This window comes from Schistocerca serialis, chromosome 1, assembly GCF_023864345.2.
Source record: "Schistocerca serialis cubense isolate TAMUIC-IGC-003099 chromosome 1, iqSchSeri2.2, whole genome shotgun sequence".
NCBI lineage: Eukaryota > Metazoa > Arthropoda > Insecta > Orthoptera > Acrididae > Schistocerca > Schistocerca serialis.
Genome location: NC_064638.1, coordinates 740,664,947 through 740,737,035, shown reverse-complemented (window position 1 = coordinate 740,737,035; position 72,089 = coordinate 740,664,947).

Genomic DNA, 72,089 nt, shown 5'->3' with positions numbered 1-72,089 from the left:
TAAAGGAATTAGAATAGGATACGAGACACTAAGAGTAGTACAGTTGTGCTATTTTGGCAGCAAGATGACTGATGATGGCTGAAATAAAGAAAATATAAAATTTAGATTGGCAATAGCAAGAAAAGCGTTTCTGAAGAGGAGATATTTGTTAACATTGACTAGAGACTTAAGTGTTAGGAGGTATTTTCTGAAGGTATTTTTCTGGAGTTTTGCCATGTATGGAAGTAAAATATGGTCGCTAAACAGTTTAGACAAGAAGAGAATAGAGGCTTTTGAAATGTGGTGCTGCAGAAGAACGCTGAAAATTAGGTGGGTAGATTGTGTAACTAACAAGGAAGTACTGAATAGAATTGCGGAGAAAAGAAATCGTGGCACAACTTACTTAAAGAAGGAATCGGTTGGTAGGACACATTGTGAGACTTCAAGCTATCACCAATTTTGTATTGGAGCGAAGTGCGAGAGGTAAAAATCGTAGAGGCAGACCATGTACAGTAAGCAGATTAAGAAAGGTATAGGAGTAAGAGATGAAGAGGCTTGCACAGGATAGAATAGGCTGGAGAACTGCACCAAACCAGTCTTCAGATTGGAAACCACAACAACAATTATACAGTTTCGCGAAATGGCCACAAGAAGAAATTATACCACTTTGCGTGAAGTAATATGCAGCTTCTGCACGTCTGATTTTCGATACAGAGAATGGCACCTTTGGGGAAAACCTTTATCTAGCGTAGAATGAAGGAAATCTGTGTTGTGTACAAGGGGCGTTCAATAAGTATCGCAACACATTTTTTTTCTCAGCCAATTGCGGAATTGGTTGCGGGACATCGTGGAATATTCCCGCTACAGACTCTTTAGTTTCGTGAAGTACTGGTAAGCGGCAGCAGTATACACAGCCTTGAGAATGGCGACTGTAATGGAGGTGCGTTCCAAGCAGCCAGCTGTCACTGAGTTTCTTTTGGCGAAAAACCAGAGCACCACAGATATTCATAGGAGCTTGCAGAATGCCTATGGAGACCCGGCAGTGAATGAAAGCATGGTGAGTCATTGGGTGAGACATCTGTCATCATCGCAACGAGGTCGCACAAACCTTTCCGGTCTCCCAAGTTTACTATTGAAATTTCGCAACAGCATTTTTCGGGAAGAGTCGGAACACACGTTACTTCCCGACACATTCATCTCGCGTAATGACCACGAGAAAATTCGAGAAATTAGAGGCAATATAGAAGCTTACCGACAATCATTCTTCCCACGTGCTATTCGCGGGTGGAACAAAATTGGAGGACACAATTTGTGGCACAAAAAGTACCCTCCGTCATACACTGTTGGGTAGCTTGCGGAGTATGTGTAGATGTCGGCCAGTCGCACACAGTTGCGACGCATAGAATGTTGGAACGTGCAGATACTCTCATTCGTGGTGATTGACAGATCACAGTCAATCACTTTGCTGCTCAACTGGATGTGTCCGCTGGGTTCCTCGCTGCCTAAGAGAAGACCATGAACAGCAGTGAAGGACCATCTGTGTCGAGTTGCTTGTGCATTATGAGGCTGATAGTGACAATTTGTTTCTAATATCGTCACAGGTGATGAAACATGGGCTCATGACTCTGAACTAGAAACGAATCTGCAACCCATGAAGTGGCGCCACACCACCTCTCCTCCAAAGAAAAAGTTCAAATCCACAACCTCAGCCGCTAAAGTCATGGCAACGGCTTTTTGGGACCCTGAAGCTGTTATTCTATTTGAGATCCTCCCTCATGGTACAACAATCTATTTGGCCTAGTGAAAAATGTACTCCACTGGAAATAGTACATGGATTATGGGGTGGTTACTGATGTAACAAGACATTGGCTCCAACGTTGACCAGTAGAGTAGTACCATAGGGGAGTGTTATCGGACCATTGCTTTTCACAATATATATAAATGACCTAGTAGATAGTGTCGGAAGTTCCATGCGGCTTTTCGCGGATGATGCTGTAGTATACAGAGAAGTTGCAGCATTAGAAAATTGCAGCGAAATGCAGGAAGATCTGCAGCGTATAGGCACTTGGTGCAGGGAGTGGCAACTGACCCTTAACATAGACAAATGTAATGTATTTCGAATACATAGAAAGAAGTATTCTTTATTGTATGATTATATGGTAGCGGAACAAAAATTGGTAGCAGTTACTTCTGTAAAATATCTGGGTGTGTGCGTGCGGAACGATTTGAAGTGGAATGATCATATAAAATTAATTGTTGGTAAGGCGGATACTAGGTTGAGATTCATTGGGAGATTCCTTAGAAAATGTAGTCCATCAACAAAGGAGGTGGCTTACAAAACACTCGTTCGACCTATACTTGAGTATTGCTCATCAGTGTGGGATCCGTACCAGGTCGGGTTGGCGGAGGAGATAGAGAAGATTCAAGGAAGAGCGGCGCGTTTTGTCACAGGGAGAGGCGCTCTGCATCGCGGTGTAGCTTGCTGTCCAGGTTTCGAGAGGGTGCATTTCTGGATGAGGTATCAAATATATTGCTTCCCCCTACTTATACCTCCCGAGGAGATCACGAATGTAAAATTAGAGAGATTCGAGCGCGCACAGAGGCTTTCCGGCAGTCGTTCTTCCTGCGAACCATACGCAACTGGAACAGGAAAGGGAGGTAATGACAGTGGCGCGTAAAGTGCCCTCCGCCACACACCTTTGGGTGGCTTGTGGAGTATAAATGTAAATGTAGATGTAGCTGTACCATGGAGACATACAGGCCCTCCCAGAAGGGTGATATAAGGCCACCATTTTGAATGGAAATTGTTTTGAAAAATTGGGTTTTGTATCCAAAAGAGTGGGAAATAACATGGTGTATGCGAATCCTGAATAAAACCAACCTGTTTTCAGGAAAAAAATGTGTCGCGTTACTTATTGAAAAACCCTTCTATACCACATGATGGTTTAATCAGAGCGTGGTTGCATACTAGGTTCTCTAAACTACAATATGACTTAGGACTAGACTTAAGTAGGCTCCTGTTTACACATAAAGGTTAAACGAAAATCGGACTAGACTAATTTGAGACCTCCGTATCGAATGACCATGTCAAATTCCACTTTAAAAATAGTTTTATTTGTGATGGAAAACAAACCATCGCACCCTGCTGCATCAAAGACGTGATGAGCAATATTTGGCTGTGCTGATTCCATCTAAAAGTTGCAAAAGTCTGACAAACAGCTGATAAACTGCACCTGACAAACTGTTACGAGAGAGATGTATCTGCAATCGCTAAGATAGCTCTGTAGCGTTAGTAGTAAGTGTCCAGATACTTTTGATCCAACTGCATATTGCCTAGAGTGTGGTAAATTCGCTCAGATAATAAGCTGTTCAGTCAGTACTAATAGGAGAGGTGTATGTACTACTACCTCACTGTGGCCAACCTTATCAGGATGGAAACATGATCTCTTGTAATATCAGCATATTGTGGTGCGTATTTGGGGCTCCCAGCCAGATGGCTGTGGCCATCAGTTTACTCAGTGCTACTTCATTTCCTCTCCAACACATTGTGGACTGGAGGCAGCAGTGTTTGCTATGATTGTTTTATAATATAAGTCACCCATTCCAAACATATCCTACTACTACACCTGATGGTACTTCGCACCTGATTAAAATAACACCTGCAGTAATTGTAAAAAGGTGTCATCACTGCACAATTTTTTAGCCATTTTCTGCAGTGCATTTGCTATGCAAGACATTCAGGTGGGTATGATAAATGGTTTATAAGGCCGCGGCAAGCAGTGCAAGGAGTTGCCTACTCAGTTGGTCCACACTGTCCTGGCAACACAGGAGCACAATGCTGAGGGGTGGTGTGGGATTCTGTCTGTGTGGGGGAACTCCATAGTGTTTTGTTTGCTTAAATAAAGACATTGCAATTACTTCTATCTTATCCCAACAGCAGTGGCAGTTGTTTAAACATGAAATATAGGTCTCACCTGTGCTGATAATGTTCTGTGATATAAGGTGTAGTTCCTTACATTTCTAAAAGTTCCTATTTTATCGCTAACAAATGTGTAGTTGGATGGCCTTGATAGTAGTTAACACTGGATTTGTAGAGGCACAGCATCACCTGATTTTACCTGTATGATGTCGCTGTTTATAATACATTTAAGCATCAGGTTAATACTCATCTAATCGATGTTAAATATTAATTTCCAAGATTGCAGTATGCTCTCAATTATTTGCATATGTAAATTGTTTAAATAATGCATTGTGTTATTTATAAACATTCGTTTATACTATCAGAAAAGAAAGTATTTTCTAAAATCAGTAATATTGCAGCAAACTGTAGATAGCAATGGAAGAAGACAGTCATATATTGCAAAAATATTATTGGGTACATTACTCCACTGAAACTGCAAAAAAAAAAAAAAAAAAAAAAAAAAAAAAAAACCTTGAAATTGCGTAAAAGGCTGAGGCACATGACAGAACATGAGTGAGGAGTTTGTCTGGGTAATGAATCATAGTAACTGGGGATTAAATAACTGTGATATAAGTGATAGCTCATCAATTATACTAATTGGACAATAAATTATGACACATCATTAATAAAAGTAACAAGGCCAAGGGGCTGTAGGGAACAATGGATCACTTGTCCCAGCGAGGACACTGATCAAGGACATTGAAGGTAAAGAGGACAATTGCTTCAGGACATTGACAAAGGAGGACATTGACCCTTGGGGGAGATCTGGCAACGATGTCACCTTGACCCTTGATCTTTAGGGGATCTAGCAACAATGCAGACTGTGCTGAATCTCTCTTTGTCTCACTACTATCAGCGATTTCTGTGAATGCAACTTTTGGTGGCTGATATTTAGTTATGATTTGTCTCAGTTTAAATCGCATAATTGAAAATTTGGACCTCTCTTCAACGTTAAAATAATATTTCTGCAATTTGTCACTGTGATTAGTCACATGTAGCAACTAAAGGTACTGGCATATTTTTATTACTAAACGACTATCCAAGGACCTCGAACCTGGAACCCAGTACCAACTGCAGGCTGTTTATCTAATGGCTTCCAGGGACAACAAAAATTTGGTTTTCAATAGTTCACATAATTATTGATCGACTTTCAAAAATGTTAAATGTCGTAATGATCAAGTTATTAAGAGACATAATTTTATGTTAAAGGTTTAACACAATAAGACAAGTATTACAGTTAGGAAGTGTGTGTTTGTCTTGAGGCCGCTTAACTGACGGTGCACAAGCACCCAGACTTTATTCATCCAGTGTTTGAGAATGAGAGCACATAACGTCTTCGAACAAGCCTACACATAATTTAAACCCTTAACGAAACTTTTTCTCGCCGAGGCCATCAAAAAAATGATGAAAGGAAAAAAGTTTATCGATTACAACATTTTGGATTCCCTACAGTAAAACTTCAACGACAGACATTACGTTTTAATTCACTAATTCTTTACTACCGAATCTACTCGTAACGCAGTTCGTGACACAGTATCCACTTATACTACTGAATGTACCTGCAAAATTATATCGTTGTACTAATCATAGTTCAGGATATATGAGTCACGGTCTTTTAGATGAGTGATAAACTAGCTTCTGCTAGAAATAGCGCTCAGTAAAACTTCTACATCACTCATGAAGTTTTAATTTATTACTCCTTTACTATCAACTCTATTCGCAACATACTATCTACGTATATCACAGAATCTACATGCATAATTGTGTCACTGTTCGACACACAGTTCAGGAAATATGAAGTGATAAACATTGTGGTGCGTGAAAAATTTGATGTTGCTTAATACGAAGCGCAAATTACCCTGACTACATTCATTCTTAATGAAAGCACTTAGAGACTTCCAACAAACATTAGGCTTAACTTCAAATTTTTTCTAAGCTGTTTTTCACTTACATGCTTAATATAAAACATTTACCTCATTAACTCATTGTAAAGTAATCAGACATTTGAAGCTGTTTTGTACACAGGAATTCGATTCTTTAAAGTATCGGGAGTTTACTAGTATCTGTTAACTAGTGTATCTGGTAAAAGAACTGTGTCAATGAAGTGGAAATGACGTGTGTCTCACCTGTAAGGTGTGGAAACTGAGCATTTGAACAGTGCGTCACTGAAGGCATTATGTAATAAGAAAGGGATGATAAATAAATGTGAAATACACTATAAGTGAATATGAAAATTCCACTCTCCTTTTGTTGAAACCGTTCCATACCCCTAAATTTTGTATTACGTAGCTACTGATAAAGGTTCATGATATACAAGTGAAAAGAGTGGATGTATGGATCTTCCAGTTAAGCATTGGCACTGGAAGGAGTTTAAGTGCAATACTTGAAGATACACACGGAAGTTTATCTATCAACTGTGCTGTTGAAAAAATATCCGTCTTGTAGATGCCCTACAGTTGAACATTTTGTACACGTTACATAGTAGACCCATCCTCACATTTTCAATAGTCTCGTGTACGATATATGTGCATAATAAGTATCAGAACACTTGTCAGAGCTTCGTCTATTATCTAATGAATTTTTTTCTGAATTTATCTTGCAGTTTTAGTTTTTATGATGAAAAATGGGTTAAGTGTGTTTAAATATGGCCCAGATGTAAACATTAGGAAACACCAATTCTCAGTGTGTCACCACAGCTTTTGTCTGGCATACACGTTCGTTATTTCATCAACTCTCAACTGTGTATCACCTCTCAGTCTAACCTAGACATCGGGCTACATTATACAACCAAGATTTCAGGGAGGATGTCCAGAACCACATATATCCAAACATATCACTGCTGTTGCCAGGTAAAGCATCAAGTGTAAAATTTTTCTCAGAACATAGGATCTTCTTGGTGCATTCCTTCAACTATAAGTAACTTACAGCATGAGACTCAAGGTTCTTAGAAAAAAGGATAAAATTCCATCACAGATGGCAAGGTGTTGAATGTTAAATGCTGCTTCTAGTTGCTGCTTGCTACTTGTGATTTCTAATTATGATTCAAATCGCAACCAGCAACTGTAAAGTTGTCATTATGAAAACTGTGAATCCCCAATTACTGTGATTTGTAACAGATATGTGATTTCTTACCCTAGTGTGTACTATTTATGTTTTCAGTTCTCTTTGTGCATGTCATTCCTCAGATTCAAATTTTCAAGCAGTTTTTCTACAGTAAATATTTGTATTTCGGGTATACAGCGGTAATCGTTGTATTTACCACTTTGATGCGGTCAATGGACCACTCACTACGGCATTGTTTTCTTTATTAATTTCAAAACATAGTAGGCTTGTTAACTTTCTGAATTACGCAGCATTGTAGAAAAAGTCTTAACGTCAAAAAGTATGTCATATACTGTGTGCCCAGCAAAGGCGTCCCTGTTTTTAAAATTAAATGTCTCAAAAACTAAGATCCCTAGGTGAGTGCACCAGAAGACAGGGTTATTGAAAAATCTTCGTGAATTTTATATAGCAGATTCGAAATAGTTCGAAAAGCTGCTAAAAGATGGCGCTGTACGTTGCGTACCTTGTACAGTATCAGTGTGCATAATCAAACTCGTACTCTGCAGTAGTCTTTGCAGTCATTTCGTAATCTGTTCTTATGTCCACTACTCGCAGTATAGAGGTGGCGCAAACGAACAATGAAATTTGCCGTCACATCTTGTAGTGTCTCGTCGGAAATGTGCATCACACAGATCGCCGATTCAAGCTCTTTCAGCGTGTTGGGATGACTCCAATGCACAGTGTAGTCACAAAGAGTTAAATCGGGCAAATATCAAGGTCTTTCCCGCAACAGTAAATTTGTAATAATCCAATGCAATGACTCTATTACCGAAGTAGTCATCAAGGAAGCTAAACACCTGTTCAGTGTGATGTAGTTGGCCCTGTCTTCACGAACCACTCGGTGCCTGGTTGATCCTAACAATGTGCTGTGTGGTGACAAATTGTTCGAAAATTGTAACGTAACATTCGCTGGTGATCGTTTCTCACACGAAAAGAGGGCAAATAATGCCGCTGCTGCATATCGCAGCCCAAACAGTGACTTTGGGAGAATGTAGAGGTTCCACTTCACACAAATGCGGATTTTTGGAACCCCAAAATCGCCAGTTTTGTTTATTTGCGCTCCATTCAAGAGGAAGCGTGTTTCATCCGTGAATCGGATGCAGCCAACATCAAACCTTTCATTATCAATCATCTGGTTCACGAAGTTGGCCCTCTATCTCACAGCTCATACAGGTATGGCCTGGTAGATTTGGATTTTGATTGGAAACATGGGCATTCTCTGTCTCAGTATTTTCTGCTTGCTCGAATGCTTCAAATCAGTTTCTGCTGCAATTCTTCAAACAGATTAGCTTGGATTTTACTGAATAATTCCAGAAACCGTGGCGACATTTTAAGAAGTAACTATAATTTGCCTTCGGCCAACATTCTCTGCTACATCATCACCCATGCTGCCTGTCCGTTGTAATTTGGCAAAGAGCTTGTGAATAGTTTCTACACTGGGCACTTTTGGAATATTAAATCATGTTTAAAAAACTGCATCTTGTTGCTGTAGGACTGTGATCTAACCTATAGTATTCCAGTTCTGGGAAGACACCTTGTTCAGTGGAATACACGATTTTAACCTCTTCCTTTGGTACACTAAGCTCCTTTCGTTTCAGCAGTGGAACGGATCGCTGTAAGCTTTGGCGCAATATTTAGAGGTATCGTACTACATATTGCGATTACAGCGCCATCTGTTAGCAGCTTTTCGAAACTTCTATATAAAGTTCTTAAAGCTTTCGTGGACACCCTATAAAGCAATGACTGATAAGAGGTTTGTTAAACACGTGTCTCACCAAATCACCTCAAAAGGTAAAACTTTACTTTATGCTAATTACCTGAATATATTATTTCAGGACAAACACAATTACTTCAAAGATCTCTGTTTCAGCTGAAAGTAAGCGCTGGCATGCCAGTCGGGAACGACAGAGAAGGGACGGCTGGGAGGTCAGCCAATCGCATGCTGACCAACCTCCTTCCAGGACGACAATGTGACAGCAGCGGCTCTAGGTGAAGAGGACTTACGTGCCGTGCCCGACTGGTGGCAGCTCACTTCGGTAGCTGCTTCAACGTTAGCCGATGGATCGTAGCCTCTTCACTAGTAATCCCTATGTAGCTCAGTTAGAGATCAGCAGTCACTGCAATTCAATTACAGACTTTTGTTTGTAGCAGTCGCCAGGACCAAAAATGTTACTTGCGTTTGTCTGTTCTGAAGAAGACCGATTATTTTGAAGTTAAGTATTTGTACTTGTCTTGTAGTAATAAAACTCATTAATATGAGTAGTTTGTTTGTCTAGCGAACAAAGTATGCAGGATTCCTAGACACAACAGCATGGTGACGACTTGTTCAAATAACAGTGACAATCCGTTAATGCTTCTAACCCTGAACCACCAGCTGCCATAGATTGCTTCTGTTTTGTTTTGTCATGGGCTTTTGTGTTTTACTGGCCTCTTGATTCTACCCAGTCTTTTTCTTTGCAGGGGTGTGTTACATGTTTGAAAAGTGTCTCTTGCAGAGTTATTTCTATTCAGTGTTATCACCTGGGCGTTGCAGAAATTTTCTTTGCTAGTGTGCTTATTTTTATTGCTTGCATTTTCTATTTACTGCATTTGCCTATTCCAAAATGAGCAACCCACCTCTCCCAACCCCTGCTCAGGCTCCTCAGCTGCAAGCGATAGATGCAACACAGCTAACACAGATGTTTCAGTTTCAGGCGCAGCAGATTGCAACCCTTCTAAACACGGTACTCACCAACCAAGCAAGAAATGCAGCGCAATCACCTGACCAACATGCCACAACTGTAGCTCCAAATGCCATACTGCCTTTTCGCCAGTTTAAAGAAAAAGAAGAGGAATGGCTCCAGTGGTTGCAACAGTATGAAGCCCACTTCGTTGCTCACAAAGTATCAGGTACTGTGAAACTACATTACTTTTTGTCAGCGGTAGGAAGTGCACTCTTTCGCCACTTTCAGAAATTGTTCCCTAATACTACTCCAAGTGAACTTTCCTATGATCAGGTTGTAGGTTCTCTAGCTAGCTATTAAGACCAACGAGTGAATGTGGTGGCACCTAGGTGCCAATTCTTTCGTTGCAAGAAAAGGCACAGGACATGATGGACTGCACAAATAGAGATCCCAACTTTGTGAACACCATAATCACTGGTGACAAGTCCTGATTGTACGGGTATGACGCTGAAACCAAATCCCAGTCGTCACAGTGGAAGCATTAATCATCACCATGAGCAAAGAAGGCCCACCAAGTTCACAGCAATGTCAAAGTTATGCTGAGTACTTTCTTTGACTCTCGCAGTGTGGTACACCACGAGTACGCACCACGGGGACAAACAGTCACCAAAGAGTACTATGAAGACATCCTCCATCGCTTACGTGATGCTGTGTGGTGCAGGAGACCAGACTTATGGTCAACAGGAAATTCTCACCTCCATCACAACAATGCTCCAGCACATTCCTTGCACTTGATTAAGACTTTTTTGGCGAAAAAACAGATTCCTGTGCTTCAGCAGGCCCCTTTCTTTTCTGATTTGACCCCTATCGACTTCTGGCTGTTCCCCAACGTCAAGAGGACATTGAAAGGAACGTGATTTCAGACAAGAGAGGACATTATGACAGCAACAGCAGCTGACCTAAACTCCATTCCGAAAGAATCTTTTTCAGCATGCTTCCAACAATGGCGGCATAGCTGGGAGAAGGGTGTGGAGTCCCAAGGGAACTACTTTGACGGTGATTAGGTGTCCAACACTCCAGGTAATCCAGATTTTTTCACGAACAAAAGTCAGATACTTTTCTTACACGCCTCATATTGTTCACAAAATGCATCAGCTGAGATACCTCTGCTTGGGCAGCCGGAGCTGGTGCGGAAAGCAGTGTTTTTCCCCCATAAAATTCACTGATTAGTATGTGGCATGCAGTGGGATGACATGTATGGTCAGCTACAGTGACAACGCGATGCCTACAGACCCACCTGAGTTACTGCACAGCAGTGTCCACGCCAAGTGAGGTTGCATGACGCTTCTGGGAGACAATAGCCAGGACTCTCATGACCCCATCACAGACTGCACACGCAGGAGGCATCTACCAGCTCTGCCCTGAGTACATGAAATAGTGCAGAGATGTTTTGTGGCCTCCCGATAGGAGGGAGACTGGTAGCACAGGAATGGCAGCAGCAGCATGTCCCACGATGACAGATGACGATCTGTTTCCAGGCCCTCCTAGTTAAGCCCCCAGAAGGACTGCCAAATGGTGGCAGCCACAGCTCCCCATCAATCTCAGTTTGGTACTTGGCACTGCGGCCACAGCTCCCCATTGATCTCAGTTTAGTACTTGGCACTGCAGCTCAAAGCTTCTGTGTCCCTCCAGAAAGAACTTGCTCCTCCATAGAAGGTCGAATGTGACTAGACGTTCAGGGGATTGGCCAACATAGGTCTCTACTCCCAGCTGGATGATTGGTAACTAAATGGAACTCTATCAGAATAGAAGTAGTATTTATTCGGGATGGGCCTGTGTGCACTGCTACTACGAGGTTGCAATGACATCGTTTGCTCTAATTTTCTTTTTCGATCAGCCGCTAAAAGATGTTGTAATTCCAACTTTTAGGAGCAGCAGTGTGTGTAATCTGTAGAATTAGTGCGCTGGTTAGTTGTTATAGTGTCCAACTTCAGCTCTCTTGTGGTATTTTGAGCAGTGACCATTATTGTGATGTCTTGCTGTCACAATGATATCATTCTGCTATGTTGCTGGCTTGGTCTCTTAGCTCTGTCAGTACGTGAGAATGTCTTCTCTGCTCACTGCTGCCGGCCGCGGTGTCCGAGCGGCTCTAGGTGCTTCAGTCCGGGACCGCGCTACTGCTACGGTTGCAGGTTCGAATCCTGCCTCAGGCATGGATGTGTGTGATGTCATTAGGTTAGTTAGGTTTAAGTAGTTCTAAGTTCTAGGGGACTGATGACCTCCGATGTTAAGTCCCATAGTGCTCAGAGCCACTTGAACCATTTGTTCATTGCTGCACCATCAGCTGTCCTTTCTCATTGGAATTCCACCTGGCTATTGACCTGTTTTGCCTTGCATCTTTTGTTGCCAGGGTCTTTGGAGTTTTCTGGCTGAACCAAGTATACTATTCTGCTGTACTACACTCCCCAGCCATTAAGAAATCATCTCAGATTTATCTGATGTGCCTCTGAAGCAGTCTTGGCATACATGCAGAGAATACAAATGTATACAATGTTACGGGTTCCTCTCTACGCATCTACATCTATGTATACAGGGTGTTACGAAAAGGTACGGCCAAACTTTTAGGAAACATTCCTCACACACAAATAAAGAAAAAAATGTTATGTTGACATGTGTCTGGAACCGCTTAATTTCCATGTTAGAGCTCATTTTAGTTTCGGCCACCTACGCTCAAGCATGTTATCATGATTTCACACAGGATACTCTACCTGTGCTGCTAGAACATGTGCCTTTACAAGTACGACACAGCATGTGGTTCATGCACGATGGAGCTCCTGCACATTTCAGTCGAAGTGTTCGTACGCTTCTCAACAACACATTCGGTGACCCGATGGATTGGTAGAGGCGGACCAATTCCATGGCCTCCACGCTCTCCTGACCTCCACCCTCTTGACTCTCATTTATGGGGGCATTTGAAAGCTCTTGTCTACGCAACCCCGGTACCAAATGTAGAGACTCTTCGTGCTCGTATTGTGGACAGCTGTGATACAATACGCCATTCCCCAGGGCTGCAGCAGCGCATCAGGGATTCCATGCGACGGAGGGTGGATGCATGTATCCTCGCTAACGGAGGACATTTTGAACATTTCCTGTAACAAAGTGTTTGAAGTCACGCTGGTACGTTCTGTTGCTGTGTGTTTCCATTCCATGATTAATGTGATTTGAAGAGAAGTAATAAAATGAGCTCTAACATGGAAAGTAAGCGTTTCCGGACACATGTCCACATAACATATTTTCTTTCTTTGTGTGTGAGGAATGTTTCCTGAAAGTTTGGCCATACCTTTTTGTAACACCCTGTATACACATCTGCATAACTGCTCTGCAGTTAAGACTTAAGAGACTAGCTGAGGGTTCATCGAATCACTTTCACACCATTACTTTACCCTTCCTCTCTCCAACTGCACATGGTAAAAACTTAAATCTTTCCGTGCGAAATACGATTACTCTTATTTTATTACGATGATTTTTTTCTCCCTATGTAGGCGGATGTCAACAAAACATTTTCGCATTCAGGGGAGAGAGCTGAAGATTGAGATTTGAGGAAAGATCTCGCTGCAATGAAGAACTCATTTGTTTTAATAATTCCCATTCCAATTTGTTTCATAGCCATGATACTTTATCCCCTGTTTAGCGATAATGCAAACCGGACTGCCATTCTTTGAACTTTTTCGATGTCATCAATCAGTCCTATCTGGTAAGTACGTCATACCACTCGGGAATACTCAAGCAAAGGACAAGATAAGCGTAGTGTGGACAGTCGCTTTAGTGGATTTGTTGCATCTTCTAAGTGCTCTGTCTATAAAATTTAGCCTCTGTTTCGCCTTCCCCACATCATTCCAATTTCAGTTGTTTGTAATTTTTATCCCTAGGTATTTGGTTGAACTGACAGTCTTTAGAACTCTGTGATTCATTGTGTAACCGATAATGGATTCCTTTTAGTACTCATGTGGATGACCTCACACTTTCATTATTTAGTGTCAGCTGTCACTTTTTGCACCATACAGATACTTTTTTTAAATCATTTTGCAAATGGTTTTGATCTTCTGAAGACTTTGCTATACGGAAAATTATACATACCATCATACGCAATCAATCTAAGATTATTGCTCAGGTTGCCTCCCAAATCATTTATATAGATTAGGATCAGCAGAGGGCCTATAACACGTCCCTGAAATACGCCTTATATCACTTCTGTTTTTCTCAATGACTCGCCATCATTCACTACGTCCTGTGACGTTTCTGACAGAAAATCATGAATCCAGTTGCACAAACAAAACAATACCCTACAATCTGATTAGAAGTCGCTTGTGAGGAATGTCATCAAAAGCCTTCTGGAAATCTAGAAATATGGAATCGATTTGAAATCCCTTGTTGATAGCACTCAACATTTCGAGTGAGAAAATAGCTAGCTGTGTTTCACAAGAACGATGTATTCTAAATTCGTGCTGACTATGTATCAATAGACCGTTCTCTTCGAGGTAACTTATAATGTTCCAACACATTATATACAGAGTGTCCCAGCTATCTTGTCCACACAAAATATCTCTGGAACAATAACAGCTATTGGAAAACGACTTTCACAGGTATCAATGTAGGGCTGGGGCCCATGAATGTACATATTTGGAAACATTCTAAAACGAAAGCATATGTGTTTTTTTTTAACACAAACTTATGTTTTTTTTAAATGGACCTCCTATATTTTTTCTTCAGCAACCCATAGCATGACAAAGCACATACACAATGGCGTTGATTGCATCGCAATATTCCCATTACATCCCGAGATATTGAGACGCGAAGTTGACGCTTGAAACACCCGACATGCGCTGCTAGCGCACGTCCTGAGGCTCAGGCGTCAACCCCATGCTGCCCGTAATCGCGATGTGATTGACATGTGTAATCACACCTCCATACTCATCAAGAGGTCCGAAACGAATAATACGGTCTACTGCCATCAACTCTCATAAGCACATAATGGTTTCCCTCTTGCACGTTTTACGTATCTACGTACACAATATGAACCAGTACCGATCGGTGTACACCCGTCAGGTTATCTTATTTATCCTGCATACCCAAAATAAGGTTTATCTAATGCGTTATATGACCCATTGTGCCTGTCGCGCAGGGCCTGGCTGTACCTAGTCAAGGGTCCTACGTAGTTCCCACTACTGCCACAGTTACCACTTCGCCTTGTTTATGATTTGCAACCCATGCAAACTCCTGTACTTCACCACCCTCCGAGCTTCCCATTTGTTGTTGCTTTGGCGTGCAGTACACCGCTTGCCAGTGTAGTCGTGCATCAGAGTAATCTAGTGACGGCGCGGAGGTAGTACAAATTGTGAACAAACGTTGTGTTGTGGAACAGTATAATGTTCACGCATGAAGATGTGGTATAAATGCTGCTGATCTATGGAGAATGTACGTTGACGGGAAATACGTTATGAGATTGCTTGTTTGTTGATAGTACTGTTAGCGAACATTATGATTATTAAGTTAATATGTCTGTTTTCTACCCTACTCTACATACCTGTACTGTACCCTGTTGTAGGTGGTCGAAATGCTGTTCAGGCAGAACGACTGTACAGTAGACGATTCCCTGACAAGCCATCGCCTTCGCGCCGTATGTTTGGTCGTCTCACATCTCGTCTACGTGAAACGGGAAGCTTAAATCCAACACCTCGACATCGTCCTAGAACACGCACAGATGAACGTGCTGAAGTTGCTGTGCTCGCTACCATAGCTGTCAATCCTCAAATCAGCACACGTCAAATTGAACGTGAAGTTGGTGTGTCGAAATCAAGTGCACAGCGTATTCTTAAACGTCATAAATTTCATCCTTACCATGTTCATTTACACCAGGATCTTCATGGAAATGACTTCCGCAATAGGGTAACATTTTGTCGGTGGGCTCAGCAAAAACTTCTGACTAATCCAAATTTTTTTGCAGATGTTCTCTTTACCGTCGAGGGATTATTCTCCAACAAAGGAATTGTCAATATGAGGAATATGCATTATTGGTCCGCAGACAATCCAAAATGGCTCCGTCAGGTAGAGCATCAACGTCCGTGGAAAGTTAATGTTTGGTGTGGGATTATTGGAGATACCATTATCGGACCTTTCTTTATAAATGGCATCCAAAATGGCAGACAATACTCCAGATTTATACGACACAATCTTCCTGTTCTCTTGGACACCGTACCTCTGAACCGGAGAATGGTCATGTGGTATCAGCATGACGGATGCCCTGCACATAACGCCTTACGAGCACGACGACTTCTGAACCGGAAGTTCCCCGGTAGGTGGATTGGACGAGGTGGCCCAGTTAGGTGGCCTGCCCGATCTCCGGACCTTACACGGCTGGATTATTATCTTTGGGGAGCAGTGAAGGATGCTGTTTACCAACATGAACCAACAACACCAGAGGACATGAAGCAACGCATTATTGATGCTTGTACAGCCATCAAAGAGGAAACAGTAGCACGAAGTAGGGCATCCTTCATCCGCAGAGTGACCCTATGTATGCAAGTCAATGGGCATCACTTTGAGCATGAGATGTGAACGCTCTGTTTAGTATGTAGTGCTGGTATCACAGTGGAAGTTTCTACTAAGGGCAATTTTACCCAGTGATGTTAAGAAACATTTGTTTGCAACAATTTGTCATTTAACGCATTAGATAAACATAACATTGATAATTACGTGATAATAAAAATAATTGGTTAAACATGTTTACATTCATCTTCTATGTCCTACCTGAACTTCCCAAATCAAAACATTTTTACCTAAACAACGGTAAAACTTTTAGTCCACTTGATCGTTTCACTAAAACCATCAACATGAATTTTACTATTACGAGTGAATGATTAACTGTCACTTGGGCTAGATCTACAGTAAAGTAAAGTTTTAACGTTGAACGGCATTACCTTTTTAGTAAAGGATTAACGATAAGCGAAGTTAACTTTGTGACTAACGTTGCAGTACACAGATATGTTACAGAACCGCATCACCCCTAGCCTGTGGGATAAATACCTGCTGGAATGTACGACGTTAATGCAGGATGGCAGCAGACCGTATTATTCGTTTCGGACCTCTTGATAAGTATGGAAGTGTGATTACGCATGTCAATCACATCGCGATTACGGGCAGCATGGGGTTCACGCCTGAGCCTCAGGACGTGCGCTAGCAGCGCATGTCGGGTGTTTCCAGCGTCAACTTCGCGTCTTTATATCTCGGGATGTAACGGGAATATTGCGATGCAATCAACGTCATTGTGTATGTGCTTTGTCATGCTATGGATTGCTGAAGAAAAAATATAGGAGGTCCATTTAAAAAAACATAAGTTTGTGTTAAAAAACACATATGCTTTCGTTTTAGAATGTTTCCAAATACGTACATTCATGGGCCCCAGCCCTACATTGATACCGGTGAAAGTCGTTTTCCAATAGCTGTTATTGTTCCAGAGATATTTTGGGTAGACAAGATAGCTGGGACACCCTGTATTCCAAAATCCTAGGATATATCGACATCAGTGATATGAGCCTGTAATTCAGAGGATTAATCCTATTTCCTTTCTTGACTATTGGTGTGATCTGTGCAACTTTCCAGTCAATAGGTACGGATCGCTTCGTCAAGCGAGCGGTTGTATATGAATACTAAAGATGGAGCTATTACATCAGCATATTCTGAAAGGAACATAACTGGTATGCAATCTAGACCAGATATTTTTAAGTTACTAATGTTTGTTGCCGTTCTTGATTTGCATTCTGGGATATTTACTTCGTCTTCTTTGGTGAAGGAATCTCAGAAAAACGCATTTGGTAACTCCGCTTTAGTGGCACTATCGAAAGTAACATCACACAGTTCATTACGAAGGAATGAAGACTGGCTTATGAAGGTACTGACTGTGCATTGGCACTGGTGTACTTTGCATATGACCATAATCTCTTTGGTTTTTTTGCCAGATTTCGTGAGAGAGTTTCGTTATGGAAACTATTACAAGCATCACGCTTTGTAATCTGCAATAAATTTCGAACGTCTTAAAACTTCGTCAATCTTGAGGGTTTTGAGTTCTTTAAATTTAGCATGCTTTTTCCAATGGTTCTGCAACCGTGTTCTGACCTGCTTTGTACACCATGACGGATTAGTTCCGTCTCTTTATCAACTCACTTCTTATAAATTCCTCAGTCGTTGCCGATACTACACTCCTGGAAATGGAAAAAAGAACACATTGACACCGGTGTGTCAGACCCACCATACTTGCTCCGGACACTGCGAGAGGGCTGTACAAGCAATGATCACACGCACGGCACAGCGGATACACTAGGAACCGCGGTGTTGGCCGTCGAATGGCGCTAGCTGCGCAGCATTTGTGCACCGCCGCCGTCAGTGTCAGCCAGTTTGCCGTGGCATACGGAGCTCCATCGCAGTCTTTAACACTGGTAGCATGCCGCGACAGCGTGGACGTGAACCGTATGTGCAGTTGACAGACTTTGAGCGAGGGCGTATAGTGGGCATGCGGGAGGCCGGGTGGACGTACCGCCGAATTGCTCAACACGTGGGGCGTGAGGTCTCCACAGTACATCGATGTTGTCGCCAGTGGTCGGCGGAAGGTGCACGTGCCCGTCGACCTGGGACCGGACCGCAGCGACGCACAGATGCACGCCAAGACCGTAGGATCCTACGCAATGCCGTAGGGGACCGCACCGCCACTTCCCAGCAAATTAGGGACACTGTTGCTCCTGGGGTATCGGCGAGGAACATTCGCAATCGTCTCCATGAAGCTGGGCTACGGTCCCGCACACCGTTAGGCCTTCTTCCGCTCACGCCCCAACATCGTGCAGCCCGCCTCCAGTGGTGTCGCGACAGGCGTGAATGGAGGGACTAATGGAGACGTGTCGTCTTCAGCGATGAGAGTCGCTTCTGCCTTGGTGCCAATGATGGTCGTATGCGTGTTTGGCGCCGTGCAGGTGAGCGCCACAATCAGGACTGCATACGACCGAGGCACACAGGGCCAACACCCGGCATCATGGTGTGGGGAGCGATCTCCTACACTGGCCGTACACCACTGGTGATCGTCGAGGGGACACTGAATAGTGCACGGTACATCCAAACCGTCATCGAACCCATCGTTCTACCATTCCTAGACCGGCAAGGGAACTTGCTGTTCCAACAGGACAATGCACGTCCGCATGTATCCCGTGCCACCCAACGTGCTCTAGAAGGTGTAAGTCAACTACCCTGGCCAGCAAGATCTCCGGATCTGTCCCCCATTGAGCATGTTTGGGACTGGATGAAGCGTCGTCTCACGCGGTCTGCACGTCCAGCACGAACGCTGGTCCAACTGAGGCGCCAGGTGGAAATGGCATGGCAAGCCGTTCCACAGGACTACATCCAGCATCTCTACGATCGTCTCCATGGGAGAATAGCAGCCTGCATTGCTGCGAAAGGTGGATATACACTGTACTGGTGCCGACATTGTGCATGCTCCGTTGCCTGTGTCTATGTGCCTGTGGTTCTGTCAGTGTGATCATGTGATGTATCTGACCCCAGGAATGTGTCAATAAAGTTTCCCCTTCCTGGGACAATGAATTCACGGTGTTCTTATTTCAATTTCCAGGAGTGTATTTACAGTAAACAGTCCACAACGATTTTTATTATTACCGTTTCTCAGTTCGTCGGTGCGTCAACTTCTCGTAATTTTTCAATTAATGCATTGTATGCAGCTGTCTTTTTGTTCCTGTCACTGTACTCTTTACTTTTAATCATGCACAAACGTGGGTCATTTCTATAAAGTTCAATGAATTCACTGATAAACTACAGTGTGTAAACTTTTAGATGGCAGACCTCTCCCTAGTCCTGAATCGGTAGAAGTCGGTAAACGTCGGAAGGCTTCGGTAGGCACGCAGTTTCGTCTGCTGCCAACATTGTGTAGCTGACTGTGTTGTACAAGGTAGCCATTGTCGTCTGCTTCGTTATTGTTTTGCGCTGTACTGCTCTGCGTGTTTTTATTGTGCAGTTGTGCTAAACATCATCAAAATGAGTGGAGAGGCAGTTGCTGGCCCATCTCGGGAGTCGCCAACAACCCCTACCGGTAGGCCTATGGTTAGAAGGAAACCAGTATTACGTAGCGATGCTCGCAAAATTATATTGCGTGTGATTGAATGCTGCGAAAGGGAAAGGGAGCAGAAAAAATTGCTTCACCCCATTTACAAATCTTAAGTGAGAGCTGCTACATACACAGGACAAAGCATGCGTAGCATTGGAAGATTCAAACAGTTTTCCAAGAATCATCCTGGCGTATCACCACAAACGCCTGGCAAGAAAAAGTGAGTTGCCATTTCAGATATTTTGTTCGCGAGCACTTTGAAGGAGCCCCCTATTTCGTCCGAATTACCTTATATTTCATTTTTCCTTGCTACGGTATTGCTTTGTATGGAAACACCACTGGTTACTGTATTATTTCGAAAGATATTCATATTACAGTACATTTCCAGATTCAAAAAAATAAATGCAGTGCAGAAGGCATTTTCTTATAAATCTTTCTCGCTTTTAACTTAGGAAAAGAAGTGGAGAAATCGAAGTAATGATCGATGATTTCAACCAGCGTGTCAGTCGCGACACGATAGTGGAATGTTATTCAGTGCGGAAGATTTTGCCGAGCCTGCGAACACTGCGTCCAGTTCGGAGAGCAACTCACCAAAGTTTCATTGCAATCGGATGAATGGTTTGTGAGCGCATAGTAGACAAACATACATACATTCATTTTCGTATATACAGATTTTAATGTACATGACGATTTCAGTTTCGTTTACGAGCAACATTTAATGCGAGTTCTACTTCCAAGCCTTTCGTCTGCTTTCCTGTAAGCATGACGCCCAATTTGTAGTGCCAGCACTGCAACTGGTAGGCGTGCCTTGTCTCCCCCCCCCCCCCCCCCCCCAAGGCTCCTTTCCCCTCGCCTGCCAATGCTTGCTTCCTCCTCTCCCCGCACTCCCCTCACAACTCAGCCGTCTTACAGTTAACACACTGTATGTGGAACTCTGACGAGCGTCAGCCATTTTAATGCTCCGTGCGCACAAACACTAGACTGAACAAGCAGCTGTTTCGCGCCAGATATGCGGCGATCTCCTGTCCACACGCTCCAACTCGTCTGCGCAGATGTGGTTTGAACCCACAGATTTGAGACGATTCGCTCAAACCTCCAACTCCAACTTCCAGGTTTGCACACACCTCATGTCGGTACAAATCTCCTGTCCACACGCAACGCTCTGTCTGCGCAGATGTGATGTGCACACACATTTGCGCAGACAGATCGTTGCGTGCGGACAGGCTTTAAGAGTCATGATGTTCACTATTTGCTCAGGATTATTTGTTGCCAAGAAGTAAAGTATGTTTTCGCAACCATTTACACTTTGAGTGGGTTACTGAACCAATGACTCAAAATAATTTTAAGAGAAAGCATTTAGCAAAACTATTCCTACTATCGTCTTTGAACATTTATTTAAGCTGACCAATATGTATTGAAATCACTACCAACTATAACCATATGGGTGGGGTACCTCTTTGAGATGATACTCAAGGTCTCTTTTTAGCTTACAGCATCTGTATAATCTGACTCACAGGGTCTGTAAAAGAAAAGAAATTAACCCATACTACCTCACAGGAGGTGCCTACTTCAATTTCACTACAAGATAAACTATTTCTAACAGCAAAAAATACCCTGCCACCAAGTGTTTTTAATCTATCCTTTTTGAAGGAGGTTAGCATCTATGGCTGACACGATCAGACAGCTGGAGTTCAACATCCAGGTAGTACAGAGATCATTGGTATTCCAATACAGAGATATGTAAACAGTCAGAATACGGCACTGCGGTCGGCAACGCCTATATAAGACAACAAGTGTCTGGTGTAGTTGTTAGATCGGTTACTGATGCTGCAATGACAGGTTATCAAGATTTAAGTGAGTTTGAACGTGATGTTATAGTAGGCACATGAGTGATGGGACACAGCGTATCTGAGGTAGCGATGAAGTGGGGATTTTCCCGTACGACCATTTCACTACTGTACCATGAATATTAGTAATCTGGAGAAAGATCCTGCAGGAAAGGGACCAACGACGTAAGAAGGGAATCGTTTAACGTGACAGGAATTCAACCCTTCTGCAAATTGCTACAGATTTCAATGCTGGGCTATCAACAAGTGTCAGAGTGCAAACCATTCAACAAAACAGCATTGATATGAGGTTTTGGAGGCGAAGGCCCACTCGTGTATGCTTGATGACTGCATGACACAAAGCTTCGCGCCTCGCCTGCCGTCAAAATTGACATTGGACTGTTGATGACTGGAAACATGTTGCTGGTCGGACGAGTCTTGTTACAAATTGTAATCTAGCGGATGGACGTGTACAGGTATGGACGTGTACCTCATGATTCCATACACCCTGCATGTCATCAGGGGACTGTTCAGGCTAGTGGAGGCTCTGTAATGGTGTTGAGTAGTGCAGTTGGAGTGACATGGGACTCCTCAAACATCTAGATACGACTCTGACAGGTGACACATACGTAAGCATCCTGTCTGATCACCTGCGTCCATTCATGTCCATTGTGCATTCTGATGGACTTGGGAAATTCCAGCAGGACAATGCGACACTCCACACGTTCAGAATTGCTATAGAGTGGCTCCGGGAACACTCTTCTGAGTTTAAACACTTCCGCTAGCCACCGAAGTCCCCAGACATGAACATTATTGAGTATATCTTGCAATATGCTGTTCAGAAGAGATCTGCACCTCCTCGTACTCATACGCATTTATGGACAGCCCTGCAGGATTCATGGTGTCAGTTCCCTCCAGCTCTACGTAAGACTTTGGTGGAGCCCATGCCATGTCATGTTGTGGCACGTCTGCGTGCTCACGGGGGCCCTACACGATATTAGGCGGGTGTACCAGTTTCTTTGGCTCTTCAGCGTACTAGCCAATAGGAATTCAGCATTTCCCGCACGTTTCAGTGGGGCTTTGTGCCTCAGCCTTATGAGTCGAGAGAGTCGCTCGGGAACCATCATCTGATTAACACCTATGTTAAACAGCACTAATCAAATTTATACAAAATGAAGAAATCGTGAGTTTGACCGGTTCTCGTGTCGTTGGCGAAAAGCGACTGCAGTATTGAGTATTTGGTGAAAGTTTGGGCTTTGTAAGTGGTTTATTTCAGGAGATATTCACGTGTGAAATTTCATACCATACATAAACTCTACATAGCGTGTTTCACGCAGATTGATAGACATTATAGCGAGCACCTCTTTACAATAAGCCTATTGAACGACTGTTCGTTTTAGCTCGGAAGTAATCGTGGCTCAGAGACTGTTTAGGACGTTCAAAATATCAAGTCGGACTAAATATCTTCTGGCTGCTTTAGGGTGTGAACTTGTAACAGAGACAGTCAGTAACATTGCATAATTGATGTCTGGATATTAAATACGGACTTGACAGCCGTTTCCGTGTTTTAAAGACAATAAACTAATTTAAAGGAAATTTTGGCCATTATTTCAAACGAGTCATGCAGGAGTCCCAAAAGCTTGACAGTTTTAATTAACTTTCAGATGCTGCCCATTGACTGAAGTTATGTGACCTTTGCGTGGTAGGTATGTAGTCGAATTTTCGTCAACAGTGCTTTTGTCGGCTAAACCATTACTTAACATTGCAGAGTGAAGGGGCAGACAACCTGAAGCCAATCCAGATGGTTGAGTGGTTGTTTAAAGGATAGTGAGAGAGCAAAACCCTCCCGCCACACACTGTCGTTTATTCCAGCGATAGGAATTATAGTCAGTTTACTGAGTTAGACATTTAATTTTCATTATTTTTCTTCATTGTCTCTTCTGCAAACACAAATTTGAATTTAACCGATCAGTAAGTAAGTCGGCCAAATACTTTTCGAGATGTTTGGTAACATCGTTTCTCCTTTACACATGTATTATCTTAGCACCTGCTGCTTTGCTCACGTAGACTGTTTGGTCTGCAGAGATTTTTTTGGTTTTTATTTAATCGAATTTTTTTGTTGTTCACAAACTGCAACAGCTTCTAAGCTTTTCACGCTAGTGAAAGCCGTATAAGCATGGTCTTAACGAATATACTTCTGACCAAAAACCGATTACGGTAGCTGGAGTCCAAAGTTTTTTGTTAATCATGCCTTCTGCATTCTTGTGGAGATATTTCCATAGCAAGTTTCAACCTCTAATAAATATTTCTTTATGTCTAGCCGAAAAGTGAATTACCAATTTTCATAAATTAGGCGTTAAAATTTTTTTTTTATCTGACGAAATATTTTCTCAAAAAATTTCAACCCCTAGTGCATTCCGTTAGGGATTGAATTCCCAGAAACACTGAATCACGTTTCTCTTTTTTTCCCCCCTAACCGAGAAGTCGAAAACCACAGCGTAACTTCGCTGCAGAGTGAAAATTTCATTCTCACAAGGGAACCTCCCCATCGCACCCCCCTCAGATTTAGTTATAAGTTGGCACAGTGGATAGGCCTTGATAAACTGAACACAGATCAATTGAGAAAGCAGGAAGAAGTTGTGTGGAACAGTAAAAACATAAGCAAAATGTACAAACTGAGTAGTCCATGGGCCACATATGCAATGTCATGGACAATGTGAGCTCAGAAGCGCCGTGGTCCCGTGGTAGCGCTAGCAGCTGCAGAACGAGAGGTCACTGGTTCAAGTCTTCCCTCGAGTGCAAATTTTACTTTCTCTATTTTTGCATAGTTATTATCTGTCCGATCGTTCATTGACGTCTCTGTTCACTGTAATAAGTTTAGTGTCTGTGTTTTGCGACCGCATCGCAAAACCGTGCGATTAGTAGACGAAAGGACATGCCTCTCCAAAGGGAACAGAAAACATTTGATCGCAAGGTCATAGGTCAACCGATTCCTCCACAGGAAAACACATCTGATATATTCTATATGACACTGGTGACGGCATGTGCGTCACATGACAGGAATATGTTGTCGACCCACCTAACTTGTACAGTTGGCGAATGGGTAAAAAGATTCTTCTACCTTGCCCGATTTAGGTTTTCTTGTGGATGTGATAATCACTCCCAAAAAAGTGATGAAAACATGAGAGTTTGTCACATAAACTGAAAATAAAAAATTAAACTTTTCACACAATGGAAAATTTGAACCAAGTACCTTTTGCTCCGCAGCTGCTCACCTTACCACGAGACCACAGCGCTCCTCCATTCTCAGTCTCCTTGATGTTGCCTATCTTCCCATGAACTACTCAGTTTGTATATTTTGCTTATTTTTTCACAGTTCCACACAACTTCTTCCTGTTTTCTCAATTGATCTGTTTTCAGTTTTTCAAGGCCTATCCACTGTGCCAACTTATAACTAAATCCGAGGGGGGTGCGATGGGGAGGTTCCCTTGTCAGATACTAATTGTCATACATGTAGCTTTAAAACTCCTTTAGTAATTCTTAGTAATTAGTTATTTTCAATAGTACCTTCATCCGCTATTGTACCCCCTTAGTGGTTGAATTTACAAAAATGCTGAAACACACATTTTTTATTTTCTGACTGAGAAACCAAAGACCAGTTTTCGTAGTTGCTATTAACCTAATAGTGACATACTTTAAAAAAGCCTTTCACTTCCTATTTCACCCCCTTATGAGTGGAATTTCGGACAATCCCTTCTTAAACAATGCATACGATATAATATACACATTTTCTACATGCCTCAATTTTCTATCCTTTGCAGTTTGGGATGGGTGATGATGAGTCAGTGAATCAGTCTGACCCTCTTTCACTCCCTTAGGGGTTGAATTTCCAAAAGCAGTAAAACCAGTATTTTTTCATCCCTAACTAAGAAGCCAAACACCAGTTTTCAAAAAGATTTAACTTTCAAAATGCTTTCGTAATAAAACATTTTCAGAAAACATTTCACCCACTATTTTACCACCTTAAGGCCAATTCACACTGTCCATCACACCGCATCACAACCTGTCGAAACATTCTGTAATGCATTTCAAATGGCGGCATCTGCACTGGCTGTCCCATCCTGTCCTGTCACATCACGTGGCGGCACGTCAAGGTTTCTCAGGGAGAAATCTTGGACTGATGATATCATCCAGCCGTCGTTGATCATGTGACTCCCAAGCTCATTTCCTCCTGATATAGGGCCATGCTCAGAGCCCCCTATTTTGTTTTGACAGGGTCTTCGTGGTTGGTATCAATTGTACATTGTTCGTTATTAGTTAAAATTCATTTAGTTTCATTTTTTCTTTTGTTAAAATTTATGATGAACGCTGAAAGATTTATTAAACCAGTGAGGCAGTAATCTGAATTTTACGACATGAGAATACTAAATTACTTGCCCTCTACTACATTTATAAATTGGATTTTAATTCATACCTGTACCGTGTTAAATAGTTTAAAATATAATTGATAGCAACATGGTTGCAACATGAACTGAAAAAGTACTGTGAGTAGAATCTGATTAGTAAGTATTTATTTGTATGCTGTCAGCCATCTGCAATGTTTCATAAAGAAATGGACTCTAACCCTCAGGCACTGCAACACTGGGAAAATGCCTTTTATGCGAAGTATATAAACATAAAACTCAAAAAAGCATTTTCTACCAAGGAATAAAACTGTACAATAGATTGCCAAAAGAGATCAAAGGAATTGCAAAAATACACTTATTTAAAAAGGCAGCTAAAAAGTACCTGTTATGCAATACATATTATACATTGATGGATTACTTAGATAAAACTGAGTAGGGGTTTGGTGAAAGAAATGTTATACAAATAAATAACAATAATGATTATAAAACATCCATCATTCCATATAACATCTTCACACTATTTTTTTTTCCTTTTCTATAAATACTTACCCCTCAAGCTATGCATAGCACAACACCAACATCTCTTCCTCTTTCTGAGCTCAACATCTCACGCATTATAGAGGGAAGTTGTGGTACAGAGACCACTGGTGTGTGTGTGTGTGTTTGTGTGTGTGTGTGTGTGTGTGTGTGTTACGAAACAATGTGTGTATGGTGTGTGCAGTGACTGATAGTGAGATATGAGTGAACAGTGTGGTATTACATTATTTAATAAGTTATTTGTAAAAAAAAAAAGGTATTGTATATCAGGAGTAAATCTAATGATTGTCTCTAACTAGAAGTTTGTAAATGTATATGTATACAAGTTAGGTTATTTTAAATTGGTCTAAACTTGCAAATACTTTGACATGTCCTATATCCCTGTAAAAAGAGATCTACAGATGAATAAAGCTGCTACTACTACTACTACTACTACTACTACTACTACATACATCAAGTAATGTATTACAGTTGTTTGTTTACATATGTGTTAGTAGCAGGAGTATCTAATCTTAAGTGGCTCTCGGGATTATGTTGCAAGGTTAAGTGATCAATATTTATGTGGTTTCGCTAGCTAAGCCCAGTACATATAAGGTACTTGAACTATTAAAAGTCAAACACAAGATAGAAAGAAAACCTATACATCTTGAAGGGAAGGTATTGAGCGAGATATGGCTGTTACACAGAAATTTGCATTGGACTGGAAAATAAACATAACTTTAAAGAGATCAGTTTTTCATGGGATGTGATGACAGCTCATAGTACTGTGTCCCTTTTAGTAATTCTGGGAGCAATTTGATGTAACAAATGAAAAAACTGTTGCTTCAACTTGCTAAAATGTAAAATGCAGATTCCTATTCCTTGAGCTCCTTGTATAACAAGTGAAATGTCCGTACCATGTAATCACATTTTCCGGATCCCCACTCTTTTCTGCTTTGTTTTGCACTTCCGTCTTCCTTCTCTAATGTATAAACTATTCCTGTAAACTGCATTTGATTCCAATAAACTACGTTTCCATACTGATGTGGACTATGGCATCCACATATACAGGGTGTAAACGGCATAAGGCGCCAAAATTATACAGTTGGTACATCTCGGTGTGCTTGCCAAAAAGTCTAATGACATTTTCTTGTATCATGTACTTTATTTTTGTATTACTGAAACCTAATGTTCGTAGGATAGATAGTATACGCATTTCTGTTCATGTGGTGAACCGACAGTACACGGCGTACCGAGCTTATTGCCTACAATGACGGGGCGGCCAGAGAAAGGCAAGGAGCCGACCAGAGGACTGAAATCATTAGACGTGTACAACGACGTGGTGTGATAATCAGGTGGTACCGAAAAAAGGAATGTAAACGGTTTTTGGGTTGTCAAGAATGTGTAATTCGCTTTACGTGAATTGAATACAACTAGTCTGTTTCTCAACAAGTCGATAACGTAGGTCGTAGTAGTAATGACAAGCTAATATCAAACACAATGTATTTCCGTTAGTACAAATTCAATCAACCACCAAGTAGATAGTTATACATTAATTACAGTCAACTGTTTCACCTTTTTACGGCAATGCCATAACAAATACTAAATTCACTTTATTTTCCTTCTGTACAACAACATCGTAACGTAAAGAAAACCCATTACTTCGTTTCCTCTTACACCAATACTACAATAAATGTTCGAAATTACCACCATTCGCTTCTACACATGCTTTACTACGGCGAACCCAGTTTCGTCGCACTCGTTCACACACATGCACATTGGCCTTTATGGTATTGGCAGCATCTAAAATCTTCTGCGTCAATTCGTCCACATTATTTACTGGCTCAGCATAAAAAGTTCCTTCATATGGCCCCAAAAGTAAAAATCCAGTGGATTTAAATCAGGGCTGCGTGCTGGCCATCGACGTGGACCCGAACGTCGATCCATCGTCCTGGAAATCGACTATCCAAAAATCTGCGTACTCTGTGACCAATGTGGGGTGGAGCACCATCGTGGAGGAATCTCATGTTATGACGTATGCCTAACGGAATGTCTTCTAACAACGTTGGTAACAATGTTTCCTCTAGAAACGTTCGGTAATAGTTACCAGTCAAACGTGCAGGTAAAACATAGGGCCCAATAATGTAATTATCGAGCATACCCGCCCACACTTTTACGGAAAATCATCACTGAAAATGTGTTGCCACTACGTGGTGAGGATTATGTACACTCCACGTGTGCATGTTATGGAAAATAGTTATTCCGTCGCGAGTGAAACACGCTTCATCTGTGACGAGTATTTTGTTGACAAAATCATTCTGCGCGCTGTGTAACAAAAACCACTCTGAGAATTCACGTCGTGGAGGGAAATCTTGTTCTTCCAATGCTTGTACGCGTTGAATGTGGTAAGGCCGCAGACGCTCCTCTTGCAAAGTGCGATGAACGGCAGTGTGCGATATACCCACGTGGCGGGCGATGCTTCTAGTACTCTGAGAAGGATCCTCCTGGATGCGGTCCAGAATTCTTTCCTCAGCTTCCAGTGTACGATCGGCGCGTTGTGGGCCTCTGCCTTCTGCGTGGGGCAGTAAAGAGCCAGTATGTCTCAAACTAAGGAAATTAAATACGTACTCGTCAGTCGTATTCTATCATGATGTAACAAAAACGGAAAGCATATCAGAACAGAAGATACGTTTCGCATACGGACGAAAATTTACAAAGGTGCAGATAACTACCGTACTTTATTAAGATGTAAATGCGTAATAATCGCATACAAGTAGAGAATTACAATGACACAAACCTTTGGCGCACAGCAGCAAATGTCTTTCGTGCAGGAAGTCGTCGTTGTGGGAAGTGTTCTCGATAAATTTGTACAGCTGCCCTCGCAACACCTATTGCCTCGCCATAAATTAAATGCATATCGCATAGTTCAGCTATAATAAATCTCCTTTCCATCCTAACAGTTAACAGAGCTGCAATAACATCTGCACAAGTTACTCGCCTACTGTTGTTGCTCGGTGTATTACAATGACGCAGCCACTCGGGCCGCAGTTGCCTATGTGTTTACGATTTACGCTCGCGATGTCAATACGCGCAGTGGGCAATAACAGGAACCGATTGCTTACGCACGTGCACGGCCAAGTATCTACTTTTCTAAAAGCTTTATCCTGAGACGAACTGTTTTTTTTTTTTTTTTTTTCTGGGACAACCGTTGGAAATACGCAAACACGTTACTAGACTTTTTTGTCAAGCATTGCGAGATGTGCCATCTGTATAATCTTGGCGCCTTATACCGTTGACACCCTGTACAGGGTGTTACCGAGCGAGGTGGCGCAGTGGTTAGCACACTGGACTCGCATTCGGGAGGACGACGGTTCAATCCCGTCTCCGGCCAACCTGATTTAGGTTTTCCGTGATTTCCCTAAATCGTTTCAGGCAAATGCCGGGATGGTTCCTTTGAAAGGGCACGGCCGATTTCCTTCCCAATCCTTCCCTAACCCGAGCTTGCGCTCCATCTCTAATGACCTCGTTGTCGACGGGACATTAAACACTAACCACCACCACCACCACTACAGGGTGTTACAAAAAGGTACGGCCAAACTTCCAGGAAACATACCTCACACACAAATAAAGAAAAGATGATATGTGGACATGTGTCTGGAAACGCTTAATTTCCATGTTAGAGCTCATTTTAATTTCATCAGTATGTACTGTACTTCCTCGATTCACCGCCAGTTGGCCCAATTGAAGGAAGGTAATGTTGACTTCGGTGCTTGTGTTGACATGCGACTCATTGCTCTACAGTACTAGAATCAAGCACATCAGTACGTAGCATCAACAGGTTAGTGTTCATCACGAACGTAGTTTTGCAGTCAGTGCAATGTTTACAAATGCGGAGTTGGCAGACGCCCATTTGATGTATGGGGCAATAGCCGTGGCGCGGTACGTTTGTATCGAGACAGATTTCCAGAACGAAGGTGTCCCGACACGAAGACGTTCGAAGCAATTGATCGGCGTCTTAGGGAGCACGGAACATTCCAGCCTATGACCCGCGACTGGGGAAGACCTAGAACGACAAGGACACCTGCAATGGACGTGGCAATTCTTCGTGCAGTTGACGATAACCCTAATGAAAGCGTCAGAGAAGTTGCTGCTGTACAAGGTAACGTTGACCACGTTACTGTATGGAGAGTGCTACGGGAGAACCAGTTGTTTCCGTACCATGTACAGCGTGTGCAGGCACTATCAGCAGCTGATTGGCCTCCATGGGTACACTTCTGCGAATGGTTCATCCAGCAATGTGTCAATCCTCATTTCAGTGCAAATGTTCTCTTTATGAATGAGGCTTCATTCCAATGGGATCAAATTGTAAATTTTCACAATCAACATGTGTGGGCTGACGAGAATTCGCACGCAATTGTGCAATCACGTCATCAACACAGATTTTCTGTGAACGTTTGGGCAGGCATTGTTGGTGATGTCTTGATTGGGCCCCATGTTCTTCCACCTATGCTCAATGGAGCACGTTATCATGATTTCATATGGGATACTCTACCTGTGCTGCTAGAACATATGCCTTTACAAGTACGACACAACATGTAGTTCATGCACGATGGAGCTCCTGCACATTTCAGTCGAAGTGTTCGTACGCTTCTCAACAACACATTCAGTGACCGATGGATTGGTAGAGGCGGACCAATTCCATGGCCTCCACACTCTCCTGACCTCAACCCTCTTGACTTTCATTTATGGGGGCATTTGAAAGCTCTTGTCTACACAACCCCAGTACCAAATGTAGAGACTCTTCGTGCTCGTATTGTGGACGGCTGTGATACAATACGCCATTCTCCAGGGCTGCATCAGGGATTCCATGCGACGGAGGGTGGATGCATGTATCCTCGCTAATGGAGGACATTTTGAACATTTCCTGTAACAAAGTGTTTGAATTCAGGCTGGTACATTCTGTTGCTGTGTGTTTCCATTCCATGGTTAATGTGATTTGAAGAGAAGTAATAAAATGAGCTCTAACATGGAAAGTAAGCGTTTCCGGACACATGTCCACATAACATTTTTTTTTCTTTGTGTGTGAGGAATGTTTCCTGAAAATTTGGCCGTACCTTTTTATAACACCCTGTATATCCTACCGTCTTTTATGTATGCTCTTCACTCATAAAAACATTTGGAAACGATCTTACGAAGATCACAAGTCCTGCAGAACAACAGTTGAGGACACCCATGCAACTTGAGCTCATGTGACTTGAACTGACTTGACGTGTCATGACATGACTGACAATGTGAACACACTTAGATGTGACAGTGCCGTGATGTGATGATGCTCTGACAGACAGTGTGAATTGCCCTTTAGATGTTGAATTTCCGAAAATAGTGACATGCTTATGTTTTGTTTCTAACAGAGAACCCAAATACAAACTTTCATAAATCTAGCTTTGAAAATGATTTCATAATAAAATATTTTCCAGAAACACTGAAATACAAGGTTTTTTTTTAATTTGTAACTGAGAAGTCAAATACCAGTGTTCATAGATGTAGCTTTAAAAATATTTTAGTAGTTCTTTAATAATGACATTTTCAAAAAGAGCTTTCACCCACTACTTCAGCCCCATAGTGCCAAATTTCCAAAAGTGCTGAAACACGTATTTCTTTATTTTGACCAGGAAACCAAATACCAATTTTCAAAGGTCTAGCGTCAATATGTCCCCTGTTTCACCCCTTTAGGGTTGGACTTTCGAAAAATCCCTTCTTAAAAGACTCCTACAGTATAAGATCCACACATTCTCCAAATTTCAAGTTTCTGTTCTTAGCAGTTTGGGCTGGGCGATAATGAGTCAGTCAGTCAGTCAGTACATTGCCTTTTATATTTACAGATTGTGAATATTAAAAAAATATATAGCCTATGACTGCCCAAATGTTCATTACGGAATTGTGTAGAAATCTGAAGTAAATCAGCCACGAAATTTTAAAGATTTTTTGATAACAACCCTTCCCCTTTATATATTACATACATACACTGCATGTTTCAAGTTAAATTACGAAATCTTATGTAGACAATGGTCTTCCTTTTGTCTTGAAGATATAGTGTGCAAGAGTATGAAATCTTATGTAGATCTTGCACAATTTTCTTCAGGATGGAAGGTTGTTACCAAAAATCTTTAAAATTTCTTAGCTGATTTACTTAAAATTTCTACACAATCCCCTACATAAACATTTATACATGACGCTATCAAGAAAGGAAAAACAAAAACACAGCATTCCATAATAACAAAATAAATATGGAATATACCTCGAATTTAACTAAACAATGACACACAAAATAATTATCTCACATATTGTTGACAACAATATTTCCCAAACCCATGTCATACCTTTACCATTGACCTTTGATCTATTTTCTTTTTCTGTGACTTAACATCTTGCACTGATGAAGGCACTGGTACTTACAGCAAAGCATCTACAGCTCCTTTAAATAATGCAACACTGCCTACTTGTGTAAAAGAGGTTTTCATTGGCAGGTGCAACTTGACGTTGACAGGCAATATCATCTCTATGACCTGATACAATCCTTGATATGGCTTAGGAATTTCATTGTACGTTATCCATTTTCTGATTGTATCTCTTATATGTATTCTGCTATTAGATTAGATTAGATTAGATTAGATTAGATTTACTTTCATTCCAATTGATCCGTAGTGAGGGGGTCCTCCAGGATATGGAACATGTCAGAAAAACAACAATACATGACAAATATTTACAACTAAAACAAATAAGCAAATGTACCATTCCACAGGTCCCAAGTGGAATGATCGTCATTTTTTAATGAACACTAAGAGTCATTTTACAAATACTAATGCACTGAATTTAAAATAAAATATGTGTAGTATGTACTACCACTGTCATCTCTCATCACACACCACCTTTTTATATCTTGTCTATATATCCTATATGTATTCTCCTATGTGAGTTATGTAGCATTACCGTCATCTCTCATCATACATCATCTCAACATAATTTTCAAATTGACTTGTCCTATATCATGATGTGCTTTGCTGTACAAATTGTATGATCTACAGGACCAATAATAAATAAATAAATAAATAAAATTGTTTTGCCTTTCTGCAAACATCGTGCAACATATTCACAAATTTCTGGAATGAATCTATTTTTTTCGCAGTTTATGCTTTATTAAGTCAAAAGGTGGCGGCACCTTCCTACCATTTACTGCTTCATAGGGCGAGAGTTTAATATCACTGTGTATTTTAGAGTTATACATGAACACAATGAATGGGAGACTGACATTCCAGTCATTGTGACATGTGCTTACATAAATAATAAGATTTTGGAAATTGTGCAATGAACCCATTCTGTTCATCCAGACAATTGAAGGTGGGAAAGGCTAGTCCTAAGCTTAGGAAAATATGGCAAATGGCATAGCTGTTTCATCACATTGAACGTAAAATTAGTGTTCTGATGTGTGATTTTGTGTCAGGAACACAGAATTTTAAGAGCTTAATTGTTCACCTGGACCTGAGCCACTGTATTTGCCTGTTGAAGTGGGATTGCAAGCACTCCAGCAAAATGTGAAAAGTAATCTATCATAGTCAATATACATGGTGGTTATAATTAAAGTTGAACTTCCAAAACACTGTAGAAATAACAGCACTGGTCAGAATGATGTCAAATTGTGATGGAATATTATCAGAGAAGGGGGAAAACGTATGGCAGAAGAAAAAAAAATTGTGTGAAAATTGATCAATAGATGGTGCTGTATGTGTCAGAATACGTAAATGGAAACACCTGTCATGTGCATGACCCACTGAAGTTCATATAAAGATGCTGAACACATGGCTTTTCCTCCTTTCACATCTGCGACATTCGCCGTAACTGTTTCAATACAAGATCGTGCTCTGCTTGTAAAGCTGCATTACAAGAATGATGACTGTGCATATGTCACTCTGCAGAAGGTCCAGACACTGAAGGGTTTGTAAAAAGGCATTGGTCCGATGACTGCCGTGGGCCTGGAGAAAAGGATTTGGAAATTCAGATACAAGGGTTCTTTAGGTGTGCAACCCGGTAGAGGGACGAAATGAATTGATTTGATGTCAGTGGAAACAGTGGCCACAGCATAGCAGGAGGAGACGAGTAATGGTGTGCAAACATGTAATGCACAGAGAGTTGCCCGAACATTGGACAGACTGGTGAGCATGGTGTGTAAAATCCTACAAAACATCCTTCTTTGCTATCCGTTAAAAATTACCCCTGTGCACGAGTTGCTTCCTGTTGACCTGCCAGCAAGAGAAACTTTTGCGTTAGAATTTCTTGCTTGCATGGTAGTGAACAATTGGCTACGGAAGATTTTGTGGACAGACAAAGCCCACTTCCATCTGATATGATATGTCAATACACAGAATTGTCAAATATGGGCAATGGAAAATCCATGTGCAAATCAACCAGTACCACTTGTTTCTGAAAAGACCACTGTCTGGTGTGGGTCTACAGCATCATTTATCATAGGGCCATATTTTTTTCGAAGAGACAGGTGCTTCCAGTCCTGTTACCTGTACCATCACTGGTAGGTGCCATGAGTGTCTTTTGCCCAGCCATGTCATTCCAGCTCTCCAACAGCATGGATGTGTGGATGGGATCATTTTTACCCAAGATGGCACACCTCCACACATTGCAAATCTAGTTAAGCAGCTGCTGAAGCGCCATTTCGGAAATGCTAAAATTATCAGCCACCATTTCCCTATAGCCTGGCCGTCCCAATCACCTGATCTTAACCCGTGTGATTTCTGGCTGTGGAGCTATCTGAAAGATGATGTGCTCAGTGTTCCAATTGCAAACTTAGCTGCATTGAAGGCACACATTGCGCTACACATTCTTAACATGACCCCAGAAACACTTCAATGAGTTGTAGAACATGCTGTTTCTTGATTTCAACTTATTGCAGGAAATGGGGGACAGCATATTGAACATATTTTGCACCAGTCATGTGGAAATTAATAATCCAATTTGATTTTGATTGATGCTTTTTATACAGTTTTTAGCCTGAGGACAATTAAAAATCAATTTTTCCCGTCTGATGTGATATGACGTTGCTTTTGTGGATGGGCTTACATAACTAACAGTATCACACCTGTATACCCATGCACACTGAGTAGTACAGCTTGTTTAATGTCAAACATACACCTTAGGCATTGTTGTATGATTCACTTGTCATTTGTAGTCGACCAGTATTAAATTATGATGCTTACAGCGCCGTCTATTGCTACATTTTGTAACTATTTATTTTTCTTCTGCCATACGCTTTCCCCCATCTCCAATAATATTCCAATGCAATTTCACGTCATTCTGACCAGTGGTGTTATTTCTACAGCAGTTTGAAAGTTTAACTTTAATTATAATCGCCTTTCGTAATGGTTACTCCTTGGTGTTTGGCTGAATGGTCTGAGAATATAAAGACCCATTATTTCAAATGGTTTGGACTCTTCCAGCAATTTTTGTAGTGAAACCCACTGATGGCTGAAATCTACATTTTCTAACATATTGTTCCACATCTTGTCTCCTCGTTCTCCAGCAAAATTTCGTCTATGTATTTATCATTTGCTCTCCGTCCTTCATTACCTGCCAGAACATGACCATGCACTTCTCTCAAACTTCATCTTTAAAAGCTGCAGGCACCACCACTCATGGTCTACATCTAGTTGTTCTGTATAGCAAGGCTTAGTTTACTGCAGACTGCATCTGTGTCTTAAATACTTTACAGTCAGCATTGACAGACTGTGCATGCTGCAGCTCACCTGCATTCCTAACTAGTGTTCGTGGACTCCAACATTCTTAAGCCATTGGTGTTGTCATGCTTACTGTTGATTTATGTGCAACCTCATACTTGAATTCACTTAATTTCAGAGCTCAATATGCTAATCAGCTTGACAGGTCTTGCAATCGCAGTAACTATTTCAAAGTAGCATGGTTTGTCACTACCTTATTTTTTATTTTTTATTTATTTATTTATTTATTTTTTCATAGACGTAGCAAAAGAAGTAAGTAACACCATACATGAAAACCAACACCCCTTTCTCTAGCAGAATTATTTCGCTCTGTTGAAAAAACATCCAATTGTCCAATTATTTGCATCACACAATAAAATAAACTCTTTTTCATAGTTTATCAGATCCAGTCTGCTAGTTGGTAGAGTATTGAAACTTCAGTCCCTTCCTAAGCAAATAGTTCAACAGCTCAGCATTTCGACAAAACCTCTAACAAATTTTCAATAATAATTACAAATAACAAGAGGTGACTGAAGCTATTACATTGTCTCTGATGGTAAAGAATCATGTACTGGAGAAATTAAACACCAATCAGTTTCCACATCTTGACTGGTTACAAGACCTGGAAAATTCACTTTGTTGCTGCAAAGTGACATTTATCAACACTCAGTGTCAAAATATTGTGTTGCAAGTAGCTTATTGAACACCTCCTCCAATCATTGTATATGCACCTCCATGTTTTTAGAAAACATAATTATATCATTGAGATAAACCATGCTATGTTTTGGTTTTAATCTTCCAAGTATTCCATATAATAACCTTTGGAAAGTGACTGGCACAGTCTTGAGACCAAACACCATTCTACAGTATTGGTAATGATCCCATGGGACTGTAAATGCAGTCTGCTGAAACTACTTCCAACTAGTGATAACCATTTTTGAAATCCACTGTAGAAATGTATTTGCACTAACCTAAGTTGTCCAAAGTTTCCATTATTTTTGATAGAGGATACACATTCTTTGTTCAGATACCTGTAGTCACAGCAAAACCTGAACTGTTTTGTACAATCTGATGACTTTTTGGGAATAACTGCAACAGCTATCCCCCTTGGGCTATCATTATGTTCAATAATGCCATCAGTCAACTGATGATCAGTAAATTCCTCCATTATTGATTGTACATGTTTTGGGACTCTGTACGGTTTCCTGTACAATGGTGTGTTATTACCTACTGATATTATATGCAGAGTGCCTTGTGTCACTGGTAATGGCCCACCAAGATTAAAAAGCAGGGAAATACAGCATTTCGTGTGTACCTGACGTTCTGGATAAGTGCCACACAAAAATTGACCTTTCACAGTATACAATCTAGCTCAGTGGGGCATTGTTTCCATTGGTCAGAAGTAAAGCTGTGAGGACAGGGCATGAATCATGCTTGGGTAGCTCAGTTGGTAGAGTACTTGCCCACGAAAGGCAAAGGTCCCGAGTTCGAGTCTCGGTCTGGCACACAGTTTTAATCTGCTAGGAAGTTTCACACCAGCACACACTCTGCTGCAGAGTGAAAATCTCATTCAAGATTAAAAATATCTGTAAACCACAGTAACAAAGTTCCTGTCACTGCTCTCTCTCTTCCTTCCAAATTCTTCACCTTTACACATAATGCAGACACTGCTCTCTCTCTTCCTTCCAAATTCTTCACCTTTACACATAATGCAGACGCATGTTTGTGGCAAAGGTCTCCAGTAGACCCATCCAGATCATCCTCCTCTATGACATCTAAGTTGGCAACTAGTAAACCCACTGGCAGGCTTACCTCACTCACACCAAAATAATCTTTGCTCACCAGAACCATATACTCAGCATATAGTTCTCTCAGGCGTACTACACTTCTACTTAGAAAACAATACAACTTATCCAGCTCATCATTGCAGTCCAATGACTGTACAATATACTATACCTCACTTGTTAAGTCAGTATCCACAATCGCACAGACTAACTTTCATGCACCACTCGGCAAATGCAAATTGATCTTAAGCGCACATCTGCCGTTTATTTGATATCACCTTCATGACTGGTAAGCCATATAACAATGTAGTATTTGCTGTAGTCATGACCAGTGGAAACAATGCCCCACTGAGCTAAATTGTATACCGTGAAAGGTCAATTTTTGTGTGATGCTTATCCAGAACGTCAAATTCTAGGATCACATGTATCACTCACTGATATGAAGCAACACTTCCATATGTTTCTGAAATCTTCTTGTTCTCATGCTAAAACAAAGCACTCTTGTCCCCACTGATGTCACATCTTTGTCACCTGCTTCATGTAAACTGTAATGTGGAGACTTCAGTCTTTGCCTGTCTACAAGGTCCAGACACATTGACTGATACATGGTCCCTGTTCCCGCCAAAATTTTATGTTGCATTCGACTTACTATGTCCCACAAGCAGCATTCATTCTCTGCATAAGTTTCTGCAGTATATCCTTTTACTGTGTACACCGTCTGGTGGTTGGTGCATTCCCTTTGCCACTTAATGAATGCTTGTACCAGTGTTGTCTATACTTTTTCCTATTTTGACAAGTACACACCAAATGCTCTATTTCCCTGCATTCGCAACGCTGAGGTTGTTTTGGAGCATGGCTCATATGCCCACAGATATTACATTTTACCTCTGAGGAGAACACAGTTCAGTCATTTTATCTTTGGGCAGCAATGACAATTTGCTCAAGTTGTATGGCAACTCTAATATCAGCTGCTAAATCACTCCAGTTTTCAATTTTGACCCTTCTCAATATGTCAGCTGGAAGTCCCCACAAAAATACGTCCAATGCTCTGTTTTCGTCCTCTTGCAGAATAACTCTGCCTGTTTCTGCATCTGTCTTTGTTTCATAGGTGTTCATATGTTCCTGCACTAATTTTTCTAATCTTATCTGAAAGTGCCTTTCATTGCACTTTCGCAAAAACTCACTAAGCTGTTTGCTAGAAAGTCTTGCACTGCTCTGTTTTTGGTACTGTTGGTAAAGCCTGTCAGCTAGTTGCTCCAATGTCTGCATTTTATTTAAATCTTCATGACACATGATATCCTTTTTTTTTGTCACCTACCAACTTAGCCGTATGCAAGTACGTCCCATTTGGTGAATTATCTAACTTAGCGGCAGGTTTCAGTTAATTAATAAATAAATACACATCCTCAGTAGCATTTTTTTATAAAGTAGTTACTAAATTAGCTGCCAAAAGACCTACAGAATGCATAAGTAGATTCAATAAGGATTTTGTCTCTACTGCCTTGAATCGTACTTGATTACTCTTGACTTGCAAAATGTCTACCTGTTTTTTGTAATGTGGTATTGTTTTCTAACAGCGCAGGTACTTGCCCCTTCAGAAGCTCAATTGCTTCATGCGTCCATGCTGCACATGTTTCTGGTACTTGTGTAGACTCCATCTGTGATAATACACAAATTGTGAGGGATTACTGTTGCAAATATACAGCCAGAGACACTACAGGGGTCATCTTTACACATTATCATGGCCCAACGAGCTTCAGAACGTTATTGTGCTTCATGTCAACCCTTCTACAGGTATCACACGTAACTGGCACTGCCTTTGTATATGGCAGCTCATTTCCAGGTAAATTACAGTTTAGTATTTACATGGGATGGAATTGATTGCTCTGTTATTGATTGATTGATTGATTTTATTTTGCCTTCCATAGGACCAACTGTGTTGGGTTCACATGGATGTGGAACATGTCAGTTTTTTACAAATACAATTTGAGTACATAATTATATAAAAATGTATACAGTAAATTCTTTGAGCAGCAATACAGAAAAAGACTGTACATATTTTCTTAGAATATTTAAAGCACTACGGAAAAAAACAGATACAGAGAACAAACAGATACCGAGCTCAAGTTAAATGACATTCTTACTGGCATTATTAAAATTTTACAATTTATTTACTTAAAAATTCATCTATACTGTAAAAAGCTTTTTCTAGCTGAAATATTTTTAGTGCTTTCTTAAACTTACTCTTTTTATGAATCTCTGTCTTTATTTCAGGAGGAAGAGCATTGAAGAGTTTCATTCCAGTGTAGTGGACAGACTTTTGCACCAAGCTTAAATTTCTGTGCTCGCTGTGTATGCCATTCTTCCTCCGTGTGTTATGCTCATGGTAATTACTATTTGGTTGAAATATGTCTACATTTTTACACACAAAACACATGAGAGAAAAATATATTGGCATGTAGTTGTGTATATTTTAAGTTTTTGAAAGTCATTTCCACATGAGTCTCTAGGGCTCAATCCACATATAACTCTTAAAGCTTAATTTTGAGCAATGGACATTTTCCTTGATAGTGGCTGGTTGCCACAAAAAATAATGCCGTATTCAATGAGTGAGTGAAAATAACCATAGTTTGCCACTTTTTCAGTGTTAGGTTCAACACATGTAGTGACAACCCATAAAGCATACGTAGCAGAGCTAAGCCTCTTACAGAGATCTATAATATGCATCAACCAATTCATTTTCCTTTCAGTGTGCACTCCAAGAATTCTACTGGCTGATTACCACAAGTCGCACTTATCTCTCTCTCTTTTTCTGGTTTTGTACAGAACTGAATAAAGCTGATCTTACTGGAATTTAATGAGAGACCATTTACCTGGAACCAATTAACCACATCTGAGAGTATGTGATTAATAGATTTCTCAAGATTGCTATCTGTTCTACTGCTCATGAAAACTGTGGTATCATCAGCAAATAATGTGAAGTTATAACAGCAGGCTTGTACATGTTGGCAGATCATTTATAAAAATCGGGAATAATAGTGGCCCAAGAATTGAGCTCTGAGGCACTCCACATGTAATGGAACTCCATTCAGAATGTGAGGAAACATCACATACTCCAACTGAGCTATTCAAGACAACTTTTTGTTTTCTGTCTTGGAGATACGACTGCAGCCAATTGCCTGCATCACTACTTGTACCTACTAATTTTGCTTTTTGCAAGAGAATCTGGTGATCAACACATCAGATGCTTTACACAAATCACAGAAGACACCATGTGTTAGCATTTTCTCATTCTACGTCTACATCTACATTTATACTCCGCAAGCCATCCAACGGTGTGTGGCGGAGGGCACTTTATGTGCCACTGTCATTACCTCCCTTTTCTGTTCCAGTCGCGTATGGTTCGCGGGAAGAACGACTGTCTGAAAGCCTCCGTGCACGCTCAAATCTCTCTAATTTTACATTCGTGATCTCCTCGGGAGGTATAAGTAGGGGGAAGCAATATATTCGATACCTCATCCAGAAACGCACCCTCTCGAAACCTGGCGAGCAAGCTACTCCACGATGCAGAGCGCCTCTCTTGCAGAGTCTGCCACTTGAGTTTGCTAAACATCTCCGTAACGCTATCACGGTTACCAAATAACCCTGTGATGAAACGCGCCGCTCTTCTTTGGATCTTCTCTATCTCCTCCATCAAACCAATCTGGTACGGATCCCACACTGATGAGCAATACTCAAGTATAGGTCGAACGAGTGTTTTGTAAGCCACCTCCTTTGTTGATGGACTACATTTTCTAAGGACTCTCCCAATGAATCTCAACCTGGTACCCACCTTACCAACAATTAATTTTATATGAGCATTCCACTTCAAATCGTTCCGCACGCATACTCCCAGATATTTTACAGAAGTAACTGCTACCAGTGTTTGTTCCGCTATCATATAATCATACAATAAAGGATCCTTCTTTCTATGTATTCGCAATACATTTGTCTATGTTAAGGGTCAGTTGCCACTCCCTGCACCAAGTGCCTATCCGCTGCAGATCTTCCTGCATTTCGCTACAATTTTCTAATGCTGCAACTTCTCTGTATACTACAGCATCATCCATGAAAAGCCGCATGGAACTTCCAACACCATCTACTAAGTCATTTATATATATTGTGAAAAGCAATGGTCCCATAACTCTCCCCTGTGGCACACCAGAGGTTACCTTAACGTCTGTAGACGTCTCTCCATTGATAACAACATGCTGTGTTCTGTTTGGTAAAAACTCTTCAATCCAGCCACACAGCTGGTCTGATATTCCGTAGGCTCTTACTTTGTTTATCAGGCGACAGTGCGGAACTGTATCGAATGCCTTCCAGAAGTCAAGGAAAATAGCATCTACCTGGGAGCCTGTATCTAATATTTTCTGGGTCTCATGAACAAATAAAGCGAGTTGGGTCTCACACGATCGCTGTTTCCGGAATCCATGTTGATTCCTACATAGTAGATTCTGGGTTTCCAAAAACGACACGATATGTGAGCAAAAAACATGTTCTAAAATTCTACAACAGATCAACGTCAGAGATATAGGTCTATAGTTTTGCGCATCTGCTCGACAACCCTTCTTGAAGACTGGGACTACCTGTGCTGTTTTCCAATCATTTGGAACCTTCCGTTCCTCTAGAGACTTGCAGGACATGACTGTTAGAAGGGGGGCAAGTTCTTTCACGTACTCTGTGTAGAATCGAATTGGTATCCCGTCAGGTCCAGTGGACTTTCCTCTGTTGAATGATTCCAGTTGCTTTCTATTCCTTGGACACTTATTTCAATGTCAGCCATTTTTTCGTTTGTGCGAGGATTCAGAGAAGGAACTGCAGTGCGGTCTTCCTCTGTGAAACAGCTTTGGAAAGAGGCGTTTAGTATTTCAGGGTTTCTAGGACTTCGTTTGCAAGTACATAGATTGTGTCTAGTGTTGAATGGCCCTTTTGGATCTTGCTGAGAACTCCATTCTTCCTTCATGAGATGATCAGTAATTCTTACATGTATTAGCTTTTCTAGAATTTTAGAGAAAGCTGTCAGCAAAGAGAGAGGTCGATAGTTAATTAATTCAGTTTTATCACCCTTTTTGTACAGGGGCTTCGCAATGGCATACTTAAAGTCTGCTGGGAACAACACCCTTCTGAAGGGAAGCATTGAAAATATGACAGAGAATGTCCCTTATCCACACACAAGAATATTTCAATAAATTACTAGAAATATTATCAACCCCAAAGAGTTCTTAATTTTTAGACACATGATGATTTTTTGAATTTCATCTACAGTGACAGGATTAAGGTGCATTTCTGGAATTGTGTTTGACTATACAGGATGACAAAGAGTTATGGCTTCATCAATATTGGGCTTGCAAACAATCTGTTGAGTTACTGATAGGAAGTGTTTATTAAAAATCTCAAACATACTTTTGGGGTTATCTACTATGGTACCTTCACATCTGATTTTATCTACATCTTCTTTGCTTGTTGTATCTCTTCCTGTTTTTTTTTCCAAATTGTCTTTGTTTTATTATTAGAATTATCTATTTTCTTCTCGAAATAAAGGACTTTTGATTTCTGTATTAGTTTCTTTAAAATTTTACAGTATTACCTATAGTGTTCCCATTGTTCTACATCTTTAGATAATCTTATTGCAGCATAAGTTTCCCTTTTGGTTTTACACAACTGTTTTATACCTTTTGTAATCCAAGGCTTACTTACTGAATTGGATGCACTGTTTTTGACCCATTTCATTGGAAATATTTCTTCAAAAAGAGCACAGAAATCATTTATAACACAGTTGAATCTGGTATCAATATTATCAAGGCTGCGTACTGAAGACCAATCCATTTGCTGCAACCTATGGTTGAAAGTTTCCTTTACCTCTTTGTTCATTACTCTTATGAACTTCCATTGAGGAAGTTGTTTTTTGGACCGATTAACATCATATAAAGAGTGAGAATTTGTGCATCATGATCTGAAAGCCCATTTATAACTTGGCTGACAGTTTAATTTTGATGTCTACTTACATCTAAAAAAATGTTATCTATCGTAGTTTGAGACTCAGATGTAATTCTTATTGGAAAGTTTATTACCGGTATCTGATTACATAAGGTCATCACAACCTCAAAGTCAATTTTATTCTGATTTTCTGTCATAAAGTTTATACTGAAATCACCTAAAATTACAATATCCTTTGCTTTTGCATGTGACCCTGACAGCAGGAGTACCATTATATGCAGAAAAGTTTTTATGCCACCTGAAGGTGGCAGCACTATTATTGTGCACAAATTAGTTATTATTTCAGTTGCACATGCCTCAAATTGTTGTTCCACACAATATTTCTTAACAGCTATAGGTTTGTATGCTGCACTAGTCTTAACATAAATTGCTACTCCACCTTTGTCTTTACTTTCCCTACAGTAGTATGTTAATAAACTACAACTTACTATGGATGGCAAGGCACATTAATAAGTAATATGGTGCTCAGTTAAGCACAAAATCTGAGCATTATTTATACAATCCTTTTCCTTAATGTTAATAAGAAGTTGGTCTGTTTTGCTTAAGAGGCCTCTCATATTTTGATGGAAGGAAGAGAAGCCTTCCTCTTGCTTTTTTAATCTATTGGTGCTGCTGTTACCTGACTGTGAATCCACTGGAGTCTGCCTTGAGACAGGAAGGAGGAGACACGTGACACTACCTTCTTTTTCTTCAGGCTCACACATAAAAAAATCATTGAGATGTAAAGGAGGCTCAGCACCTGCAAGGCAGCAGTGACATCATTCACTCCGCTGTTCTTATTCAGTCAGCAGCTGAGAGATGTCCCAACTCCACCTTCCACGAGTGACAATGGGTGTATTCTGCAAAGTCAGTGCGTTGAGAAGTTGTTATTGTATCCAACTAATGCTTTCTTGTGACACTATGTCGTCACCAGATGTCATTCTGCTATGTTACTGGCATGACTGCCCAGGCTCTTTCAGTGTGTCACAATAGCTTCTGTGTTCACTGCTGCACCACCTATGCTCCTTTCTTTCTGGTATTCCATTTGGCTATTGACACATTTTGCCCTACTTTGTGTGTTGCTAGGACAGGTCTTTGAAGTTTTTCTAGCTGCTCCAAGTACAGTATTCTGCTGTACTAAACTGCCTCTAAGAAATACACCACAGATTTCTCCGAGGAGCCTTTGAAACAGTCTTCACAGACATGCAAAGAATATAATTATATATAATGTTCCTTGTTCCTCTCCCACTTCATCTAGTTCAAACAACATAGTTCCTCAATTACACTCTTAATTCTAAAACCTTAGTTTCTTAAACTCAATCCAGGGAACTCATATTCCTACAAGGACATATTTCCTTTAAGTTACTTTTTATACACTAGTACAATCATCAGATGACAGAATTTTCATCTGGTAAAGCAACTTTCAGAACTACCAGGCCAGATCCCAAAGCTATGAACTTTGACATAATTGAGAACCAGATCGTAATCGCTGTGGCATGCAAAGAAACCTTCCTTGTGTTGGTTGTGGTTTCATCCAGCTTTCCATTCCGATCTATCCTGTGCAAGTCTTTTCATTACCAGCTAACTACTACAACCTACAACAATTTGAACTTACTGAATTCATACATTTGTCTCCCTCTACAATCCCTCCCCCCCCTCCCACTACCATCCCTCGCCCCTACACTTCTGAATGTGTCCAAAGTTGTACCATAAATTTCTTTTCTTCCCAATTCCATTCAGTTATCTCCTCATTAGTTACATAATCTACATTACATTTCAAAAATCTCTATTCTTTATTTGTCGGAACTAATTATCTTCCAAATTTCACTTCCAGACAAGGCTACACTTCAAATGTAGCTACAGAAAAGACTTCTGAACACTTAAATTTATATTTGATGTTAACAAATTCCTTTTTTCCACAAATGCTTTCTTTCCTATAGCCAATCTAAACTGTATATCCACTTCACTTAGGCCATCATCAGTTTCTTGCTGACCAAATAGCAAAACTCATCAACTACTTTTAGTGTCTCATTTCCTTATCTGATTCATTCAGCATCAGCTGATTTAAAATTGACTGCATTCTGTTAATCTTGTTAATACTCACCTTACATCCTCCATTCAAGACAGTCAATTCCTTTCAACTGTTCTCCCAAGTCTTTTGCTGTTTGTGATAGAAACACATTGCCTTCAGCAAACCTCAGAGCTTTTAGTTCTTCTCCTTGAACATTAATTCCTTATACAACTTTTCTTTTGTTTTCTTCACTGCTTGCTCAATGTACAGAATGAATAACATCACGAGTGGGCTACAAATCTGTCTCACTTCCTTCTCAATCACTGCTTCCCTTCCATGCCCTTTGACTTTTATAAATCCCATTTGGTTTCTGTGCAGGCTGTTAATAACTTTTCACTCCTTGTATTTTACCCTTGTTACCTTTAGAATTTCAAGGAGTGTATTTCAGTCAACATTGTGAAAGCTTTATCTAAGTCTACAAATGTTGTAAACGTAGATTTACCAATCATGAACCTACCTTATAAGATAAATCAAAGTGTCAGTATTGCCTCATGTATTCCTACATTTATCCGGAAAACAAATTGTTGTTCCCCATGGTCAGTTCTTTCAATTCTTTCATTCTTCTGTAAGTAATTCATGCCTGTATTTTGTAACCATGATTTATTAAACTAATAGTTTGGTAATATTCACATCTGTCTGCACCTGCTCTCATTGGAGTTGGAATTATTACATTCTCAGTTGCTACATTCTTCGTGAAGTCTGAGAGTGTGACTCCTATCTCATACAGCTTGCACATCAGGTGGAATATTTTTGTCAAGGCTGGTTCTCCCTAGGATATCAGTAGTTCTGAGGAAATGTCGTCTATTCCTAGCACTCTTTTTCGACTTCGATTCTTCTCACAGTATCATATTTCATCTACTTCTGCTTCCCTTTCTATAATATTGCCTTCAAGTTAACTTTCGTTATATGGTCCCTATATACAAATTCCTTCCACATTTTCTTCCTTTGCCTAGTACTGGCTTGCCATCTCAGTTCTTGATTTCATACAGTTGCTTCCCTTTCCTTCAAAGGTCTCTCTAATTTTCATATTGGCGGCATCTATTTTTTCCCCTTGTTATAGATGCTTCTACAGCATTGCATTTGTATTCTAGCTATTCCTTCTTACACTTTGCACTTTCTGACAATTTAATTTTCTTAGCTGTCTCTTTTCGCTATCACCTGCTTCATTTTTATATTTTCTCATTTGGTCAGTTAAATTCAATATCTCCTGGGTTATCCAAGGATTTCTAATAGGTCTTGTCTTTACCTGTTTAATTATCTGCTGCCTTCATCATTTCATGTCTCAAAATTATCCATTCATCTTCTACAGTATTCCCTTTCCCTATTGTGATCACGCATTGGCTAATACTCCCTCTGAAGCTCTTCATAACCTCTGGTTCTTTTAACTTATCCAGGTCCTGTCTCCTTAATTTCCCACCTGTTTGCTATTTCTTAAGTTTTAACTTACAGCTGATAACAAATGGTCAGAGTCCACATCTGCCCATCAAATGTCTTACAGTTTAAAACATGGTTTTGAAATATCCTTCTTACCACTGTATAATTAGTCAGAAACCTTCCAGTGTCCCCTGGTCTCTTCCATTTCCTCTTGATGATTCTTAAATTGAGTATTAGAGCGATGGTTAAATTATGCAGTGCGGAAAATTTACTAGAGTGTTTCCTTTCTCATTCCTGTCTCCCAGTCCATACTGGCCTACTAGCATATTTCTCCTTCTCTTCCGTTTCCTACAATTAAATTTGTCTCCCAACACAATTACACTTTCACCTCTCTTAACTGTCTGAATCATTTCCTTTATCTATGACACATTTCTTCAACCTCTTCATCATCTACAGAGCTAGTTAGCATACAAATGTGTATTACAGCAGTTGGTGTTGGTTTGGTGTTTACCTCGCAAACAATAATGAATTCACTATGCTGCTCATAGTAGCTTATCCACATTTCTATTTTCTTATTCATTATTATTGTCACTAGTTGATTTTTGTGTGTATAACACGCTACTCACCTGACCAGAAGTCTTGTTATTTGTGCCACTGCACTTCACTTTTTCCCACTGTATGTTTACTTCTTCTCAACTTCCTACCTGTTAAAGAGACCCAACGATCCAATGGTCAGACCCATAGAATACCAGTTCTATTTTTCCTGATGAAGACATGCTCCTGAGTAGCCCCCACCCGGGGAACCTAATGGGGGACTATTTTACATCTGGGATGTTTTCCCCAGAAGGATACTATCATCATTTAACTACACAGAACAGCTGCATGCCCTTGGGAAAAATAACAGCTGTAGTGTCCCTTGGCTTTCTGATATTCCCAATACCAGCACAGTGAGGCCATTTTGGCTAACATTACAAGGCCATATCAATCAGTCATCTGGACTGCTGCCTCTACAGCTACTGAAAAGGCCAGAGACACCACCCTGTTTGACTGCACCACAATTGGCTGTATTGCTGAGGCATTCAGGACACCCTTCTTTTCATGGTTATGGGGGGGGGGGGGGGGGGGGAGGGGGGGCATGCAATGATATTATAAATTCAAGTAGTACATGGAGAAAGGTGTACCACTATGTTCATTTGTGTTCTCAACAGTATGAGCAGGCTCATAACTGGTAGTAACACGCATCTTCGAGTTTTGGTTGATTCCAAAGCAGACGTACTGCATTGCAAAAATGTTTGGAAACTGCATCTCCACTCTGTAAACGGTTCTGAAATACACACTGAAGTGTTTCAGTTCAGCTTGGGCTGCGTGATGGTTTGTTGTACTTCATCTCATGCACCAAACACTTATATAAGTACCCACCTGAACCCTCCTTTTATATTCTGTGAATGTTGCTTACTTAATATTTGATTGCTGTTAAGTATTATTAATCAGGGTCCATCTACTCTGTGCCCTGAATCCGTGTCCTTTCTCCTTCCAACTTAGCTCAGATTTTGCTGCAGATAAAGCTGCTGAAAATTAACTTCTCATTCTCATTCACTCCACCACATAAATAAAAAGTGAGATTCAATAACCTTTTTATATTATCTTCAATATTACAGCTCAATACACGATAAATGAGGACAGCTACCAACTCATTTACTGCCTCTCTGCACCACGTACACAACAGATCTGACATTCAAATTGATGAATAACAATTATAACACATTTAATATCTTTGACATTTCATGTTCTTAGATTTCATGGAGCTTTTTCTTCCGCACAGCCCACTCCACAGAACTCCTATCTGCACCTCAGCATGTATGGTATCTGAATGCTACTCACTTCCATACAGTCACTGGATCCTTAGCTCTGGTATCAGCACCTACGATTTAAAATGCCTCCCGACAATGAGGATGCTCACCACTTATTGACTACTCTCTGTCACAAAAACCTTTTCTCTGACATATGTATTTAAGGGTGTGATACCCTTCATTGAAGGAATAGGATGCATCACTACAACATGTATGATGAATGCCTACTGAACATTGAAACAGGCCTTTGAAGAAGAATTCCATGGTCCACTCTTCTTGTAGATGTTAGCCAGCCAATTACTGGTACCACGTTTATGAGCTATTATGGTCTATTGTTTGAGTTTAAGTCTAAAACATTTCTTGGCTGACAAACTTAAATTCCTAGTAAAAGCTTAGCAGATTTACCTAATGACAGTTTAGTGTTTTTGATTGACCATAAGCACAAATATTGAGACCTAATGAAGAGATATCCTAACATTCTCACAGAGAAATCCTTAAGTTTATGTGCAACACACCATCACAACTACCACACCTCCAGCACATGCATGAGCCAGATGCATATTAGCAGAAAAATTAGGTCAAGCAAAACTTGGATTTCGAGATACAATCAATCCTGGCATCTGTTATCCTTCTAAAAGCTGCTGGTCTAGTCTTCTCTATCTCATTCCAATGAAAGATGGAACCTGGGTCCCTGTGAAGATCATAGAGCCTTAACAAGTTGATTGCCACAACCAGCAGCCACAGCAGAGCCTGATGCAATGCGCCAGTTGCTGGGCACAGCAGAGCCGCACTCATGCCTCGCACTATGTTCCTGTTGGCCTGGCAGTGAAACTTCCATCATTACGTGTGTGGATGTCAACGTATTAAATGATATCACAGCATTATAGAGTAACACATCTGACACCAAGTGCCCTCCAGCAGGCACAACAGAGCCACACTCATGCCTCAGGCTCTGTGCCCAATGGCTTGGTGGTGAAACTTGGCTTGAAGTAGTCAACTTGTTAAATACTATCATAGTGCCTGACTGCTATCTAGTACCTCATTTACAAGATTTCAATTGCCAATGCTACAACAGAAAGATATGCTCTAAAACTGACCTTAATTGAGCTTATTGCCACACTTCTGTCATGCCAAAAGTTGTTCCTAAGATGATTGCAACATTTCACTTTTTTCAAAATGCCATTTGGTCTCTGCAGTGCAGTACTAACATTCCAGCGATTTATTCAAAGCATTTTGAATGAATTGTCTTTCAGGTATTCCTACTTAGATGACATTCTCATAGCTTCAGTATCAGGTGAGGACACACAATGCATCTGTAATAGCTTCTTGAATGGCTGGATGATTATGAGCCTAGCATTAATATGGGGAAATGCATTTTTCGAGGGAAAAAGATATAATTCTTGGGTTATTGTGTACACCATTTGAAGAAAAAGTGAAAGTAATAAAATACTCTCCTGATCCTAACACAGTAGCAGAACTACGCCATTTTTTGGGAACCATAAATTCCGACAGATGCTTGTTACCACTTACTGTAGAATTACAATAATCTTTGTTTAACTTGTGCAAGAATACCAAAAGGAAGGATAATTGCCCTGTTACATAGATTGACATAGCAGACAAGACATTCAAGAAACTAAAAAAAGGAACTAGCTAACGCAATGAGCTTGCTCATCCTTTAATTTTGATGGTTGATGCTTCAGACTATGCTGTAGGTGCTTCTTTACACCAATTGTGAGAAGAAAACCAAAATCACTTGAATTTTTCTGCACATCTCTCTCCAACACACAATGTGACTATAGTACCTACAACCATGAATTGTTGGCAGCATATTTGGTAGTTAAACATTTTCGTTATCTTCCAGAAGGCAGATAATTTACATAGCACAAGCCATTAAAATTTGTCTTTCACAAACTGACTGCCACAAGGCTACTGGCAGCCACATTGAGATTTCTGGCGACATGTAGATCGTTTGAATGCTCAAAGTCTAGGTCTGTAATATCAGCAAAGACAGTTACTAAAATTCTATGGAAACCTGTGAACCAATTATATCCGCATGTCAAAGACATGACACTTAGGTTGTGTTCAGAGCGACACTGACAATGGTCGGCAGATGCAGTTGCCACAGGCCAACCAATAACATCGCTTGACAGCTAGGTCAAAGTGCATCCAATCTCCTTCACCACAGCCCCCATATGTTCAGTAGTATTGTCCGACCGTCAATATACTGACTGTCTGAGGGTGCGTACTGATGTATTGTCAACAGCAGAAATATTGTCGAGCAGTACTGATGGCCTTCAAAACATTCTCAGTATTGTCAATACATACTGAATGTGTGACAATTTGACAATATTCTCTACTCAGATGTTGACAGAGCTTCACATATCAGCCACATGGCATAAGTGTGCACTGTTGTCAATTCACCTTTGTTCCTGAGATCCAATTTTTCAAGTGGTCTTTTCACATAAAACAATTTTAATAGACCCATGTGAGGATAATCATTATATATACCACTTCAGGATGGTCAACAGAGTATTCTCTATGACACTGTTTAGTTTAGTATAGGTTGGTGAATTACATAGCAGTTTGGAAGAAATGCTTCCACTTCAAAAACTTGTCATATAGATGCAATGACTAGAAAGTGATCTGCAAAATGCGTGTCAATTTCACCAAATCATTACAAAACGAAAAAAAAAAAAGTTTTATATCAGTTGCCTGGACATATCTTTGACATGCAGATATAATTGGTTCACAGGTTTCCATAGAATTTTAGTAACTGTCTTTGCTGATATTACAGACCTAGACTTTGAGCATTCAAACGATCTACATGTCGCCAGAAATCTCAAAGTTAATGCTAACCTCTTCTTTGGTGTGATTGCATCTCTCATTAATGTATCTTGCTTCTCTGCTTTATCTCATTACAAAGTGACTCCTAATCTCTTGTTGACTGTGATTGCCTCTCTCATTACTGTATCTTGGTTCTCTGTTTTATACCATTTCAGCTTGTACTGGTATGGTGCAGGACTCAATGGAAAAAAATATAAAATCTTTCGGGTGCACGATTATGATTCCCAGTAAGCTATCATAAGGCCAGTGACTTTTTTTCCATCCATTTCGGACACGTTTCCTCTATTTCACTTTCTTATGTTGCTTGCAAACTATAGCTAATACAACTGCGGTGCATGATTTCTTTTGGGTGTTTGATATCTTTTAGCCTTTTAAAACCATGTTGTCAGCTGACGATTTTTGTCAGAATTATTGATGGTGTGAAGTCGCTTCAATATGTTCAAGGTTTCACAAACCTGTATTGTCAATAAATGTTGAATGTGTGCAGACCCCTTTGGAATCATTTCTATCAAGGAGGTTAGACTCTATTTTAACTTCCTTGGGCAGTCTGGATGGAACAACACTTCTGTGTGCTTGGACATGGTGGTTTTTGCTTTTAACAACGTGCTGAATGTATGTGAATGAGCTACATCTGTTTCGAGAATGTGACCAGTGCTACACAGACTTTCCTCAGGTATTAGGGCAACCAGGCAAGTTTTAAGAGTAAATGAGATGGAGAGAAGAAATTTTATTACATACTATGAGATGATTCATAAAGATAGCAAAAGCAAGGTTACACTCTGCACAATATCAAATAAATTCATCCAAACAGACATGTCAGTTTATCCTCAATGTCTATGGTTCAGCAAATGTGTGAAAGTCAAACATAAATTTTAGAGCAAGATAATCTGGACACAAAAGCAATGAAAAGTGGAAACACCCAGGCCTACGCTACATTTGCAAACCACCTCATATAACAGAATGGTCACCCTACAGGCATAAAAACAGTAAACAGTAATAATAATTCTTAGACATCTAATGCCCACTTGTCATATCCAGCAAGCAATCTATATGCTTAATGATGTTGGAAACTGGAGAAGGTCCGTCCAGTCCAGTCCGTGGAGATGGCTAACTGGAAGTTTGAAAGGGTGAAGATGACTAACTGAAAGTTTAAAAGAGTTATGGAATTCGGTCGGGAAAAAACTGAACAAAGACAAGACTTGAATAACTACCATCTTTAATTGCGCACCAAGAATTGTATAATGTCTCGAATGACAGTTCACTACTCCTGACTGCAAAATCCCATGGAGGGAGGAACATGGCAAAGTATGAGTGTGAGCAGAGCCAGTGTGAATGTTGCAAGTCCAGGCCCTGGACCTAACATACATACACGTCCCTCCTGGGCCGCTGTCAGTACTGAACTGTCTTTCAGTATATGCCACCCCTGTCTTTTATCTGCTTGTCAGGTTGTGTTGCCCCTTCCCCATTGGCGCTTCTGAACACAGCCCTGCGGGGTCTCATGTGATCATATATGATCACTGCCAGTGCACTACCATGCCTTGCAGCTTTCCCCATTAGGTCACATGATACCTTGTGAGTCTATGTAACATTTCTGGCAAGTGCCCAAACAATGCCATTCCTGTGGCACATCCTTTGCACTCTGACTACTTTCTTGAAAACTTATTCATTCTGGATGTTGTTCTGTTGCCTTTCAGGGATTACATTTTTTAAATACACTCCTGGAAATTGAAATAAGAACACCGTGAATTCATTGTCCCAGGAAGGGGAAACTTTATTGACACATTCCTGGGGTCAGATACATCACATGATCACACTGACAGAACCACAGGCACATAGACACAGGCAACAGAGCATGCACAATGTCGGCACTAGTACAGTGTATATCCACCTTTCGCAGCAATGCAGGCTGCTATTCTCCCATGGAGACGATCGTAGAGATGCTGGATGTAGTCCTGTGGAACGGCTTGCCATGCCATTTCCACCTGGCGCCTCAGTTGGACCAGCGTTCGTGCTGGACGTGCAGACCGCGTGAGACGACGCTTCATCCAGTCCCAAACATGCTCAATGGGGGACAGATCCGGAGATCTTGCTGGCCAGGGTAGTTGACTTACACCTTCTGGAGCACGTTGGGTGGCACGGGATACATGCGGACGTGCATTGTCCTGTTGGAACAGCAAGTTCCCTTGCCGGTCTAGGAATGGTAGAACGATGGGTTCGATGATGGTTTGGATGTACCGTGCACTATTCAGTGTCCCCTCGACGATCACCAGTGGTGTACGGCCAGTGCAGGAGATCGCTCCCCACACCATGATGCCAGGTGTTGGCCCTGTGTGCCTCGGTCGTATGCAGTCCTGATTGTGGCGCTCACCTGCACGGCGCCAAACACGCATACGACCATCATTGGCACCAAGGCAGTAGCGACTCTCATCGCTGAAGACGACACGTCTCCATTCGTCCCTCCATTCACGCCTGTCGCGACACCACTGGAGGCGGGCTGCACGATGTTGGGGCGTGAGCGGAAGACGGCCTAACGGTGTGCGGGACCGTAGCCCAGCTTCATGGAGACGGTTGCGAATGGTCCTCGCCGATACCCCAGGAGCAACAGTGTCCCTAATTTGATGGGAAGTGGCGGTGCGGTCCCCTACGGCACTGCGTAGGATCCTACGGTCTTGGCGTGCATCCGTGCGTCGCTGCGGTCCGGTCCCAGGTCGACGGGCACGTGCGCCTTCCGCCGACCACTGGCGACAACATCGATGTACTGTGGAGACCTCACGCCCCACGTGTTGAGCAATTCGGCGGTACGTCCACCCGGCCTCCCGCATGCCCACTATACGCCCTCGCTCAAAGACCGTCAACTGCACATACGGTTCACGTCCACGCTGTCGCGGCATGCTACCAGTGTTAAAGACTGCGATGGAGCTCCGTATGCCACGGCAAACTGGCTGACACTGTCGGCGGCGGTGCACAAATGCTGCGCAGCTAGCGCCATTCGACGGCCAACACCGCGGTTCCTGGCGTGTCCGCTGTGCCGTGCGTGTGATCATTGCTTGTACGGCCCTCTCACAGTGTCCGGAGCAAGTATGGTGGGTCTGACACACCGGTGTCAATGTGTTCTTTTTTCCATTTCCAGGAGTGTATACAATGCCTCCTCCCATTAGGGAAAAATTTGTAGGTACTGTCCTCAGCTACAAATTTCTATACACAGTTTTTCACAAATTTTAATCCATTAATGGGAAAACATACACATTTACTTTACAATAAGGTCCAAAAGACACACATAATTATTTTACAACCGTCCACATATAAATCAATCATTTTCTGTAAGAGCAAGATTTACACTTTTACACTTCAGACTATTCTAATATGTGGAATAAAGATAAATTTTATTTTACAATGTGAGACATTTTGTATTACCTTATCAGTTCTCTTTTCTGATAGGATGGGTATATATACTATTTTACAATCAACTTTACAATGAACTACACTTGATACACTGATGTACTCTTCATAAGATAATTACAATTTCTGTACATTAGTTTTTTTCTACCAGTGTTGCCATTTTTCAGCATTTGTCCATTTTTGTCTTCACACTATGATAGACACCACTTCTAACGTGTGTAGCAGCACTAGAGATCTGTTAAAAATTCTCTCTTCACGGTCTTCAGATGTGCTCCTCATAGGACGGTAGCTGACTATATCCCTCTCTGGGCACTGATTGACGATAGTGTTTTTAACACATATTTTTCTGCAACAATCGTTACCTACTGTTTTGAACACAAATTTAAAACAATCTCAGCAACCTTTATGAGATCTGCACAGATACCATAACATTTCTATAACCACTACACCAGAGCCAAGGAAACTCCAGAAAAAGAAAGGACTTACCGAGAAGTTGCTGAAGCTGCTTGCTCTTCAATCTCACTTTGCAACTTGTTCAACTTATGACCTGTGTCTGTTATGTCATCTAATTGCCTAAGTTCAGGTTGTATTGGCAGTTCCATTTTAACTTCACTTATATTCTTCCTCTCATTGTTCACTATGCAGCTATCTATTTCCATGCCTAAGTTTGGCACAATGTCACCACTGGGGACATTTGTTCATATTGTAAGTTCAGACTGTATCACCATCTAAGCCACATACCCACAACATTTACCTAAAAGTTTTATCTACCCTGTGGCTCTGAGCATGATATCTGTGGGACTTCTGTCATGACAGGTGACTGCAATGCCTTTGTCTACTGTGGCAACGAACAGCCATTCATTAAGTAATAAAGGTGTCCACAGACTTTAGTATAAATACCTGCTTGCATATTGTGAGGCTCTTATCTACTGTCTAATGCTCTAACTGCTCATTATTTAACTTCACATATTCACATTTTGTGTCATCAGTTAGCAGTAGCTGTTTCTCTGGGGCAATATACGTAAGTAAATGTCTCATTCCATCCACTTCAGATGGTAATGGTAGTATTTTGTAGAGGTTATAGACATCGTACTCTACTAGCAGGACATTTAACATGCAACTTAAAATGTTGCCAACAATGAAAACATCCAGATCAACAATTCTGATTAACTGGTATCCTCTGTCTACCTTAAGGTCGACAGGGAACTGCTTGTCTTTTATTAGTTCCAGATACTTTACAATCTGAATTGGATTGATCAGGTGCGGCTCCAGAATGTCACTGATATTAACATTTCGTATTCCCATTCTATGTCACTAAAATGTATCAGCTGTTTGTTAACAGCGAGAAAAATCACGGCTCCCTGTAACTGTTTGTCACTACTGTTCTTAAACTCTACTGTGTGCTGGCTTAATTGCTTCATTCTGTGCATGATAATTTCTTCATTTTTCGCTACAGAGCTTACCATTTCATTAAAACTAGTCAAGATTGCTTTAACTATTGTCACTTGCTCCTTTTAAGTCAGAATATGTGTTTCTGTTCTTCTTCTGAGACATCTATCTTCACCTTGAAGTACTTGGTGTCACCTTTCTCTAGTGTTCCGAACAGAATCTTACTGACCTCGCCAACAAAGCTTAAGATTCCTCGTTTCCTTTTCAGGGATTCATGCTGTGCCAACTGACTAGTCAGATACAGTGCCTTTTCTATTTTTCCTATGTGCCATTTTATTGCAAGTTATGAACTAAATTGTGGATTCTAAGTCTTTCGAATACCTCCGTCAGCTGCACATTATATTTCTCTAAGGAGGAGCCAAATAGAAATACATCATCTAAATACATGAACAATTCACCTTGTAGCCCTGTCAAAATGGAGTTGTGTCCAAGGAATAGAAAAGCAACTGGAATCACTCAACAGAGGAAAGTCCACTGGACCTGATGGGATACCAATTCGATTCTACACAGAGTACGCGAGAGAACTTGCCCCCCTTCTAACAGCCGAGTACCGCAAGTCTCTAGAGGAACGGAAGGTTCCAATTGATTGGAAAAGAGCACAGGTAGTCCCAGTCTTCAAGAAGGGTCGTTGAGCAGATTCGCAAAACTATAGACCTATATCTCTGACGTCGATCTGTTGTAGAATTTTAGAACATGTTTTTTGCTCGAGTATCATGACATTTTTTGGAAACCCAGAATCTACTATGTAGGAATCAACATGGATTCCGGAAACAGCGATCGTGTGAGACCCAACTCGCTTTATTTGTTCATGAGACCCAGAAAATATTAGATACAGGCTCCCAGGTAGATGCTATTTTTCTTGACTTCCGGAAGGCGTTCGATACAGTTCCGCACTGTCGCCTGATAAACAAAGTAAGAGCCTACAGAATATCAGACCAGCTGTGTGGCTGGATTGAAGAGTTTTTACCAAACAGAACACAGCATGTTGTTATCAATGGAGAGACGTCTACAGACGTTAAAGTAACCTCTGGCGTGCCACAGGGGAGTGTTATGGGACCGTTGCTTTTCACAATATATATAAATGACCTAGTAGATAGTGTCGGAAGTTCCATGCGGCTTTTCGCGGATGATGCTGTCGTATACAGAGAAGTTGCAGCATTAGAAAATTGTAGCGAAACGCAGGAAGATCTGCAGCGGATAGGCACTTGGTGCAGGGAGTGGTAACTGACCCTTAACATAGACAAATGTAATGTATTGCGAATACATAGAAAGAAGGATCCTTTATTGTATGATTATATGATAGCGGAACAAACACTGGTAGCAGTTACTTCTGTAAAATATCTGGGAGTATGCATGCGGAACGATTTGAAGTGGAATGATCGTATAAAATTAATCGTTGGTAAGGAGGGTACCAGGTTGAGATTCATTGGGAGAGTCCTTAGAAAATGTAGTCCATCAACAAAGGAGGTGGCTTACAAAACACTCGTTCGACCTATACTTGAGTATTGCTCATCAGTGTGGGATCCGTACCAGATCGGGTTGACGGAGGAGATAGAGAAGATCCAAAGAAGAGCGGCGCGTTTCGTCATTCGGTTATTTGGTAACCGTGATAGCGTTACGGAGATGTTTAACAAACTCAAGTGGCAGACTCTGCAAGAGAGGCGCTCTGCATCGCGGTGTAGCTTGCTTGCCAGGTTTCGAGAGGGTGCGTTTCTGGATGAGGTATCGAATATATTGCTTCCCCCTACTTATACCTCCCGAGGAGATCACGAATGTAAAATTAGAGAGATTAGAGCACGCATGGAGGCTTTCAGACAGTCGTTCTTCCCGCGAACCATACGCGACTGGAACAGGAAAGGGAGGTAATTACAGTGACACATAAAGTGCCCTCCGCCACACACCGTTGGGTGGCTTGCGGAGTATAAATGTAGATGTAGATGTAGAGTTCATTAACTTCTGAAATGTACTAGAAGCTGTTTTAAGACCTACAGGCATTCTTTTGTACTTGTAATGCCCATATGGCATGTTGAAAGCCATCTTTTCTTGATCCTGTTCATCTAATAAGACTTTATAAAAGCCCTTCGCTAAGTCGAGTGTCGAGAAGTACTTTCCCTTTCCTAGACTGTCAAGAATGTCATCTATTCTTGGAAGTGGATACACTGAATTTAGAGAGCTCTCATTAAGTCACCTACAGTCCACGACTAATCACCACTTTGGCTTTCCGCTGGCATCCATATTTTTCAGAATTAAAATCAAGGAAAATTCCAACCACTTTTACTTCGGTACTACAATGTCATCCTTCAACATCTTTTCGGTTTCCCACTGCAGTTACTCTTTTTGTCCTTGCAGTATCATGTAAGGGTGCAAATATATCATCCTACTTTCTGCTTCTGGTAGCAGTTTAATTTCATGCCTGATACTATCCATGTAAGATAATATGTCTCTAGGCAAGTGGAAAATGTCACTGTACGTGGTGCGTAACTTTATTATTGCTGCCTTCCCTTCCATATTCAAACGACTCGCACACATGGTCTCCTTTAGTATACTTATTCCTTATTTCAGCTGTGGTTTACTTTTACTGACAACACTGAACAACTGCTGCAACAATGTCTGCTCCGGAAGTGCTTCTGCTGCCACCCATGGGCAGTCTACTGACACACTCTCATCTGTACTGTTCAGCACATTCGTTATGCATTCTCCTGATCCTATTTTTACTGATGCCTCAGGTAAATTCACGCCATTCAAAATGTTCAAATGGCCCTGAGCACTATGGGACTTAACATCTATGGTCATCAGTCCCCTAGAACTTAGAACTACTTAACCCTAACTAACCTAAGGACAGCACACAACACCCAGCCATCACGAGGCAGAGAAAATCCCTGACCCCGCCGGGAATCAAACCCGGGCGTATTCACGCTATTGGTGATTTCCTGTTTTGAAATGATAGCCTCTTTCATTTCACTCACCTCTATTTTTATTCAAGACGCCCATTCCTCCTGGGGTCCTATTATTAATGCTGAAACAATTTGTTTGCACTCTTTTTGCTTCTCTCTAACATTGTCTGTTGTCTGCATCTGTTGCATTCAGACAGTTAATGAGTTTTTGCCACTATTCGCTCTCGCTTTTCCACATGTTTCTCGCTGTGTGTTTGTCTCTCGCAAGAAGCTTCCATTTTCTTTGAATGTACTATGCAGAGCTCACCCTGTGACTCCATCTTCCTTTCCTTACACACCTTTCACTCTGAACCTGAGGTTTCTCTGAAAGAGCCTTCTCTTTCTTTACCTGCACAACCATCTGAGCATTTTTCCAATTTCTAATACCAATCCGCAGTGGGCTGAGCTCACACTTGACATAATCAATTAAAACTCCATGTTCTTTGAATAGTCTCAGCCCACCACCCCATCAAATGGAAGATCCACATCTTCCCCAGTTACGTGCAAATGGTGCCTCACTTGCATTCTGTTTCTTGTTTGCAATTTGAGAGTAACAGTTTCCTCTGTCCTTGCAGCTGTATTAGTGATTTCCCGAATCCTTAAATGTTCAGCTGTATTATACTTTCTGCCGTTTCTCAAACTACTACTCCTAACTAGGCTTATCTGCACACTGCTATCCACAAGAAATATCAGGTAATTGGTAATGCCATCTTGACATTCCAATTGTATAAACCCATTTTTACTTTCACAGCCAACTGTTAATATCTTTCCAAGTAAGGCACAAGGCAACTGATTTCTTATGCTGTTACTTAGTTTGTCTGGCTTTTACTTCTCCCATGTGCATTCTCTGCTTGGGAAACGCTTTCTGGGCAGTCTCTCATATAATGACCATTTTGTTCGCACTTAAAACACCTTACCGGCTTTAGATGCACTCATGGAGGTCTATGAATAGGTGAATTACATTGTGAGCACCTCACTACTCATGATAGATCCATCTCCCTGCCTTTTCTTCCTACACCCAATCTGCACGACACTCTCGCACCATATGGCTTGGCTTCCCACATGTGAAACACTTGGTGGCTTTCCTCTCCCACAGCATCTACCACCACCTCGGCTTATTAACTTTTCTCAGGCTGTGGCTATCACACTTTCCTCTGTCAGAGCTACCTCTATAGCCCTTGCTAACATTAGCTGCTCACCTCGCGCTAGCACTATTTTCTTTATCAAGTCATTGTAAATCCCTTGAGTAAACACTACTTGGCTTAACCGCCAAATGAGACCAAGGCTGCCTCCTAGCTTCAGTTCTCACATGGTACCTCTGATTGCTTCCCTGAAATGGTGCTGCATGGTATCTAACCTTGAGGCCCACTGTGCTGTACTTTCCCCTTGCTCTTGGAATATTGCAAACATCTTAACATGAATAGAAGTTAAGTGTCCTTTTACTAGCATAGTTCTCTACTAATATGGCACACGCCTCACCAAGTGGCACTTAGATCTCTGACTAACAACTTGCTACGTGCTGAGCTGACTATCTTAGTTTTAACCAATTTCAAAAGGGTATCATGCTGCTCTGGGTCTAAAAGTTCAAATTCGAGATCACAATTGTCAAATAACTCATTTAGAGTGTTCTTAGTGCCATCAAATGATTGCAGCATTGATTTTAGCACATCTAACACACTAACAAATTGCCTACTTTGCGACTCGGGCACATCAGAGCCTGCAGTAGAAACATTATCTCCATCTTCTGATGTGCCTGCTAGTCTTTTCACTCATCACTGGAATTCTCATGCTTCCACCTGTGACCTGGTGCATCTGCCTGTGCTGTGGCCACTGCTGGCTGCCCTCATGCCAAGTGTTACTCACACTGCTGTCTGTCAACGGTGGTGCCAGTGCACCACCTCTGTAGCATCTACAATTCCGCACTACCCGGCGTGGCTGCACTGCTACTGGGTACCCTCACACTGCCTGCATCCTGCGCCGCATTCTGCAAATGCAGCTGCCTATGCACTGCCTCTCCACGCTGTCCAGCAAACACGCGCTGCCTGGTGTGGCTGCCGGCTGCCCTCGCACCATTGTCTGTATCCTCGTAGTGCTGTCAGCCTCCCCTGGCTGCTTTCCCAGATGTCCTCATTGACTCTGCATGCCGTCGTCCACTGCTACTGAGGCTGCACATTGCTGGCCTCCTTCTGGGGTGTCCTCCTTGGTCTGAGGTGCTGTCTGTTGCTGGGCTAGTCCCAGTCTCCTCCTCTTTCTTTGGGCACCTTCTTCTTACTTCTTTTTCTTCATCTTGAAAGCAAGAGAGGTGTCCTCTTTCTTTCCTGTCCTGGCTGCTGGCTCTGCCGCTGGCCTTATTCAAGTACTGCAAAAGGAGTTCTTGAAGCTATTCCGTCATGATGTCAAGCTGAGCAGGTTCGATATACCAAAGAGAGGCAACCTATTCCTACAACTCGTGGCATGATAACTGCATGCTAATTCCATGATCTAATCTCACACCTGGTACCAGAAAAATAACACCCTATGTTGATGCAGCAAGGGGACTAGATGCACAGTGACACTGGAGAGTGGAGAAGGTCCGTCTAGTCAGCTAACATGGACACAGCTACCAGGAAGTTTGATAGATTTATGGAAAGGAATACAGTAGAAGAAGAATGGGTAGCTTTGAGAGATGAAACAGTGAAGGAAGGAGAGGATCAAGTAGATAAAAAGATGAGGGCTAGTAGAAATCCTTGGGTAACACAAGAGATATTGAATTTAATTGTTGGCAGGAGAAAATATAAAAATGCATTAAATGAAGCAGGTGAAAGGGAACACAAACATCTAAAAAATGAGATCAACAGGAAGTGTAAAATGGCTAAGCAAGAATGCCTAGAGAACAAGTGTAAGGATGTAGAAGCATATACCACTAGAGGTAAGATATATGTCACCTACAGGAAAATTAAAGAGACCTTTGGAGAAAAGGTATCAAGACCTCAGATGGAAAACCAGTCCCAAACAAAGCAGAGAAACCAGAAAGGTGGAAGGAGTATATAGAGGTTGTATACAAGGGTGATGTACATGAGGGCAACATTATGAAAAAATAAGAGGACGTAGATGAAGACGAGATGGGAGATATGATACTGCGTGAATAATCTGACAGAGGACTGAAAGACCTAAGTCAAAACAAGGCCCCAGGAGTAGACAACATTTTGTTACAACTACTGATAGCCTCAGACTTCAAGAAGAATGTAATAATTCCAATTCCAAAGAAAGCTGGTGATGGCATGTGAAAATTACCAAACTATCAACTTAATAAGTATTGGTTGCAAAATACTAATACATATTCTGTACAGAAGAATGGAAAAACTGGTAGAAGATGACCTCAGGGAAGATTAGTTTGGATTCCAGGGAAATCTAGGAACACGTGAGGCAATACTGACCCTATGACTTCTGGACGAAGATAGGTTAAGGAAAGGCAAAACTACATTTCTAAACTTAGAGAAAGATTTTGACAAAGTTGACTGGGATACTCTCTTTCAAATTCTAAAGGTGGCAGGGGTAAAATACAGGGAGTAAAAGGCTATTTTCAATTTGTACAGAAACCAGATGGCAGTTATAAGAGTTGAGAGGCACGAAAGGGAAGGAGTGGTTTAGAAGGGAGCGAGACAGGGTTGTAGCCTATCCATGATGTTATTCAATCTGTATATTGAGTAAGCAGTAAAGGAAACAAAAGAAATATATGGAATACGAATTAAAGTCCAGGGAGAAAAAATAAAAACTTTGAGGTTTGCCGATGACATTGTAATTCTGACAGAGGCACCAAAGGACTTGGAAGAGCAGTGAACATAATGGATAGTCTCTTGAAAGGAGGATATAAGATGAACATCAACAAAAGCAAAATGAGTATAATGGAATGTGGTCGAATTAAATCAGGTGATACTGAGGGAATTAGATTAGGAAATGGGACACTTAAAGTAGTAAAGGAGTTTTGCTATTTGAGCAGCAAAATAACTGATGATGGTCAAAGTAGAGACAATATAAAATTTAGACTGGCAATGGCAAGAAAAGCATTTCTGAAGAAGAGAAATTTGTTAACATTGAGTATAGATTTAAGTGTCAGGAAGTCTTTTCTGGAGATATTTGTATGAAATTTAGAGATGTATGGAAGTGAAAAATGGGCGATAAACAGTTTAGACAAGAAGAGGACAGAAGTTTTTGAATCATGGTGTTAAAGAAGAATGACGAAAATTAGATGGGTAGATCACGTACGAGGTACTGAGTAGAATTGTGGAGAAGAAAATATGTGGCACATCCTGACTAAAAGAAGGGACTGGTTGGTAGGACACATTCTGAGGCATCAAGGGACCATCAATTTAGTATTGGAAGCGAGCGTGGGCAAAAATCATAGAGGGAGACTAACAGATGAATACAGTAAGCAGATTCAAAGGATGTAAGTTGCAGCAGTTACTTGGATGCGAAAATGCTTGCACACAACAGAGTAGGCTGGAAAGCTGCATCAGACCAGTCTTTGGACTGAAGACCACAACAACAACAACATGGAACTTGGTCAGGAAATAATCGAACAAAGGCAAGATTTGAATAACTGCAATCTTTAATTGCTAATCTGAGCAACAACTGGATAATGACTTGAAGGAAAGTAAACTACTCCTGATCATAAAATCTCATGGGGAGGTATGCAGCTAAGTATGAGCACGAGGAGAACCAGAGTGCATACTACAAGCCCAGACCCTGTGCCTGACCTACACAGACATCCTGCTGGACTGCTGTTTGTACTGAACTCTCTGATGGGCTACATCTCCCCCCCCCCTCCCCCCAATTCTATCTGTGCATCTGTCTGTGTCGCCCCTTCCATGTAGGCACTTCCGGATGCTGCCCTGTGGGGCACCAATGCACTGCCAGTCTCGTGGTTCTCCGGAAGAGGTCATGAGACACCTCACGAGTCTACATAACATTTCCAGCCATTGCCCATACCAATGCCCTTTCTGTGGCATATCCTTCATACTCCAAGTACTTCCCAGAAAACTTATGCATTGGGGTCGCAATTCTGTTGCCTTTTAGGCATATTTTAAATGTGCGACACCCCTACCATAACCCAAACTAGATCTACTACAGTCACTTTAAGCATAAGATACGTCATTATTCTCACTTGTGCTAGTTATTTTTTGAAACTGTAATTTACACTAAAATTTCTGATAAAGATTTTGCCTATGTGTGATTTCCAGTAAAGGTCGAATTTGAGTACATATATTCTAAGCTATGTCATGATTGTGGTATCTTTAATCCTCAGGATACCACACACTCCTTTTTTCTTGGACTAAACTTACCAATTTTTCACGGTCCATACTTTGTGTGCAGGAACATTGGCCGATTCGAGCAAGGAAAACAACCTGAATTGAATTTCACTGTTTGACATCCCAAGTGCATACGTTTGGGCAATATGATCTACTGCATTGTGACTGCGCACATAGTGACATACTGATTTGAAAGGATTGGCTGTCTTCAGCCAACATTAATTGTCGGTGGAATCCACCGATGTCAGTGCCACTATGACTGTGGTGCTTACAAGGCAGCTAACATTGATGTGGGTGTGGACGGAACAACTGATCTCACAAGAGACAGAGCCATCAGTGCACAGGATGAGATGGTTAATGTGATTTGAACCCTCCAGTGGCCATTGTTGGCTTTACTTGACTCACAAACCACACAGTTTCTTTATAAAAATGGACACATGTAAAACAGCTTTGTTAATAGTGTGAGCGATTGTCAAAGAGTGGAGAAAATCATGAAAAAGATTCTGGACTCGTTGATGGCACGAACTGCGATTGCTAGTAGAGGCACACTACATAATGCTGTACAACACTGTGAGATAAACTATTAGAAGTTATTCGTTAACTCAAATGCACTCTCGTGCCATTTTTTATCTTAAATATGGGTAAGGTATAGTAAGATATAGTATCTAATGTCAGTTTGCATGTGAATAATATTCATATTCTTGGTGCTGCATTCACTACCAACACGCTGAAGTAATATACTTCATCATATCGATTTCAAGATGGAGATTCATTCCATAATTTCACTCAAATGAAAGAGGAGATTTTTTCGAAGATGTGTGGGTGTGAATACCTAAGGGATCAAACTTCTGAGGTCATCGGTCCCTACGCTTACACACTAATTAAACTAACTTATCCTAAGAACAACACACACACCCATGCCCCAGGGAGGATTCGAACCTCCGGTGGGAGGGGCCGTGCAATCCATGACATGGCGCCTCAAACCACACTGCCACTCCGCGCGGCTTTTCGAAGGTGCTCACCATCACTCAAAAAGATATTTACTGGCAAAATAGAAACATGAGCTAGTCCATAAGTCTTGAGATAAGTACATACAATGAGGTGACAAAACATAGGATAACAATATCGACATATACGATAGCAAGAGTATTGTGTCCACAATGGCTGAGGTGTCCTTTGTACTCAGGTGATTCATGTGAAAAGGTTTCTGACATTACGGCTGCACACTGGGTATTAACAGACTTTGAACACAGAATGATAGTTGGAGCTAGACACATTGGACATTCCATTTCAAAACTCGTTAGGCAATTCAATATTCCGAGATACACAGTTTCAAGAGCAAGTTAAGAATACCAAATTTCAGCACTATCTCTTACCAAGGACAACACAGTGACTGATGGCTTTCACATAACAACCGACAGCAGCAGCATTTGCATAGAGTTGTCAGTGGGTTGGGTTGGGTTCTATGGGGAAGGAGACCAGACCGCGAGGTCATCGGTCTCATCGGATTAGGGAAGGACGGGGAAGGAAGTCAGCCGTGCCCTTCCAAAGGAACCAAACCTAAATCAGGATGGCCGGATGCGGGATTGAACCGTCGTCCTCCCGAATGCGAGTCCAGTGTCTAACCACTGCGCCACCTCGCTCGGTAGAGTTGTCAGTGCTAACATACAAACAGCACTGCATGAAATAACCACAGGAATCTACGTGGGCCGTACAACGAATGTATCTGTTAGGGCAATGTGGTGAAATTTGACTTTAATGGGCTATGACAGCAGACAATGGATGCAAGTGCCTTTGCTAACAGCATGACATTGCCTGCAGCACCTCCTACTGGAACCGTTACCATATTGGTTGGACCTTAGATGACCTGAAAACCATAGCCTGGGCAGATGATTTCTGATTTCAGTTGGTAAGAGGTGATAGTAGGGTTCAAGTGTGGCATAGATTCTATGAAGCTACGGACCCAAGTTATCTACAAGGCACTGTGCAAGGAGGTGGTGGCTCCATAATGGTGTGGGCTATGTTTACATGGAATGGACTAGGTCCTCTGTTCCAACAGTACTGATCATTGACTGGAAATTGTTATATTCGGCTACTTGGAGGCCATTTCCAGCCATTCATAGATTTCACGTTCCCAAACAGCAATGGAATTTTTATAGATGACAATGCGCCATGTCACCAGCCAACAATTGTTTGCACTCAGTTTTAAGAACACTCTGGACAATTTGAGTGACTGATTTGGCCACCAAGATCACACAACATGAATCCTCAATCATTTATGAAACATAATCGAGATGTCAGTTTCTGCACAAACTCCTACACCGGCAACACTTACTCAAATATTGATGGCTGTAGTGGCAGCATGGCTCAGTATTTCTGCAGAGGACCCCCCTTCCCCCCCCCCCCCCCCCCCCTTTAAGAACTTGTTGAGTCAATGCCATGTAAGTTGCTGCATTAACACTGGGCAAAAGGAGGTCTGATATGATATTAGGAGGTTTCCCATGACTTTTGTCACCTCAGTGTATTTGACAGGCCGTTTCATAATTGCAAAAACTTCCTTTATGTGACCCGTCATTACTTTCAGACATAGACTTTGTAATCTATCCCTCCTTCCACGTTGTTGCTACTGCCCACTATGATAAAGTATTTTCAGAATATTTGAGATGAGTATGATTACAATAAGCTTTTTATTTATCTTTTCTTGTGCAGTTGGCTCCAGTTCTTCATGTCTAGGGGTCTGATTCTTGAAGCTGAAATTCCCACACTTTAGGTTCTCAAGATACAACTGATCTAAATAATTTTGAAGAATGTCATCAAAGAATTTTTGTTTGTAGTTTAATTTATTGTCTCACATTTTGCTATCACACTGTCTTTTGAATTTTCACATTAACAAAGCCAAAATTACATTGCTCGTCCAAAATACAAAAATACATCTGATCACATCAGATGCATGCTTACAACTACTTCAGTCTCCAGTAATAACAATATTCCAAAGGGTTTACAATTTTTCATAACAAATGAATTTCTGTTAGTTCAATTATTATTTCATAAATTGATCCAGAAATAAATGTAATAAAAATTACTAGATTATGTAATTAATAACAGAAATTCTAAGTGTGCCAAATATTTCATAATATCAAATGTTTCTAAAACAGACAATTTTAACGGTACATTCAGAGCTAGTACAAATCAACTGTAACAACAAAAATAAAGTAATTCCTCCTTTTCATAAGTTTTAGCTTGAAACATAACATATTGTGTTTAAAATTACATGAAATTTTTCAGAAAAAGAGCTGAGATAATACTGACCTGTCCAAATTCGAAAAATATTTCTGGTATCGAGTGCTAATGTTGAGGAAATGTAATACTAGATGAGGATGTCCCTTTACAACTGGCAGTCATGTTAAGATGTCTCGCAACTTGGGGAACATTACAATCCAGTCTTTGGGCTTTGCAACAATAATTGCAGTGAATACGTTATTTATAATAAACAACATCGACTTTTGATATAATCTTCTTTGAATAAGAATATTTTAGAAAAGTAAATCAGAAAAAGAAAATGGTGGATGTAAATCTGCTTCTGCTCACGGCGTTATCAAATGCACTACAGCTTCGACATTGCAAACAGGTCTTCATTTATTGTCTAGACTGTGTCTAAAGTCCTTTTTAGATATTTAATATGCAAACTGTACCAAAAATATGTGCTTTTGATAGTTCATAATTGTGCCATAGCATTGAAATGGTATGCTTTCATAGCACACAAATTACAAAACCATAAATTACAATCACAGGAAGCTTTTACTGACCAATATTTAGTTTCCTGTCTTTTTATTATAACAAATCGTAGCTAAAACAACACTTTTTTAAAGAGATCCTGAGCTTGCTGATGCTTTGAAACAGCTTACATTCATACCACATACTCTATGAGGAAGAAAACCCAAGAACCTGATATTTAACGTCATACAATATGGTGACTCCCATGTTCTACTTGGGATGTAAAATGATGTCACATACCAGGCCATATTCCTCTCCATGAGGTAAAAATCTGACAAGCCAGATTGTATATTTCACTATCTGCAGTGTAGTGTATCGTGGAATTCCACACAATGACTTCACTAGCTCTTTGTCCACGTGTGTTTTTATGTCCCATGAGAGGATGGCTTTAGTGTGGGTTATAGTCTGTTCACAAAGAGAAAAACAGGAACTCCCTACTTCTGACTTCTATCTGCCTATGTTTTGCAGTCATCTGCCGCTAGCCTCAGTGCTCTAATACAGAACCTTGCATTATAGATGGGCAGAAGCAAGAATTTCAAAGAATGGAGAACAACTCTCTCGAGAACTAAAGGAACTGAATACACATCTGAGAACTCTCCCAAATACAACCCAAAGGAGGTTTTTTTTACACATGAGGAATCCACTCACATACTTGCACCTTATGCAGTGGCAGCTCGTGAGCATACACCCCAGGTGTTCACATGTTTTTAGATTGAGATAAATATGAGAGTGTCAAATTAATAGCATCTCCTGTAAGCAATTAGGCTTATCAACATACTTACACAACTACAGCCACTGCCAATAATAAATAATAATAATAGCAATAATACACATAAATCGTCTGAAAAGGGAAATTCTATCTCTTTTCGGACGATTTATGTTCTTGGGTAACTTTGTTATTTTGTACATAATGAAGTACAGTTTAGGGCAAGAATGGAGTAATATTTAAGCTTCCATTACTCTCCATTTTGCATTTTTGTGTAAGTGGGAGTTTTTGTGCTTCATCATTTTCTTCGACAAATATACAAGATCCTTAACACATGTATTAATTCATGAATTAACATGTACATTTGTACATTGCATCCACAAAACAACTTACACTTATTATACACTTCTTTGTTCACTTGTAGTCATGCTTACTTGATTTCATCACTTTTTCAGTCAATGTTTCTAGTCTGAGAGACCCTAATTTTTTTGTGGCTAACTTTTTCTGGCAATTCTCTTTTCTTATAGCACTTAAAATAGATTCAACAGAGTTCATGTTGAGACTACATGCAATAGCAGATTCCAGCACAGTCAACAACCAACTCCAAACACAAATTGCCATTTGCTGAAATGGATAAATTCACGTAGTGCTGTCTACCAGCATGAGCACTTGATTAGAACAGAAATGTGGCACTGAGAACCATAAGCACCAAAAGCACAATGCCATTGATCCCACATTTAACTGAATACCAAAGAAACCAGTGAGACAGCTTTTTGTGAATGTTCATATATACAGTGTGGGCCTACAGCACAGATAAACCTGATCCACCATAAGATCAATATATGTCAGAAGCATGAATAAATGCTACAGCCTCACAATCAATGATGATGTACTTTACAGTTCTCAGCGCCTCAAATAAATTACTGTATGATAAAATTCAAAACTTAATATATTATATTTCATTCATAATCCCACAAAATAACTTTTTTTGTCAGTGTAACTATAACACTTGTTTGATGTTCAATCTTATTTTACTATATAGTGAGTGAAATGGCATATCTGAGCAGTGTGCTACTGCCTAGCAGGATTTCTACAAAGCAAACGGGGGTAAAAGTCTGTTGCAGTGTGCTACTGCCTGGTGGCATTGACACAAGCTTGTAGTTGAGCAGTAAGGGCTAGCAGTTCACACTGTTAAGCAGCAATTACATCACACGAGTTGTGTATGCACAAAAGTTCCTTAAAACGTGCATAACCAAAAGTGTGCTAACAACCCTTGATGCCAAGTTTCAGGGAGTCTAGAGGAGTATCAATTAAGTATAGCGTGGTAGATTTAGCGATGTGTAGTTCAGATTATCGCATCTACATCACGTTTAACAGCATTCCAAGAAAAATAACCAATAACATCAAAAGTTAGGATGTTCGTGTGCTCTTACAAAACAGCTGCCACTATCCTTATGAAAAGTTCTATAGAGAGTTCTGTTCGTTTCTGAATATTTTAAGAATGTTCCATTATTCTTTCCAACAAAACTCGAGCATTTTATCACTCAACCTAGAAAACCCAAAAATTGTGGATTTGACACCAGTATTGATCGTTTTCAATATATGTCAGTATTTTCCTACTGCCACCCCAGTCCCTCACCCCAAATAACTATTCTAGAGCAATCTTATAGTACTTTTGTTCAGGTAGTATATAGTCTGGTTAAAATTGCTTCAAGCCTTCCAGAAATTCACAGAAATATGCTTCCACAGATTCAATGAATTTGCTCATTATTGCAATCTCATGTATCACATTATGCTTTTTTTCCACTAGAACTAGTTTTCATGTATGAACACCACATCTAATACAAAACTTGTGACGAAGCAAGCTGGAACCTTTTCACTTCCTCTCTTGTTTTGCCATCTGCCTCCTTAAATTCATTTTATTTTCATTTTTGACTAATTCCCATTAACATACATGGATATAATCTGCATTTTCATAAGAGATAAAGGTTGGCCATCAGTCTTAAGAAATATACCAGCAGATCTAATTTTGTGCTTAGTTTTGTGTATGTAATTAATTTCCTAATTTATTTTGACCATTCCTTTTATTTTGACCATAAAGCATCTATTTGGCCTCATTCGAAAAGATATTAGCAATGCCAGCCCTTATTAAATACCAAAATAAATACCAGATTTGTCAAAAACATTTTTCATAACTATACCTGT